Source organism: Trachemys scripta, chromosome 2, assembly GCF_013100865.1.
Source record: "Trachemys scripta elegans isolate TJP31775 chromosome 2, CAS_Tse_1.0, whole genome shotgun sequence".
NCBI lineage: Eukaryota > Metazoa > Chordata > Testudines > Emydidae > Trachemys > Trachemys scripta.
The window spans coordinates 264,425,752-264,497,840 of record NC_048299.1 but is presented as its reverse complement, the minus strand read 5'-3'; positions in this window follow the sequence as shown (position 1 = coordinate 264,497,840).

Sequence of the window (72,089 nt, the reverse complement as noted above, 5' to 3'; positions counted from 1 at the left end):
TATGGCCAGCATGTAGAGATGGTTTCTTCAGCAGGGACCCCACAACTGTTCATTAGTTGGAAGTTAGCTGGTCCTCGTGTAGGAAGACACTATACAACCTCGTTCAGCATAAGACCATAATACTGCACTCACTTGAGCTTACTATCTGTGATAGGCATGCAGCCAGCCTACAGGCAATGTTCCTCCAGCTCATCCCAGGCCTCAGACAGGAGCTAAAATGCAACCAAAGAAACTATTGCATATTTTACCCCATCAGACACAGATATGCCACCATGCATAGGGCTAATTTGACATGAATCTGATCACTTTTATCCACAAACCGGATTAAAAAACCTCAAGAGGGAAAAATCCAAATATTTCTGAACAGATGCAACACAGTTCCCCAAGCTGTTGGCCACCTGGACCATTCCACGAAGGAGGTCTTTACAGATTTAACGGAGGAGAAAAATCTTGCCTCGTTAGGCTTTAAATTCTTTGCATTCCGTTGTGCACTTGTTAGTTTTTGCCATTACCATTAGTGTAATCACTTCAACAGCGGATATGCTCCAGTAGCAAAGGTATTAGCAGGTAAAAGAAGAGGAATGAGTTTGACCTCACTGATGTATAGAAAAAGCCAGAAAGAGTGAGGGATGGATAAATATGTATAACTAAGTATTAAAATGGAACGTGATAGCTCTTTACCATACTGTTGAGGAATCAGTAGAGATGGAGTTATGTGCATTTTCTGTCTGCCAGACATGAAATTTTAGGCCTAGATCAGCAACACTACATGCAAGTGTGGGGAAAAAAAAAAAAAAAAAAAAAAAAAAAGACATGAAAGTGCCCAAACAAATCATTCTATGGAGTCACTTTCTGTATCCTGTTTGAATGTGACAACAAAGTTATTAAAGCATAGATAATAAGAGAGTTTGCTCACCAGATGGGTTCAAGTACAACCCCCCAGGCCTCTCTCCCTCATCTTCCCCCCCCCCCCCCCCATTTTCCAAGTCCATGAGCCTGGAAAGACACACTATAGATAAATGGGGAAAGTTTTCAAATAATTAAACAAGAATAAATCGGTACATTTTTAGGCTTGATTTTCAGAAATAAGCATTTATCTCTAATCCTGCAATTTAGAACAGAAGGCATACTGATATTGATTTGATTGACGTGAATTCTACCTACAAAATATGCATGTATGGATGCATGTGCACAACACAAAGTTGTGAGCACAATCACTTGTTTGCACACAGTTGCCCACGTTGAACAAACAAGTGGACACATTTTGTCAATGTAATTACCTTTGGGTGCTCATGGGTGCACATTTTCCATGCAGAACTTAAGCAGAGAGTTTTAAAAAGTTGGTGCTGAACAGCTCTCCAGCTTGCTATATACAGAAATGCATAATTAAGGTCACAATAATACCCTCCCTCAGTCAGATGAAATGACACATATGTAGGGTCTTGTCAGGTTTCCCACGGTTAGGGTGCTACATTCATGGTTCTTAATTCAACAAATCTATTCTACTAGGCAGATCACAATATAGTAAGAATGACCTGTAGAATGTTTTTTCTAAACAATTTATATTTGGAGAAAGTAATGGTATCAAATGAGAAATAAGCTAATTCAGTTGAGAAATAATTCTCCTCCATTGACAAACATGAAAATATAATCAACCTAAATTCACCTCAAAATTAGGATGTGAATTCTAATTAGATCTGAACAAGCCTTAGCAGTCTCATTTCAGAGAGATTCATGCAGATATTTTCTTAGTTTCACACTCCCCCTGAATTTCCCTTTGTGTGAGTCAGCTTTGATCAAATCGGAAGCCTCCAGGTGAAATTCAGTGAAAACTGCCAAGTTTCACCAATGTGAAACCATGTAAAACTGCAAACTCTTCACTGGGCCATGAACCAGTTTCAACTGCAACGGTATATGAAACTTAGCAAACCTTTCCAGGAACTTGGTCTGAGTCTCAAATATGTCACAAAATCTTAAATGCTGGGCTGGTTTTGCATAGCTTTGCATTTCATTGTAAATAATGAACACAGCTGTAATTACTATTAAGTTTAAAAATTAAAGGAAAGATGGAACTGATGAAACAACCAAATAGGAAAGCATTTTATAAAGGCTAAAGGAAGTTGTGATTTCTGAGATTGCACCAGGATGGCCAGCAAAGCATTTTCCTTTGGAAAACATACCTTGAGGATAAGGGAAGAGTAAAGGATAAGAAATCAAAGGTCACTTGCAGGTCAATTAGTTGCTTTGAGTGAGCATGAGTTGGCTTAATTAGGCAAGGGTTGAATATGCACCAAATTGCATTCAAACCTGTTCCTCTGCTTCTCACCACAGGTTGCCAAGATGAATAGCACTGTCAATAAACTGACTAGGAGGACAGTAGTCTGGAAAATAGAGAGAGCAATGAATAAGAAACACAGAAGCAAAGAACCTCTGCCTGTCTTCTTCCATGGGGTTCAACTGGCAACACAACCTCATGGTCAATCAGAATGCTGGTTTTGCTTTGGATAGCATGGCACATATCACTGGGCTGCCATATGCTTTTTTTATTACATAAAACTTCTTGTCCCCAGATGGGTCCTAATTCAGACCTTACAACAATGTGCCACACAATTAATGTGCAAAAGCTGCATTGCTATGAGCCCAAATCCTGGATGTCCGTGACTCCACAACATCCTACATAGATAAACCCTACCATGAGCAAAAGAATCTCTACAAAACATGGGGCATCTTGTCAAAGAAGTATACATACTGAACTACACCAAGCATCCCCCTCGTCTTTGGAAATGCCACCTCTTCAAATCCAGCAATACTGGGCCTATAGGGTGGGGATTTCCAGGTTTTAGAGGAGCCCAGAGCAGGGCATAAGAGGCAGCTCTGGTGAGGCCCTTCCTGATTGTCTCCTTTTTCCACTTACCTACACAACGCTGAAAGAGCTTCAACTTTGCCCCTGGCATTGGTAAACACCTGAAGGGAGGGAATCTTTTGGCCTGACAGTATGTGTACTGACATATATATACACACATGTGTAACAAGAGAGTAATACGTTATCCACTTTGAGCTAAATCCTGCCCTCACTCACATCCATGTAACGCCATAGATTATGACTGGGTCGCAGAAGTGTTGAGAGCAAGTTTGTCCCTTGGGTTTCTTTAAGGACCAACCTTCTAATCTAATCTGTTTCTGTTTATCTAGAGCAGGCTTTGCCAGAATCCAAGCATGGCTTGGAGATAGGGTATATGGTAAGATTCAGCTCATTTGCAGTGTTGCTTGTTGGCGTCAAACACCAACAAAGGCCCATTTCTGCATGTGGCTCTGTTGATTAGTAAGCCAAGCTATCTGGAAATACCCAGCACCCTATGATTCACACAAGGGGCAGAAAGCTAGGGGTGCTGGTTCTGCAGTAGGTGGACATGTACAAAGGAGAGACAGGCTTCAGTAATAGACACCAGGAATTACTCCACGTCCATCCTGCCTGGATCAGATCCGTGCCCCAGTTAAACTTTAACCCACTACTGCCTCCTGTCTCCAGTCCAGCACTGGAGTTTTGCTGGCATAGCTGGGTGTGTGTGTGTGTGGTTTTTTCACACCCCTGACCAATATACCTGTGCTGACAAAACTTTGTCATGTAGACCTGGCTTCACTATACCTTACCCAGCCACTTCCTACCCCTAAACACTGTATTGTTCTCCCTATAAACAAGAACATACAATTGGAAATGCAGCTAAACAATGGCTAGATCTTTTAATTTAGTTAAAAGTATGTATTAATTGTATTTATTTTTACCAGTTTGGCAATAGATTTAAAAAAAAATTATTAAAATAATGGGTCTTTCGATCATTCATTAGCTCCCAGGAAGAAAAGTCAAGGCTTTTGCATTAAGCATTGCTCAGGTGCAATTGGGCCTGTCATCGGATAATTTTATTTTTATTGTGTAGCCTCTCACCTTGACCCAGCTTTAAGCACCCCTCATCATTGTCACTGCCAGAACAAGTTATGTCACTATCTGTAACCATAGCAGCAGCAGCAGAAGAAAACAATAGCATTGTCTGGATGAAATGTCTCCATCATCGGTTAGTACTGAGCACTGAAATGTTACCATAAAGAAAAGCCTGGGAAAGGAGAGTAGATTTATATTTGTTATAGCAGCCACAGCTCAGATGGGGACAGGGAGGAGGGGAACTTGGAGCAAGGCAGTTCACCTTCCTAAAATGAAAGAAAGAAAGAAAAAACTCCTTGGTTAACTATTTACTACTTGAGCCATATTAATATTAATTAACAATTAGAGTACTGGCTAGTTCCCAGGTAAGTAGCACCAGGGAGTGATATGTTTTTAAAGTTGTGGATTCATTTCACAGGCCAAGATGTTAAGGGATTTTCCCATGCTACTAGTGTTTCCACTTTCTTTAAAGCAGTCTTCTTCCACAGAAAAGGCTGCCATTCTTAATATAACAAATCTCTTCCAATGGCCTTTTGGAAGGCCAGAAATATCAGACTCCGAGCCACTGGTAAAAAGTAGGAAGAACATCGGTTGAGCCTAGCTGGTCACTATCAATCTCTTTACTTGCCGGACTGTATTCTAAACAGCTATATTAACATACGAGCGACACAACCAACACATTTTTACAGTATGTCTAAACTAAATTATTCAACCATTTTTAAAAACCATCTCCCTAGCTCCAGTCATATATATTGTTCATATATATTAATGATGGCTCTTATGTTAAATTGACAAGACCTGCCTTTGAATGTCATTCATCAAGTCATCCACCCTTTGTGGCATGAGCAGATCCACTGCATATTCTACTTTGTGTCCCTTTTATTTTATTTATGTTTCCTGGTACTCTTATGATCAAATTCTGTCCTCAGATATACACATGTAGCTCCCAGTGAATGCAACACTGTCATTACATCAGAGTCATTCCTTAGGTCAGAGCATTCTTTCTTGAGTGTCTGCGAAGTGCCTAGTATATAGAAAATGCTGCTGTTAATAAATAACAATAGCCATAAAACTTGAGTAACCTCATTGACTCCAGATGCAAGCAGATTTGGCTCTACATGAATTGTGCATTCCTGTCAGAGGCACAATTTAGTCACTGTTTTGCAGAAAGTTAACTGTATGTGATTAACACAGTAAACAACATTCTCAGTTTAAAAAAAAAAAAGAGTCATTTGTGGAAATTCTTATGTCATTGCTATCATGGGTGGATCAGTCAACCACCCACTTCATTGGAAATAGAGCCATCTCTTCCCAAAATCAGGTTCTAAGATTTACAGTGCAGTTCTCAAACAAAGGAGATTTTGACTTCTATCATCCTGGTTTGCATTTACATCCTGTTTGGCCTTATTTAAAGGCAAAAACATCTGACAACTATTCCATGGCTAAGAAGGTAGAGCAGGATTTTATACTGTATCTATTTTATGTCCCACTCCCCAAAGTATCTATAGAACTCTGCTGATTTGCCAACCATAATAAAAGTGATATTACGTCTACACAGCTCTTCCTGTTTTAAGCAATAATAGCTTGGTTTTCTCCTGCAGTAAAACAAAAATCTTTGCCAAGGCTCAAGTTTTCCCATATTGATCCAAGGAAGACTAGGACCGTCGCCTACTGTCACTAAGACCAGAAACTGACTTCAACAAATAGATGCCCAGTTGAGTCAAGACAAAGCCACCACTAACCTGCCAGAGATCAAAGCAGCTTGGTAAAGCCCAGGAGGACAGCAGAATAGGGCAAGAGGTTCAGAGGGGAAGATGATGTTAGAGCAATAGCAGATGGTTCACAAAGTTTTCCCCGCCCCACTCAATTCTAGTCAAAACTACCCTGGGTTCTGCTCCCACAAATTCAGTAGCATCTTAATCATGAGGCAGTTGAGTTAAACATTCTTCCACTTTCTATTGCTGTTGCTTTTATGGCTTCTTGGTAAGGGAGCTGTCCAGCAAGAAAACAATCACCAACAGAACTCACTGGCAACAATTGACCTGTGTTTAGTGCTAATCTGAGAGGAGCAAAGGTAACATTACAAAATCCTACCATCCAGGGCTCATTGCCACATACCTATGAATCAGTGAAAAACTAAAGACATTCTCTCTCTTTATCTTCAAAGGTTCATGATTGTTATGTTTTATTTCTTTATATATTTTTGCAGCTGACAACCCACATACCGCGTACCCAGAGAAGGTTAATTGCTGTCCAAGCTTATTTGCTCTGAGTCACAATTAAAGTAGCTCAAGCTTGGAAATTCACCCGAGCACATCTTCAGACACCCTACAACTATTATTTTACTTATATAGTGCCAAATGGGCTATAAGAAAGAGCACAAGAACCCTTGCTTCAATTAGCTTACAAAACGTAAGGGGCTGATCCGAAGCTCATTGAAGTCAATGGGAGTCTTTTCATTTTCTTCAGTGGGCATAGGATCAGGCCCTGAGTAGGTAGTGTATGGATGAAAGAAGAAGGATGAGAGGAAGAAAAATGAAATAAAAGCTACTTACTGAGATGGGAAGCACATGGCTGGTGAATTCCACATTTCTTGTCTTCTATTTTCCCAGCACTTCTTTGATGGGGCATGAGAGCCTTAAGGGATTCTGGAAGAGATGTATTATAAGGAGGCACCTGAAACGGGTGATGTTGGAGTCACAGAGAAGGCTTCTGGGGCAGAAGGCTGCAGGCACAGAAACCAAAGTGGGAGGAGGAGGTCAGCCTGGAAGCGGTGCATCAACCACAGGATTCCATAGGACACTAACTCAACCAACCAGCGCTCAGTGATACTGGGATGGAACATTAAGGCCTCTTTATTGTGGCCTTTATGTTCATTCTCTTCCACTGAAGCCCAGGTTGTCCCCCTCTCTTCGTTTTGGTCAATTGGAAGGTCTATTCTCAGCTCTGCAATCAGGAAAGCTTTCAGTCTTAGTTTTGAAGAAAGTATTTTATACTTTACACAGGAGTGGATACTTGTGAGACCCAAAGACCTCTTGATGGCAGTGGGCAGAGGAGTACACAGGGGTGCAGGGATCCCCTGGGCTCACCAAAAGAATGCCATGTAAGGTCTCTAATGAAAGCCTGTGGCACACTGGTTATCATAATCATTGCAAGATGTATACACAGAAAATATGTGAGGTGTTATGTATATATACTAAAAATTATGTTCTATAGGCCTTCTAGTTAAAGACAGTTGACTCAGAGGCAGTGTACCTTGAGACAGACTTCTCCAGACAGGAGATAGGAGCCACTTATTTCCCTGGTGGGCCATCGTGTATTGTGTGTCTTACAATGGATGTCTGTAAGCATACTGAATCAATTACTAGTGAAGAATTTGCAGAGATGTCAGAAGGAAACTGATGGGAAGAGGTAAAGAACAAGGGGTGACCCTCTTGTCAGGGGAAGATCAAGGGTCTGGTCTATCTGGGGTACAGATGAACCCCAGGTATCATTCAATTTGTGAAGACAGGTGGCTAGCGGGTTTAATCTCAGGAAAAGGGGAACTTCAGCTATCTTGGTTGAAAACTCTGGGAAAAGGACTTGGGGTAAACTATCTTTTAGGAGACTGGGGAAATGTCTTGTGAGTTGAGTTTAGGCTCTAGAAAGTGTGTCACGGTTTTATTTTATATATCCCCATTTGTTTCCAATATTCTCACTTTGGATCATTAGAATCTCTGGTCTTTGATAATAAACTTACTCTTGTTTTCACTATACATACACCTCAGGGCGGTGTGTGAAGCAGAGTGGTGATGCTGAGTTAACACTAGTAAGAGGGGGGATACTATTCCTTTCAGATTAGGGAGTCTGAGAGCTCTGTGAGCATTCAGTGGAACAGAGGCTGGGCTCTCCAGAGGGATGCTGGGAGATTAGGTGTGCCGATCGCTAACCTGTACAGAAAGAGCAAGGCCTATGGTGGCCTGAAGGCCACGCTTGTGTTGCCAGAGGCTGGTGGAGTCAGGGAGCTGCTACACAGCAGGCAGAGACAAGATTTCCCTCATACTTCATAGGTGGTAGCGAGGAGCCTCACGACCCTGGGTCCCCCCCGGGGAGAGTCACAGTGCTAAAATAAAGGATCATGGGAACTCCTTTCAAGCATCACTACAGCTCCTTTCCAGCACATTTAAAGAGGGGGAGAGAATAAAACCCATAATCCAGCAGGGCTGGCTATGTTCACATTCGTAAAATGATCAATGCTTCAGGCATCACCCACTGAGCAATTCACAGGCAATTGTGGAATTTAAAGCTACACCCTGCAAGAGGAACATTGGTTGGTAATCCAGTTTAACCAGCCTCCAAGCACTAAAGTCGTGGCCATCTTAGTTCACACACTACTCCTACTGACAGCAGGTGGAGCTGTGGATGCTGAAGGGGCAATATCACAGCAGAGGTTTATCTGGAATATCTGCAGTGGATTTGTGACTTATGTAACCAGCACAAACTACTAACAAACATAGGTGCCAACTTCTGTTGGCGCTCGACCCCCCTACACCCCCAGCCCCACTCTGGGACTCCACCCCTGCCCCACCCCGTCCTGACCTGCCCCCCCATTCCAATCCCTTCCCCCGCCTCCTCCCCTGAGCATGCCATGTTCCCTCTCCTCCTCCCTCCCTCCCAGAGCTTGTTACGCCGCAAAACAGCTGTTTTGCAGCGGCAAGCGCTGGGAGGTAGGCAGAGAAGCGGGGACGCAGTGCGCTCAGGGAGGAGGCGGAGGTGAGGTGGGGCATGGGGAGGGGAGTTTGGCTGCTGGTGGATGCAGAGCACCCACTAATTTTTCCCTGTGGGTGCACCAGGCCCAGAACACCCATGGAGTTGGCGCCTATGCTAACAAATTCAGTCTGAAAGGAAGATCACCCTGTTTTGATTAGAAATAAGGTAGATGGATAAACTCTGGCTACATTTAAATCATGTCCCATATGCACCGTAAGTGGGTTAGAAAATTCCACAGAACCAAATCAAATTCATTTAACCAACATGACATGTGATTTTACTCACAGTTTGCCAGATCTTAAAATGGCAAGATGGTGAGAAATGTGTTCCACTTTCAGCTGAGAAATAGAAAGAAAAAAAAACACCTGCACACACACTTTTTTCTCAGAAAGCGGTTCATTTCGCCTGAGAAGAAGAGCTGAGTTCCATCATGAAAGCACAGTTAGGGATTTCCACATTGCTGTTAAGTAGCAGCAGTGTGCTATGATAATCTGTACTAAAGGAGAAAACCTTTTGTTAGTAGAAGGAAACAGCATGGGGGGGGGGGGAAATTTGCCTTAAATTCCATGTGGATATAAAAAAAATGTATTGGTTTTGTTCAAAAAGTGCAATTGTAGAAGCCCATGCAGTACTAAGAGAGCAGGAAATCAGGCTTCCTTTTCTGTGCTGTCTTCTCAACCCACAAGCAGTTTCCTTAGCAAAATATTTTCAGAATATCACAGAACTCATAATGTAACCTACGACAGTAAATCTAAATTCTACGCAGCTCCACTACCTGTTAGGCATTAAGCTAATGTTAGGGTCTGTTCCTGTGTGGCTCTGGGTATTGGCAATTGAAGGCTCTCAGCACTGGGCAGTTTCTTGCACTGAGTACAGTTTCATTTCTATCTGCAGTTCTGCCAGTTACAACCAGGAAAAATATTTATGACATAACTGCAGGATTTGTTTACTCAAGAAGCTTCAACTCAGCACCTGGATTTCGCTCACATCCCGTTTTTTTTCTTATGCACAGTTTTGTAGCTGGCTTGACAGAGACACAAGTAGGTCAAGTGACTTGCCCAAGGTTAGAAAGGAAGCCCAGGTCGGACAAGATTTAGAAGATCCCAGGATCCTTTTGGTTCCTATTTGCTATTATCCAGACCACATGGTGTGCCTCAAGGACAGTTTAAGAGTGTGCTCGGTGAAGTCATTGCTGGATTATTTCCAGTGACAAACATTAGCTGCTCACCATGCTCTCTCTTGGCAGCAATATTCATCTGAATTACTGTCTGCTCTCAGTTACACTGGTGTAAATCCATAGCAGTGCCGCTAAACGCAAGGGGAGAAAATCTGTCGTAAGATTCACCTGTTCAACTTCATTGATTTCAATAGTTTCATGATTGTAAATAAGGGCAATATAGGATCTACTTGAATGACTTCAGATTTACATGGGATTAACTGAGTGCCCATAGTTTTTCTGACATCACCTGGAAAGCATCCTAGTCAAATAATTTATATTCCTGTCATCTGAGTAACTCATTGGCAGTGCATTGAACTGCCTTACCGAAATGGCTACAGATATTTGCTTTGCATTAGTGATCTCCTTCTCCATGGGGAACACATTGAAGAGGAAGTAGGCTTCATTGCTATTGGTTAGTAAAGTGCTTTGAGAAAGTGCCATAGAATTGAAAAATGCGCTATATAATATGGCACAAATTCACCAAAGTGCTTTAGGCACATGCATAACTTAAAGCACATAAGCAGTGCATTGACTTAAATGGGACCTAGGCACATGCGTAAGTACCTTGCTGAATCAGGGCTGAAATATTTATCACAGAATTGAATCTTCTGCAGCAGAAAACAGCAGCCATCACAATTCTAATTTAGGGGGAGATATCAAGTACAAAGCAAACCCAGGAATATTATCCATTTGAAACTATAGGTGGAATATTTTATGGGAGTGGCAAAATATAATTATCCAGGGTGAAAATCCTGCCTCCCTTGAAGTCAATGGTAAAACTCCCATTAACTTCACGGGAGGGCCAAGATATTATCCCCAATCTTTAATGATCATGAATGGTCAGAAGATTGGTTTCATTCTGAAAATTGGGGTGGGAGGGAAATACTTTGGTGCTTCCTTTTGTTGAGGATTGTTTTTCATTTAACTGAGCCTGAAGACATAATTGACTCAAATGTACGATTTTTTGTAATAACCACACGGTTAAACACATCATAGGGAAAATGAGAATGACCCGCTTTGTGTGGTGGTCTTTGCTGCTGCCATTCATCTACTTACGTCTTTGGTATACCACTGGATTTCATTTTTCTGCCATGCTCTTTCCAGGAATGGTCTTACAGCCCATTCAGAAATCAACCTCTCCCTGCCTCTTAGAAACCTTTGACTCATTTCCCCATCCATGTTGATACATTTTTGGCAAAATGTATGTGGAATGTAAACTGTGGTGATCTTGGAACAGTTCTGGTTTGAATGTCTCTATTAATCATTTGGCCCCTAAGACCTAGGCCAAAATTCTCAAATCCAGATAGCTAAAGTTGGGCTCCTAAAGCCAGACATAGTGCTAAATAATAGCTAAAGCTAAATAAAAGGCCTCATTTGCAAAGGTGCTGAGCTCCTGCTGCTCTCATTGACTTCAGTTGGCTTTGTTGGCATTTCAACACCAAATCAGGGTAACTATTTAGGTGCCTAAATCTGGATTTAGGAGCCTAATTTTGGGTCCCAAATTTAATTTTTTTTTTTTTTGGCCTTAATGAATTTTAAATCGGAGAGGAAAAGAGAGAGAGCTGTCAAAAAATAGATATTTAGCAGTTTGCCCTATTCTTTCAGCTGAAGTGATTAGCATTTAATATCTTTGATGATCACTTGCTGAAAGTTTGTCATGTTACCTGCATCCTATGTTATCCTATATACATAAGGTGCACAAATTGTATTTCTCTGCATGGCGGAATACACTTTGAATTTATATCCTCATTCTTTCTGAACTCATTAGCAGCTGAAGTCAGTGACATCTGTACAAATTAGCACCTGGCCTCTCTTCTTAACTAAGAGGAAATGTACCAGGTGTTCATTTAGTAAATCGATTTCCATGATAAAGTCAAGGATATTAAAAAGAGAAAGAGATTACAGAGAACTGGTCTCTCACAGGAGCAGACAGAATGGCAGACAGCCATTGTTCCAAAGACGGCATCAGCACTGAGAATCAGATGACTAAGCTCCTGATAATGAATGAAATATTTTTACTAAGCTGAAGAAATTCTGGCACCAACCATAGGAGCTCAGAATACAAAAAGGGAGCAATCTGAAGGGCGTGTCTGAAGGACACCAACACAACCTTTTCCTTACAGGAAATTCCAGTGCCCAGAAGGGAAGAGACTGGTGATGGTGCGGGAATGCAATCTTAGGTTAATATGGACTCAATGAGAACAAATGAGAGTAGACACTTTCTGCTTGACCAATGTAATAAAAACTAATTGTTCATATGTTAGACTCTCTGCTGGCTGGTGAAAGTCTATTCTAAAGGACTGAAGATGGAAATGGAGATTAAAGATTAGTCAAGTCTGCTGAAGCATCCACCAAAAGCATTGTCTTTTCAGATATTCTCCCACCTTGACTTGCAGAACAAACCAAAAGGAGACAAAGAGAAAGCAATAGGAAATGCACACCAAGAGTGGGGGGAAGGATGCAAGTTCCACGTTCAAGTCTTCTCCAAACTCCATCACTTTTGTGTTTAGTTTGGCAGATGTCCACTAGGGCTATCTCCTTGCTTTCACTGTGATCAGAGGACATGCAATAAGAAGATACCAACAACCCAAATGAGCTTATTGCTTGGAGCATGGGGGACAAGAGGAGTTCTTGGACTGAGTTCATGTCTGCTATAACACCAATGAACACACGCCATGCAACCACACTGGAAGCCTGGGACAGTAACATCTGTTCAATCTCACAAAAAGGGGATGTTGACAAGTATGTGGAAATTCAAACACCTCTGATTAGGAAGCAGTTATGGTTGCAAATATTCTGACTCTAGTGGGAAAACTTTAGCAAAGAGGAAGAGCTTGAAACATGACCTGAAGGGCACTGAACTATAACTAAGGCTTTGTCTACACTACAAAGTTGTGCTGACAAAAGTTATGCCGCTTTAATTAAACTGCTGTTGTATGTCCACACTATTTTCCTTGTGTCAGCAGAGCGCACTGGCACTAGCAGCTCTTGCATCGACACAGAGAGCAGTGCACTGTGGGTAGCTATTGTACTGTGCAATTGGCTGTAGGGTGCTTTGGGAAGGGTTTGCAATGCCTCATAGGGTAGGTACAACATCACATGATGCAGGTTTCTCAATCAGGTTCCGTGGTCATCACTAGATTGCCAGCTGCTTTTCAACTGAAGTGTGGGAGAATGGAGGGAAGGTGTGTGACAGGGATGGCGGGGGAGAGAGAGAGAGAACGTGTTGGGGAAGTGTGTGTGTTGTGGGAGAGTGAGTGTGTCGTCATGCTGTCTCTCTAAGTTCAGACAGCAGCCTGACTAACCAATCCTGAGGCAGTCCCTGGCTCTTCACAGCACAACAGTCTCTCCTCCCATACCTCTCACAGCAGCAGCCGGCCCTGCCTGCCTGCCAATTTCACATGAATGGTTCTGTGATTCCATCCGAGTTCCTGCACAGCCTCCTCAGCTACTGGGGACAGCATCAATGTCAAAGCTTCCTGGAGCTTTGAAAGGGGAGGCGCACTTGCCTGCAGGGCGGCCAAGTTGAAAACAGCGAACAGAGCAGTCACGAGCAGGCATTGTGGGATACTGGGGGAGGCCAGTTCTGGCGATATAACGAACGGCAGCATCTACACTAATGTTTTGTCACTTTAACTTTGCTGCAAAAAGCTTTACGCCTCTCATCAAGATAGTTTTGTTTTGCCAGCAAAACAGCAGAGTTTTGCCACCCAAGGTAGCTTTGTAGTGTGAGCACCTCCACGGTTTTGTCGGCAAATGCTGCCTTTTGCCAACAAAACTGTGTAAGGTAGACGAGGCCTTAGCCTCGTCTCTTCTGGAAGTTGGGTCCAAAGCCAGATCTCCTTGATCAAGAATATCTTATCTCCTGTTCTTGCATGCTTTTCCCTGGGTTGTGCAATTTACAATGCTAACTCAGATGGTTGTTTTCTGAATCACGTACTGAGGTGAATAACCTGAAAAGCACAGCAGCTGCAGAAAGTTGTTTTTGTTTTTCAGTAGAACAATCCATGTGGCTAGATTAGGAGTCAATCCAGAATCCTGAAGGTGACATAAAAACTTGGAACAAGTGTATCTAACTGATTACATTAAAAAGGGACCTGCATTCTTCTCACAGACCAAACTAGAATCACACTGAACACACTTACATAGGATCTGATTCCAGCTTTGATCTTGCACTGGTTTTAAACCAGTGTAACTTCTTTATTAACTTTCGTTTATGTCAGTGTAAACAAGATCAGCATCAGACCCCCTGATGTCAAACCGGTGCCAATTTCCTATTCAACCAGTTCTCCCTATACTAAAGATTTTATAAACAGGAAACTCAATGTAAAGTCAGCGTTCTTACACTAAATTCCAGAGCCAAAGTCCAAGGCTGCTGTGGAGACACGGCATCTATAAAACCTTCATTAATTCTTCCACGAAGCTTTGAAGCGCCGCTGTGCAACTATTAGCTGATCTTATTTAACAAACAGTGATGCAGGTGCCGCGTGTTTGTGACTGAGCAGGTGATGATTTTCTCTCTGCTGCCACCAGTCAAGGACTTTCAGCTTTCAGGCTGACTTTAGGCCCAAGAGGTCAGCGTGTAGGTGTTCTGAGGCCCAGGCTGTAGTGGGGGAAAGGGTAACATTATCTGCATTGATTTCTAGTTCAAAGAGCTATTTTTCTTTCACACTTTGAAAAGGAAAGACTATCAGATTGTCTCGCAGCCAGGTAATGGTGTGGTTTGTTTTATTTCATTGTATTTTGTGTCCAGGGAGACTAACATGATTGTTGTGTTTAACTACAGGAATAGGAAGCTATTCAGGTTTTATTTCCCTCTCTGAGGCCCAGAGCCAAAGCCCATTAACGGGCGTGTTTCCAAGGACTTCAATGGGCTTTGGATCAGGCCCTTAGGGACAAATTGTACCCACAGATCATGCGAGTTGTATACATGTGCCTTCTATGTAACAATAAGTTCAACGAGGGATTCTGAACACCCCAGAGTTCAGGTACAATTGGATTTAGGGGTTTGGCTTGTCCAATGATAAAAGAGAGAGGCCACTAGCAAATTTGAATCTGGATCCCAGTTTGGATTTTGAGCAGCCCAGATTTTGAAGATATTCACATCCAGGGTGTTGCTTATGTGCGTATCTGTGGGCAAAACTGGGCACTGAATGTGTTAAGTTTAATAAAACCCTAACTATCCAGAGTAGGGCAGACACCCAAAATGAAATGATACCTAAAATGTTCACATAAATGATGTGATAAAGCAGCAACTTTTGACCTCAGCACTCAATGTGACCTGATCTTGAGCATCAACTTCAAAGTCTGTTGGCCACTCAGACTATAAACAGCCAGCTGAGCTAACTGCTCTTCTCAGAAGCCCCTCACAACTGTTAAATCCATTTCTGGTCTAATGGGGTTCTTACACAACATTGTCAGATTTCAGCTCTGATTCTCTGCTCTCTTAAGGGCCACAGGACTGATGCAAGGCCAGAGCTGCAGGGACCTGGCAGCCTCTTCTTCCTCCAGCATTCTTGGTTGTTGCTACTTCAGAATCATTCAGGTTTGGATATCTTATCTCCTAGAGCTGGAAGGGACCTTGAAAGATCATCAAGTCCAGCCCCCTGCCTTCAGTAGCAGGACCAAGTACTGATTTTGCCCCAGATCCCTAAGTGGCCCCCTCAAGGATTGAACTCATAACCCTGGGTTTAGCAGGCCAATGCTCAAACCACTGAGCTATCCCTCCCACCCCACTATCACTAAGGCCACTCTGTTTAGAAGCCAAAACGGTAAGGCCGAACAGAGATAGTAGGGAAGTAATTAGTAGCAGTAAATGACCGTACATTTGCAAATGGCTGTGACATTCTCTCTCATACTCCTCCCCACCCACCGCCAACAAAAAAACTAAGGGACAAATTCTGCTCTAAATGAATACCCAGACAACCTCATTAACACAAATAGGGTTGCACAAGGTGTAAATCAGAACAGAATTGGGCTTTAAGAACCTTATGCTGCACACACTGCCTATATGGAATTCCCATTGGCTTCACTGGGAGCTGTGGGCACTCAGCTACTCTGAAAACCAGGCCACTGTTGCATGAACCTAAATATGGATATTGGCAACTATGTTAAGTGCTTTAATTTCTCAGTCTCCGCTTCCTCATCTGTAAAATGGGGATTAAAAATACCTTTCTGAAATACCTCGCCAGGGAGGCATGCATAACTGGTTAATGTTTGTGTAACATTTACAAGACGTTAAATTCATTATCAGGATTCAGATCCCGTACCTGGAATAATTTAAAGCAGCAAGAGAATCAGTGACTTCCCATGTGTATGCTGCGATCCCTAAGGAACTGGGATGAGTGAACTTGATTTTGTGTCATTTTGAGTACTCAGACTTCATGGTTTGGAATCCTTGATTCAGATGCTTTTGGTTTTGTGTTCTGTTTAGGAGCAACTGTAACTGGACCAGAGAGCCAAGAAGTGGGCTGTAGTCCACAAAAGCTTATGCTCTAATAAATTTGTTAGTCTCTAAGGTGCCACAAGTACTCCTGTTCTTTTTTCAGAGGGAAATGCTTACCTTTCAATAGACATTTTCCAACCAGCTTTAGTGACGAGCATCTTAAAAGAACTGAGATAGACAGAGAGAAGCATTTGATAAATACAATCCATCTACTGCACAAAGGACATCCACTTGTCACCAGTCCATCTTATATGGGGGTTTCTATCTCCAGTGCACTGTACAACCTTCACTTTCAATAGAAAGACTTTGTTTAGATGAATTAGCTTTGCTAGTACGTCATTTAAATCCTTCCCCCCCCCACCACCTTTGCATCGCTTAAAACATTGTAAAAAATTAAACAAGGGAACAATTAATTATGCAAAAGTGGTTGGAAAAAAAAAAACTTTCAGCTAGGGAGGGGAAATTTTAAAAAACAGTTCTAGGGGCAGATCCTCTGCTAGTGTAAAATCATCACAGTGCAACCCACTGGTCAGCATGTATTATGTGTCCCCTGCCTCTGTGCCTGGTCTGCAAAGGCGAGGTGTCTATTACAATTCCAGCAAGGGAGCTCTAGCTCAAGCTATAGCAGCTCATGCTTTTAGCTCCGGACATCCCTCGTCCAATCCCTGATGCACTGGCCAAGATGGCAGCCATTACAAAAGCTCTATTGACTTTAATTTACATCAGTTACGCATCTGCCCTTTCACAGAACTCACTCAGTCCAACATGAAGTCTACAGGGCTGTGGATTATCATCCCCTGCCAAAGCTAGCTCCAGAGCATGGAACGATCAGAATGATCTCCATATAAAGGAAGCCTAGGATACACGTTCACACCAGGAACTGTTTGGAAAGAGACCAGTCACGTTTTCCAAATGCCATGTAAACCATCCCCCAGCCTTGCAAAACATATTTAGTGAAAGAGGCACCAGCTAAACTAATCACACGCGCCCCTTGGCGGCACAGGTAGATAAGATAAGGACTTTCTTTTTTATTGTCACTGGCTCTCTGAAGCAGTGACAACCTATCAGAACTTGCTTGTCCTCTTGTTAAACATGAGATAAACGTGTCGAGAAAGAACACCCAGCACGTCACTATTATTAACTTTGGTAGGAGCAATAACAGCCCCACCCCAAAATTAGAAAAATGTACTTGCATTTTGCCCTGGTGTCTGCTGCTTGACAGCTGATTTCAAAGATTGTGATCATTACAACCACGGAAGAAATAATAAGTCTAGAAAGGGAGGGAGATAATAGAAGTTAGCCTCTGGGCACAACTGTCAATGGAGCATTGGGAGGTGGTGGGGAGGGAGGGATGTGTGCCCCTCAAATTTTTCTAATCTGCATCAAGACCACCTATCTAGTTAGACTAGACCTCTGGTGTTGTACTTTTTAAATAGGAAGAGTACTTTTTCAGTACAGCCATCTGACCAATGGGCTACCTTTTCCCATTTTGCCTTTATTGAATAAAATAAATAATGCAAGGATCTGCCATATTCAGGGCAGAGACCATCTGCTACTGTGTGTTTGTACAGCGCCTAGCATTCCTGGGTGATCCTCAGGCACTGCTGTATAAAAACATGACAAACAATCATTTCATTTACTCATAAAACCAGGAACGTGGCTGAGGCCGTGGCTGCAACTTCCTGTGCTCAGAAGATCACAACTTATTGGTGGGAAAAGGCAATGGAAGGAAAAGGGGAAGAATAAGAAGCAAGGGAAAACAGAGGAGCAAAAAAATAATACAAAGTCAGACTGATGTGAGAGGGAACCAGGGATGTAGGCAGATGAGTGTCTTTCAAAGATAGAGTGAATTATGGAGCAGGGTGGTATGTGTCGCCTCCCCACCAGTAAATTCTTTAAATGGCAGCTTGCAAGAATTTACATGACCAACCTCTGTGTGTCAGGGAGCTCTAGCCAACACTGTCCTTGGACTACCGGAGTGGGATAATATTGATACTGGGATGCCCGGCTCTAGATTAGATAGTGTAACAAAGCAGTTTATCTTCTCACCACCAAGTGTGGTTGCTGCCTCAGTTTCCCCCTTGCTAGCAAATTCCCTCCGCTAAATCACAAACTCTTCCCCTTCTAGGGTGTGCCTTCACTGTAGAGTTAACCCGGCTGACTGCCACCCAGGTTAGCCTACCCCAGCCCAGGTGCGAGCAGATACACTGCAAAGCCCTACCTGAGATATTCTGGTTCTGCGCTCCCCTCTGTGTGTCGCTAAGACTTCTGGGGGCCTGACCCATAGTCCTTTGTGCTGCAATAAGATGAGCTGCTCTAGTATTCTTCCCCAGTGAATTATGGGGAAACGTGTCTGTGTTTCTGGCACACAGTGAGAAGGCATTGGAGGACTATCAGCACTCGAGCGATATAGCCCGTGCCCTCACTGAAAAGTGCCTGGGTTACCAGCATGAGTGAAATTGGAACCTGGGTTTTAGCCCATGCCCTCAGCCATGCTAGCTAACCTGGGCTGAAAGCACCACTAAACTTGTATGACGTTTTCATATGTGGACAGAAGTGGAATTAGGGACAGCCCTTGTGTCAGAGCCTGAGCTAACTCTACAGTGAAGATATACCCTAACACAGTCCAATGCAGCCAAACAAATTCTGCTCTTGGTATTCCCTGGGTCACACATGCCCTGAGGGTGTCTGCCTGAGCCCTCACTTTGATGCAGTAAGGTGAAGTTGAGCTTCAGCCAACTCTATGGAAAGCACATGTCCAGTTCAGGTCTGAAGCCCACTGGGCTTCTTTGCCCAAAACCACATCTTTCAATTACTCTCAAAGCTCTGTGCCACCTCAAAAAGTCAAACAACTTCCCAGTATTACCAGCCTCAAATGGTCAAAAATCATGAGTCAGACCCTCCCAAAACCCAAGAGATATTTTTAAAAGGTTTAAATCATGTTTTCCTTGGTCCATCTTCTGCTTTTCAAACTCTCCCTGGCCCATCCCAAACATGTGTGACTACAATGTTGCCAATTCTTGCAAATGTATTGGAAATAATGAGATTTTGGCCCCTGCTGCCAGTGCTCTCTCTCGGGGACCCAGCCAAAATCAGATTAGGGCCCTATTGTTCTAGGCATCAGGGCCAGCCTTAGGGAAAATGGCCCTCTGGGTGAACTTTGTTTTTGGTGCCCTTAAGTACTGCTTCCCGTGCAGCAGGCAGAACAGCAGCAGGTGGAGAAGCGGTGGCGCTGCAGGTGTCGTGCTGCTGGAAGGGTGAAGAGGGGTCATGTGTGCCTGGCTCCCGCCCACAGCCCTCTTTATCCCCTCCCCTGCTTCCTGCGTGGGCACAGCCTTTCTGCAGTCTCTTGACCATGGGGGGAGGGATAGCTCAGTGGTTTGAACATTGGCCTGCTAAACCCAGGGTTGTGAGTTCAATCCTTGAGGGGGTCACTTAGGGATCTGGGGCAAAACCAGTACTTGGTCCTGCTAGTGAAGGCAGGGGGCTGGACTCAATGACCTTTCAGTTCTAGGAGATAGGATATCTTGGCCAGTCCATGAAGAGAAACACCACACACATTGAAAGCACATTACACTAGTATTTGTGAGACAGCAATGAAATGCTGGACACCAGTATTCTTGATTTCTCTTCTGGACTCTGGGGACAGATTGTGGTCTAGTGACTACACACAGCATAGCCAGACTAACGCTTCCTCTGTTTATGTCTTCTGTGGAGAATGAACTCTGGATAAAAAAGCATGAGCCTGTATCATAGGTCCAGATTCTCAAAGGTATTTAGGCCCCTAACTTGTAAGCATTAGAGGCTTAAATACTTTTGAGTATTTGAGCCCAATCTCATAACACAGGTGCAGTAGCAGATTTATAAACACCTATTGTGGCCTAGATGCTAAAGGGTGACAGAGCTACATTATGTTAGGGGTTTATAAATCTGCTACTTAAAGCTTACCATCAAGACCAAGATGCTAGCCTACCAAGCTTGTGTCCTCATAGGATCACAGGGTTGGAAGGGACCTCAGAAGATCTGGTCCAACCCCCTGCTCAAAGCAGGGCCAATTCCCAGACAGATTTTTGCCCCAGATCCCTAAGTGGCCCCCTCAAGGGTTGAACTCATAACCCCAGGTTTAGCAGGCCAATGCTCAAACCACTGAGCTATCCCGCCTTCCCCCACTCTCACGTATGGTGGGGAAACATGGACAACTTATGCTCATCAGGAGAAAAGGTTGAACAATTTCCACCTACGTTGTTTACACCACATACTCAACACCAAATGGCAGGATAAAGTCACCAACACAGAGGTTCTTCAAAGGGAAAATTTACCGACTGTGACAGCCCTGCTCAAGCAAAGATGACTGCACTGGCTGGGCCATCTGAGTAGTTTGGAAGATGGATGCCTACCCAAAGACATGCTATATGGGGAGCTATCAGAGGGAACAAGAACAGGGCATCCCAAGCTTCGCTATAAAGACACGGGGAACCGCAGCCACTGGGAGCTTTGGGCATCCTTGCCTGCGGCCAGTTAATGCAAACAAACTGTCTTGCGGCCCGCCAGCAGATTACCCTGACAGGCCACAAGTTGTCCACCACTGATCCTGACCAATTGGAAATCTTGGCAAGTGATCGTAACAAGTGGCGCCATCGTCTCCATCAGGGTATCGAAGTCCATGACAGGAGCTGGCTCCTACAGCTTGAGGAGAAAAGAGCCCGGAGGAAGCAAGCAGCTTCCAAGCAAGATACATAAATTTGCAATAACTGCCAAAGATCATGCAAATCTCGGATTGGCCTATTCGGTCACATGAGACATTGCAAACCATCTACATCATAGGACGCAATTCCCACTGTCTCTTGCAGATGAAAGGATACCAACACACTGCATTTGTGCTAAGAGATTGGGCCCAGATACTCAAATTTGCATGTAATTTGGCATACGCCTTCTGCAAGGGTGTACAGCAAAGATGAGCAGTGGCTTTGTGATATTAGAGACCTAGGTTTTATTCCGAGCCTTCTTCCTGAAACATTACCCTGGCCAAGCCCTCAGTTATCTGTGAATAAGAATTTCCCACCAAGGCAGCAGCATGAGATCTTGATTCATAGTAAGGCTTGTGACATATTAACAGCAACCAGTGAAAGAGCTGGGACTAGAACTCTCCGTGTCTAGCTTGTACGTCACTGCAACTTCCCCAAAGCTACAGGGTACTGCACTGGAGTATCACTCCCACATTACGCTTCCCCAAAATCAGGTGAAGGCTGGTGCTTTTCCTGAAGCAGGGGTCCAAAAATCCCATTAACTCACGAGACAGTCACAAGAGTGGACAACATTGGCATCACCTCCCAAGTTTCTTCTTGAGCCTCCCAGCTCTTTCAACAGCCACGACCCAGTTTCCTGCACATACTCGGACTGGAGACACTCATCCCTTGCTGGAGAGATCCACAGCTTGTTCCTTCTCTCCTCTCTCTATACTTCAGAAGGGGAGTTTATACACAGCTTGCCCTCTTCATAGCAGTCCTCACCTGCCTCTAACCTCCCTTGGTCCCTCTGTACTACAAGTTCCAGAATTCCCTTGTTCTGGGTAGAACTGGGAGAGCTATGCAAACACTGTGGTGGCCTGCCTTACAGGACACACACCCTATGACAGGAAGCTACAAATAGATGAATGAAGTTTTTTTCGGGTTATCTTTATCTTAATGCACACTGACATGTGTCAGTGTTGGAGATTTAGACTCAGGTCTGGTCTACATTACAGAGTTAGATTTAATGCAAGGCAGCTTACATCAACCTAACTACAGAAGTGTCCACATTTACATTTCGCTCCTGCCAATGTAACTGCCCTGCTACGCCAACTTAATAACTCCACCTCTCCGAGTGCCATAGAGTCAAGGTCCATGTAGTTAGGTCTATGCAGTGTCAGTGTAGACACTGCATTGTTTATGTCGACTGTCCCATAATGCCCTCCCCCTCTGTCAGCACAATCAATACAAGTGCTCCTGGTGAGGACTTGCACGCCAACACAAAGAGCAAAATGCATGCACAGGAGATGTAATTCCTGCAGCAGCTGTATGCTGACACAAGTTAGATCAACTTAATTTTGTAGAGTGGACATGGCCTCATCTAAAGAAACAAACAGGAGTTTTGCTGTGGATGGAAGTTGGAGGTTAGTTTGAACCCCCCCACACACCACACACACACCCCAGTATGACCACCGGCATAGCCTTCCTGGGGAGCTCTAGAAAGACACAAACACAACAGCAGGGTCCAAATGTAATGGGGAAAGTGGAGAAGAGAAGAAGGTGCCAAAGAAAGAAGCTACATTTGCTAGAAAAATTGCTGTTATCTCTCATCTTGACCAGGGAAACGACCTGCTCTCAGGCCTTGCAGACATACAGCATATCCTTCTTATACCCAAGCAGAATTTTGCAGCTAAAATCATTCTTTTGGCCCATCACTCCCTTCCACTGGCTCTCCCTTCTCCATCACACACAAGGAACTCAGACGCATGAATGCTAACATTAATATCACTCTTTCCTCTCTTCTTCCCTCCCCATTTTTAACTTTTTCTTGCCTTCACTCCCACAGCTATGCCCTCCATTGCTGCTCCTGACACAGCCTAGTGCCTGAATCATCCCCGAGCTTATAAAATCCAGGCTGGAGAAATGCTAGCTGCTATATCGTGTAATGCTGACAAATGCCTGCTCTATAAACCTAGTTACACACCCAGCAGTAAGAGTCACTACGGTAATTTGATCCAAGCCTCAGCAGCAACAGTCCCTCTCCAAACCCAGGGTTGTGAGTTCAATCTTTGAGGGGGCCACTTAAGGATCTGGGGCAAAATCAGTACTTGGTCCTGCTAGTGAAGGCAGGGGACTGGACTTGATGACCTTTCAAGGTCCCTTCCAGTTCTAGGAGATAGGATATCTCCATTTATTTATTTTATTCTGAAATGTGCATTAATAGGATCACATTCCTTAGCCTATATGCTCTGGTCCTAAGCTTTTCTTGTCTATCCTTTTAGATTTCTTCAGCTTCTTCTCCCCCCATTCCCACCACCACCCTTTTTTCCTATTTCCATCTTTGAGGGATGTCAGGCATCCTCAATTTCCCTCCCCCACTTCATGGCCACCCTCCCAGTCCCATTTTTTCTCCCCATCACGTTGAGTTTGAGAAAGTCTCCAAACACTGTCTAGGGGCTGTTCTAACTTATTTGACTAGGGAACCAGTTCCAGCTAAGAATTGGCAGGGCTCCACCACACCACCTTCCTCCTTGACCCTGCCCTCACTGCTGGAGGGTATACATGGGGGCGGGGAGGCTGTTTGCATAAGACCCAGGTCTGTCCATTTGACATCATATAGGACTTCCTACCACCAAGGGGAATTCTCAGCTTGGGTCCTGCATCCAGATGACAGGGGATGGGTCCAAGGGAGAGAATTTGCCCTTGATATTTACTCTTTGTTTTCCTTCATCTGAAATAAAAGTCAGCTATGCTAATAATGATATATTAAGTGGTATACAAGGAACCATTACATTCTCCCATCTCCCCTCCCCTTCTCCTTATGTTATCTCTAGAGCCCTACCGAATTCACGGCCATGAAAAATGCTTCACGGACCATGAAATCTGGTCTTTTGTGTGTTTTTACCCTATACTATACAGATTTCACAGGGAAGACCAGAGTTTCTCAAATTGGGTGTCCTGACCCAAAAGGGAGTTACAGGGAGTCACAAGGTTATTTTAGGGGGATCATGGTATTGCCACCCTTACTTCTACGCTGCCTTCAGAGCTGGGTGACTGGAGAGCGGTGGCTGTTAGCTGGGCGCCCAGCTCTGAAGGTAATGCCCTGCCAGCAACAGTGCAGAAGTAAGGGTAGCAGTACCACAACCCCACCTACAATAACCTTGAAACCCCCTGTAGCAGGGTGCTGGTGCAAAAGCACCTAATTATCTCCTGTCCAGTCAGCACCAATCAGGGGAAACAGATTGGGGCTGATGGAAAAGGCCTGATGCCGACCTGAGGATTGGCAACACCTGCTGGCCTGACAAGCCAAGGGCTATAAAGGCTGGGAGAGAGCCAGAAGGCAGGGGGACAGCTGGGAAGAAGTCAGGCAGACAACTGGAGGCCTCCTAGCTGAAGGCTGACTCTGCCTGTAAAGGAGGTGACTAATCCTGTAAAGCTCGTATATAGATGGATACTGGTGGTGGGACAACCTTAAGTGAATAATGACACGGGTGTTGCACAACCCTGAAGCCTCTCTGAGCCTTATTGGGGGCAGCAAACAGGCCTCAGGAAGAGGGGCGGGTCGTGGACCCTGGTACACCCCCACACACAGCTCCTTTTTGGCTCATGACCCCTACAATTACAACACAGTGAAATCATGAAATTTACTATTTTTAAAATCTATGACCGTGAATTTGGTAGGACTCTAGTTATCTCTCCTGTTCTCCTCCTCCTTCATTGTCTTTGTGGTAGTGATCCCACATTAGCAGTATTACCCAGATACTCTTCCTCGGCTTCCCACCCACCCCCTGTCGATTCCCCGGATCCCCATCTGGAGATTGGTGCTCAGGTACGTCTCTGACAGCGCTATTATCAGCCAACACTCGTCTCTGTTGGTTGATTCGGTTTTGTTGTGGCAAGTTTTTCCATAGGCTATTGAGCTATGAAGCCTGTTTGCCAAGTGCAAAGATCATTCTTTCCCTTGACTTACTGACAAGTAAATATGGTCACATCCGACGTGTTAGCACAATTGTATACATGAGCAAGGAAACTGAAATTTTACCTTTCAAAGAGAAATGAAGCTTTGCTCGGAGATAAAAGGGCAGCGGGTTGAAGAATGTAAACAACGTTTGAATTTTCTTATAGCTAAAGAAAAAAAATGCCCAAACTATTTCAAACAGAGGCCCTATATAAGGAAGTCTGCAAAACCACTTCCCATTTCATAGGACAGGATATACCAAAGTAATGATACAGCTTGGCACGAATAACAAAGATAACTTCCACTCTATTTAAATACTACAAGAACATTTAAAGACATCTCGGGCATAAATCCCATTTTTGATTACGTTCTTCAGCCTTACTTTAATGTTCATCTTTTTCTGGGCAGGAGGGGCGGAGGGGAGGATAGTCATAACTTGTGGCTTGTGAAGATTATAAGCACATAGTAGTCAGGATTGGAAATTTAACTCTGACATTTTTTCCCCAAATGGGTATGGTGCAGGAAGCCTGCATGTAATCTTCTTCCCGTTGTTTTACTAGGAATCTTTTACAGCTAATGGCTGACCTGGAAGATGAGAGGTAATTTAAGCTCTAATTGTCTCAATAAGAGGTGAGACAAGAAAACAAAATTATATTAAAACAAATAAACCAATGCCACTGAATCAATCTCTGCCAGACTCATCACCCTGGGGCAGTGGTTTCCAAACTGGGGTTTGCAAAATGTTACAGGGGGTTCTCAGGGGGAAAAAATCCCTAATGGCGGACAGAGCTGTCCCTAAGGACCCCAGGCAACACAGGGCCAGCAGCCCGGAGCCCCTGGACTTCCAAGAGCTAAACAGATTAAATCTCCTCAGTGTGATAGATATGCTTGCTTTGAACTTCAAGACTCCTTATAAGAAATGGAAAGGGAGGTGGATATTTTTTTTGCTGTTTTTAAAATTAAATAGGCAGCTAGTATTGTTTTTAAAATTAGTATGAAGAACAAGTTTAAGCTTTATTGTAACGTGCTCTGTTTGCCTGGACTGCTCAAGACCTGAATGCTTGTATAGGAGGAACTCTTTAAATTGGCTTCTTAAGTACCTTCGTGCTGTTTCACATCTGATACTCCTTGATAAAACATAGGAGCCTTGTCTTATAACAGGCTTATTCAAAGTGATACAAGCTATGAAAGTGAGATCTTGGAAGACTGTTGCTGTTTTCATAATGTAATAAAAATACTGTAATGATAAATAATTAATAGCATGTAATAAGTGTGTCATAAAAACAAACTTTATATTTCCAAGATCACTGCTTTTATAATTTATACACAGGTAAAGGAGAAAATCCCTGGAAATATTCATTCATGAGACTTGACATTTTAGTGAAAAGGGTTCACAGGTTGTTAAAGTTTGAGAACCACTGCGGGCCTGGGGCTATTGCTAGGAGTGTTGGGATTAAAATTAAAATCACTGCTCACTGTGATCAGTGACAAACTGCCCTTGGTGTATGCATACTGTGACCAAGTTCCTCCTCTATCTTGGTGGGTCCTGCGCTTATTGGCAAATTTTCTTGCCTCAGAGATTCACCATGTGGGTTGGGAAACAGCCCAGAGACCTTCCCCTCTGGAAGAACCCACAGTCCAGGTCAATTGGGAGGTTTGGGGGAACCTAGGCCCGCCCTCTACTCCGGGTTCCAGCCCAGGGCCCTGTAGACTGCAGCTGTCTATAGTGCCTCCTGAACAGCTGCATGACAGCTACAACTCCCTGGGCTACTTCCCCATGGCCTCCTCCAAACACCTTCCTTACTCTCACCACAGGACCTTCCTCCTGGTGTCTGATAAGGCTTGTGCTCCTCATTCTTCCAGCAGCACACCCTCACCCTCTCAGCTCCTTGTGCTTCTTGCTCCCAGCTCCTCACACACACCACAAACTGAAGTGAGCTCCTTCTTAAAACCCAGGTGCCCTGATTAGCCTGCCTTAATTGATTCTAGCAGCTTCTTGTTAATTGGCTCCAGGTGTCCTAATTAGCCTGCCTGCCTTAACTGGTTCTAGCAGGTTCCTGATTACTCTAGTGCAGCCCCTGATCTGGTCACTCAGGGAACAGAAAACTACTCATCCAGTGACCGGTATATTTGCCCTCTACCAGACTCCTGTACCCCACTGGTCTGGGTCTGTCACAATACACAGACACACATACATACCCAGATCCTCAGCTGTTATAAAGTCAATGGAGTTCCGTCAACATGCACCAACTGAGAATCTGGCCTGGAAGGTTGTGAGTTTAGGTTAAGCTCATGATTCAAAAGTGGTGAAGCCCTGAGCGCGTTATTCACGTCACTCGTTGCTTTACCATTTGTGAGTACCAAGAAAGCTGAGCAAGAGCCCATAAAACCTTTACACCATCCCAGCCCTCACATATTGGGCATACGCCACATAAGGAAAAGAAAACTATTTTAGAGCGTTCTCGCCGTTTTATTGGGGACACGTTGCTTGCGCTATCCAATGTGTAAGCCAACTGCATTAGTTACAAGAGTCAGAGGAAGCCATGAAGGGCCAGATCCCTAGGTAGCATAAATCAGCATGGTTCCACTGAAACCAATAATGATTTACAGCCACTCAGGACTGCCCCCAAATCTCTAAAAATGACTTGAACAGCCTCTTTATGCCTAAAACACCGCACGCTTTAAAGGTCCAATAGTTTTGGACTCTCCAGGGCTAGAAATAAGTGGTTCATCCCCTAATGGGAAACTAGGACTATTTTTTTATTTCAATGGCATAACGCTTTCCGTCCTCTCCCTGCAGGTTCCCTCGTCTAACACTGTCTGTTCTGGGCATCAGAGCAGTGTAATTTTGAGGGGGAAATTCAGCATTTTGGAAGAAAAGAGGGAATATTTCTCTAGTGAGTGTTTTGTATTTTTTAAGGACAGCTGTTGGAAACTGCTCAGAGGTTTGGAATGTTAGCAGGGAGATGGCGTGGTGGGCAGTGGGAAGGGAAAATGGCCCAAAGTGCATGATAAATTGCAGTCCTGAGATACATTTTATTTATCACATGGCTCTGCAAAGCATCACAGGGATGTCATCACCACATAAGTGATGTATATGGTGGCTGCATTCCCTGTACGTCCTCTTGTACTGGGATTAATCATGCTCCTAGAATGAATAACCTCTGTGGGTAGCCATGTCAAGTGAAACAGAGGAAGAATTGAGACAGATACTGAGGGAAAGAGAACCCATTATGCCCCCAATCCCTTGTCCCTTTGTGTTCTCATTTCTGTAGCCTGATCCTCACACTCCCTATTCATACAGATACCTACGCTCTGGACAGAGTAGTTGATGACAGCTGGGGAGGCCATGTGCCTTCCCCAATCATACAGTCATTTCCCCAGACCACAGGCCCATCTAGTGCTCAGCGCTGGTGAGCTGACATTTCCATTGCTTTGGGCCTTTTAAAACATATTCCATTACTCTTTCTTTTGTGCATATTATGACAGACTCAGACCAGTGGAGTACAGGAGTCTAGTAGAGGGCAAATATACTGGTCACTGGATGAGTAGTTTTCTGTTCCCTGAGTGACCGGAGCAGAGGCTGCACTAGAGTAATCAGGAACCTGCTAGAACCAGTTAAGGCAGGCAGGCTAATTAGGACACCTGGAGCCAATTAACAAGAAGCTGCTAGTATCAATTAAGGCAGGCTAATCAGGGCACCTGGGTTCTAAAAGGAGCTCACTTCACTTTGTGGTGTGAGTGTATGGAGCTGGGAGCAAGAGGCACAAGGAGCTGAGAGTGTGAGTGTGTGCTGCTGGAAGACTGAGGAACACAAAGCGTTATCAGACATCAGGAGGAAGGTCCTGTGGTGAGAATAAGGAAGGTGTTTGGAGGAGGCCATGGGGAAGTAGCCCAGGGAGTTGTAGGTGTCATGCAGCTGTTACAGGAGGCACTATAGACAGCTGCAGTCCACAGGGCCCTGGGCTGGAACCTGGAGTAGAGGGCGGGCCCGGGTTCCCCCCAAACCTCCCAATTGACCTGAACTGTGGGTTCTTCCAGAGGGGAAGGTCTCTGGGCTGTTCCCCAACCCACATGGTGAATCTCTGAGGCAAGAAAATCCGCCAATAAGCACAGGACCCACCAAGATAAAGGAGGAACTTTGTCACAATATTCATACTTCTGCTGCAGAAGCCATAAGAGAAGGATGGCCAGAGTATGATCCTCAGATTCTTCAGAGATAATTCTACTTCATGAGCAGCACATGCAATACACTCCCCGGTCATCCTTTCCGTACAATCCAGTACACAGATAGGAACACAGGACATGAGACTGGAAAGGACCATCTCGGTTCCCTTTCATACAATGCAATCCAATGAATGCAATACAGCCCCCGCTACACACACACACTTTTCATCTACCAAGTTCCAGAAGATGAATGACAGGAGATATATCACCATGTTCTGCCCATTGCTGAGGCTCGGAATGTTGAGCATCGATCGGTAATACTCTAGAATGAACCTTCTAGATATGGGTAACATAGAGGAAGCTCTGGGTCCATCAGCACCCTGGGAAAAGATGAGATCTGGCATTCTTCTACTTGCTCATTTGCTGCTTCCTTCTTCCCACCAGTCCACCTTTGTGTCCCTTCCTCCTCCAAATGCAAGTCAGCGGAACTTAGACTCCTAATTACCTAACTCACTTGTGAAAATGGGTTTTAGGCATTTTTGAAAACTTTACCCCAAACTAATATACACAAAAATGTAGAAATAATTATAAACTATTTTGTATTTCCTAAAATATATATATATATCAACAAGGCATTGGCTGCAGCAGCAGCCAGTATAGAGGTGCATTGTGCTAACCGTCTCTCCCTTAGGCAGGTTCTATGACCGCTCGGTGTGCAGGGGTAGCAAGGCTGCTTCCCCCAGCTGTGTGCTTCACCAACCACCTGGCCAGCTCCAGCAGTGCCAGACTTCCATGGGCTAGATGAGATTTTCAAAACTGCAAACTGTGGGATTCTGACAAACTATGCCCAAGGGGAGGAAGAGTCCCCCAAAACTCTTCCCTAACCTTGCGTAGGGCTGGGCCCAACCTGCCCATAAATTATCTAAGGAAAGGGGGTTTGCTCTGAGGGGAGAAAAGGGCATTTCATCAGAAATGTTTGCAGGACGTATTTAACAAGTGGACTGGGGGGTCACTGTAGGGCATCAGAGCTGTGTTTGTCATTGTGTTTTTCACTAAGCAAGCTTAAAATAGTATGGGTTTCATATAAGTAATAACTCTGTCAATTAATGAAGAAAACTAAGAAGGTTACCAGTGCACTGATACCTTACAATGTGAAGGATCTTATTGCACTTGAGCAATAACATCACAGCTCCTTATGATGCCAGACAGTTATTGGAACAACTGCCAAAGCTAAGTCCTGTCTTTCCAAGGCAAGGACATACCTGCTGTGTGTAGAAACACCACAGGCAGCCTGGGGGAGTCTGAAAAGTGAAAGGAAGAGAGACTGAAGATCAAAACAAGCTTGTTTTGTTCTCACCACTGGGTGTGTCCTCATTCCGAGTGAGGAAGTAATGTGGTCTAACATCCTGATCAGCTGAGAAGTCTCATTTCTCAGCATTGCTACAACAGAAGTGCAATTTTCATATCCTCTTCTCCTTCACATCAAGCGCTGTCACAGCTTCACATGGGACCATCGGTCTCAGCCCAGAGCTGGGCAGCCTAATTAAGTGATGTTCAAAGGCTTGTTCCCAATTAAACCAAAAAAAAAAATCAGTTGTGAAGAGGCTGCTTCAGAGTTTTCAAGGCTTGCCCTTCACCTGCCCTCCTCCCCTGCCCCGAACCCATAAACACTACATAATGACATACTTGGACCCAAATCCAGAGCTTTTGGGGTGGAAGAGGTGGGACAGGTGCAAAGGTACATCTGGGAAACAAGTCAGGGAGGCAGATTATTATTAGGGTTAAAAACGTGGCCTGTTTGGGACAGGTGCACTTTTGACCGGGAGGAGGGGGAAGTAAGTGTGCTGGGGAGTGTCTTCCTTTGCTCCGCCTAAGACAGAGGCTAGCAAGGTCATCAATTTTTCGAGCACGAGTTGAAGTGCCCAGCTGTTACACCCAGCAGGTCTCTAAGTGTGTAGACATCACTGCAGCTGGGAGGGTGCGTCCCAGCACGGGTGGACAGACGTGTGCTAGCTCTGCTTGAGCTAGCGAGCCAGAATTAACAGTGTGGCTGTGCTGGCCCAGGCAGCGGCTTGGCTAGCTGGCCAAGCACAAGTTCACCCAATCCCCTGGGTATACTCTTGGGTGGCTAACCCGAGCCACTTCCGCAGCCACACACACTGCTATTTTTAGCACACTAGCTTGAGCAGAGCTAGCGGGTATCTGTCTATCAGTGCTGAGTGGCACACTCCCAGCTGCTGTGTAGCCATACCCTAAGGAGCTAAGTGGCCATGATCCAACAATGTAAGGGCATTGGCCAGGCCTCTGTTCCCCAGCCCTGTGCACCAGCAGCCATGCTGCCATTTTATGAAGTAGCAGGAAGGGGTGCTCCCTGCCCTGAGCCATCCTGCCCCGGCAAGCAGAATTGCACATGGAGCTTCACTGCATCCACTCTCCTTTCCCACTTTTAAAGCTAGAAGTGATTTTGTCCTAGCAATATCAAATTGGGATTAAAAGACTTTCAGGTTAAGGAGTGAAGGGAAATGCATCAAGTGGCATTGGCCAGAGACCTCTAATATATACCATTGCATTAGGGTGCTGCAAGACCTCTGTTACCCTCGGTGTGGTAGCAAATTTCACCCACACCCTCGTTCCTGGGCAAAACTATTTGTTTTAATTCCTTATGGAAAACGTCTTCATGATCTTCAAAAGAACAAGCACTCTGGCTGCATGCCTAACTGCAGGCACGTCGATACACCCAGCATCAGAGGGAACTGCCTGTTTGTAAATGGAATGAAATAGAAAGAAATTAGCCACTTGGAACTGATAGGAGGATCTGTCCGTCCTGACTGAGCTGGGCACGTAGTGCTGTGATTGTGACCTTTCTTGTCTGGTATAAAGGAAGGACCTACTATTTGAACCAGGCCCTGTGGAGAGAGTGCGAGATCAGCTTAAATTAGGTTTTCCATGGGAACCTTTTGATGTACCTGCACACGTGGTAACAAAGGATTTCATTATTGGTTATGCTGTTTCTCTATGACTATGGTCTGCCTGTGTGCGTGTGTGGGCAGGCTGTAAGCCAGTGGAGCGTATATTTTCTCTTCGTGGATAGAACACTGGACTAAGACTCAGTAGACTTGGGCTCTATTCCTGACTCTGCCATTGGTCTGGTGCAGGGATCAGCAACGTTTGGCACGCAGCCCACCACAGTAAGCCCCCCTGGCGGGCTGGGCTGGGCTGTTTACTTGCCACGTCTGCAGGTTCTGCCAATCGCGGCTCCCACTGGCTGCGGTTCGCCGCTCCAGGCCAATGGGGGCTGTGGAAAGCGGCGCGGGACAAGGGATGCACTGGCCGCCCTTCCCACAGCCCCCATTGGCCTGGAGCGGCGAACTGCGGCCAGTGGGAGCTGCGATCGGCTGAACCTGTGGACACAGCATGCCAAACGTTGCCAATCCTTGGTCTGGTAGGTGACCTTGGCCAAGTCACTACGTCTCTCTGTGCCTCTGTAAAAATGGGGAGAATAATACCATTATAAAGTACTTTGAGATCTACTGATGAAAAGTGCTATCCAAGAGTGAGGTATTATTAAATCTTCTTCCTTGCTTCTTAGTTGCTAGATGTATGGGGCATATTTTTTTTACCTCTCTCCACAGCTTCAGAGACCTTTGTTTGACTCCCCTTTCTAAGGACTTCTCTACACAGGGAGTTATTCCAGAATAGGCAGTCCTGATTAACCCCCCATGTGGACGCCCTTATTCTGGAGTAAGGGCACATCTTCACTACCCACCGGATCAGCGGGTAGCAATCGATCTATTGGGGATCGACTTATCGTGTCTAGTGAAGACGCAATAAAATCAATCCCCGATGGCTCTGCCGTCGACTCCGGAAATCCACCGCGGCAAGAGGCGGAAGCAGAGTTGACGGCGGCGCGGCAGCGGTCGACTCGCCGCCATCCTCACAGCCAGGTAAGTTGACCTAAAATACGCAACTTCAGCTACGCTATTCACGTAGCTGAAGTTGCGTATCTTAGGTTGACTCCCCCTCCCCCACCCCGTAGTATAGACCTAGCCTAAGAGTGCCCTGTTCCAAATTAGCTTAATCCAGAATAAGAATAAAGCACTGTTATTTCTCCATTCTTAGGGCTTGTCTACACAGGGAAATTAGTGCAGGTTAGGGTAGGTTGTGAATCTAGGGGTATGTCTAAACTTACCTTTTAAAACGCAAAAAGTCCCTTTTTTGCCCTAAAACCGTGGGAGCGTCTGCACTTGTTAATGACTTTTTGTAGTGAAATTTCTGAGTTTCACTGCAAAAAGAAAACCACCTTCATGAGAGGGGTACAGCTCTTACCGCTGTTCTTTTTGCACTGCTGTGAACGTGAAGACACATTCCACCAGTGTAAACACCCTTTGGCCTCTGAAGGATATCGCACAGTTCCAAAAGCAACCACTCTGGCCAGCATCTCCGCTGCTCTGATGCACGGACGTCTGCCCCTCCCCCTGTAACCCCTGGGAAGTTTGAAGCTCCCTTTCCCTTTGTTTGTAGATGCGGCGGGGAAAGCAGCCAGACAGCAGGAGGTTTTTTAAAAAATGCCACAGAAGAAACAAGGAAGTAATGGGACTTCTGAGACATGAAGCAGGGCAGCCTGGGGCACTGAGCAGGGACCCAGAATGCCTTCTGCTCACCCCCCATTTCCCACAGGATTTATTGAGAGCGCTGCACTATAGGATAGCTGCCCTACAGCGCTGCTCTCATTGGCGATGGAAGTGCTGGTAGTGTAAACACTCTCTGACGCCCGAGGAATTGAGTGAGTACACAAACCAGCGCTTTACTTTCACCGGTTCCTTATCACCGGTGAAACTTACAGCGCAAATATGTGTGTAGACATACGCACAATAGCTATTCCTGATTAACTCCCTGAGTGGATGCTCTTATTCCAGAATAAGGCTTTGTCTACACTACACAGCTTTTAGCGACATGGCTGGGTAGCCGCTGTTTATTGGCTCTCCGGCTGACAAAATACTTCCACCCCACAATGATCGGCATTTGCGTTGTTGGCAGGGCAGTGCTCCTGCCGACAAAGTGCTGTTCAAACTGGCGCTTGTCTTTCGGGGGGAGAGGCAGGGGTTAACATCTCTGAAAGACAAAAATGTTGTCATTCAATTGCCAGTGTAGACATAGCCTAAATCACACCATTGAGATACAAGCAGGGGTTCTCAGACTTCATTGCACCACGACCCCCTTGTGACAACAAAAATTACTGCACTACCCCAGGAAGCGGACAGAATCCCAAGCCCCACTACCCTGGGCCAGGGGGCCAAAGCCCAAGCCCCGCTGTCCTGGGTGTGTGTGTGGGTGTGTGTGTGTGTGAAGCCAAAGCTTCAGGGCTTCAGCCCTGTGGGGGGGAGGGTTTGTAACCTGAGCCCCGCTGCCCAGGGCTGAAGTTGAACCCTGAACCCCACTGCACAGAGCTAAAGCCCCTGGGCTTCGGCTTCAGCCCTGGGCAGTGGGCCCTGGACTTTGGATTCAGCCCCAGACCCTAGCCAGCCCTGGTGACGCCATTAAAACAGGGTTGCGACCCACTTTGGAGTCTTAACCCACAGTTTGAGAACCACTGGAATATACGATTCATGTTCTATGGTCCACTGCTGGACAGCGGCAGTAGGAATTGGGATTTCTAATAGTGGCAACCTAACATTAGGAAGCTAGATGTACTGCAGCAGGGACAGTTGCCAAACAGCACCCTCAGAAGCTTGGCAAATCAAAATGTAGATCAGGCGGTAACAGAGTATGAATGGCTTTAGACTGACTCACCACTCTGAGCATTTGGTAAGTGTGCCCACATAGGGCAAATTAGGGAGATGGTTAAGGACTGAATGATTAACCAGTTAGCAAAGTAGCTCAGCTCATCAGCTGAGGACAGCGAAGAGGGAGACAGGAAGAGGAAAAGGGATAGGCTGGCAAGAAGGACCAGAGAAGCCCAGCATCTCAGGGAGGTGAGTTCTCTCACCCTGCGCTTGGGGACAATGTAAGAACCCTGAGCTCTGGGGAACTTGTTCTGTTATATTCACACTGTAAACAGAGCATTTGGTGTTGAATTTGCCATGAGTTCTGTGCAAGAAATGTTTGAGGAGAGGAATTCAGAGTGAGGGAACCCTGCCCTGTAACCCAGAGGTGTAGAGATTCCCCTACAGCACCTCCTCAGCCCGCTTACCAGGCTCTGCTTACTGTTGTGTTTTTCACAGTCCACTTCAAAGATTTAACAACCAGTGATACTATAATGACCAATCACAGGAAAAGTGCAGATGACAATAATAGGTTAATCAGGCTACTAAAAAAATAAAATCACTTAGTTTGCGCAGGTGCTCTCTCTTCAAACAGGATGTGGGGTTAGCTCCTATCACCAGCAGAGAAGATTTGGATGTCACCAAGAATGTAACCTTCTTTCCGACCCAGCTCTTTAATTTTTGTGGTTTCCTGAAGAACTCTGTTCTGTGACTTCTCAGAATAGCATACATGTTACAAGACAGGTTTCTTGATGAATATGAAATCGTTCTGTTTACACCAGACAAATGATCGTGGCTCAAACTCATCAAAGCAGAGTCCTTTCTTTGCTGCTTCCAGCAATATCTAATTCATTTTTTAGATACCAGTGCTTGATCTGTGGGGAAAAGCCCGCCCCTGCTCCCAGCCACCTTCTCCCTCATTTTCACAACTGTAATTTCCTTTTCTCCACTGATAATTGGGTAGACAGCTTAACTCCATATAACCTGCTATTTCATACACACACACACCCAAATTCAGACACTGGTGTACACAGCAAAAGGCATCAGGGCTCATACAAAATAATTAAGGTGGCCTTTATGTTCACATTTTACAGATGTAGACTGAGGTTGAAGGGATTGGGCATTGAATGGTACAGGGTTTGTGCCCTTCTTATTACTAGTTTGTTAATTATAGTATTTAACTCTTGTTCAGTAACTACTGGCATAAGTGTGCAAACCACCGAGGGCTTGATGGGCTCCAGTGAATATTGAATGAGGCCAAACACACCAGCTCTGAACTCTCTACTTGTCTGTCCATAGACTGAGCTCCATGGGGACAAAGACTGTCCTGTCCTGAGCGTCTGAAGCATCATAGCTGTGACCAGAAACAAATAAATACATAATAATATACAGACAATGTAAATTTTATGAAGAATTGATAAACAATTGGCTGCTTGGGTTTGTGTTCTCAAACTTGAATTGATAATAGAATTAAAGATGAAAGCTCATTGCTTCGCAGGGTATTCTTTTCCTTGCTTACCTGTTCATTTTTCTTACTAGGCATATTCACTAGTGTTTTTTACCCAGAAGATATAACTTAGATGCTCCATGCCTCAAACGTTTATTGAGATGAAGAGTCTGGCCAACTCCCTATTCGTAGAAGCCAAACATGCCCGTTTCATTGCATGTGGAAATATTGCTCACACACATGCCATCCCACTTACACAGTATGTTAAATTATTTTGTTTTTATGTTAGCTATGGGGCTGATTCTGCCTCCAATGAGGTGCAGAATAACTTCAACTCCCATTGAACTCACAGGAGGCACTCAAAACTTGATGATATTGCAAGGTGTTAAGAATGTAGCTGCTTATCCATCAGAGATCTACTGCGGCCAATGGGAGCTGCGGGGCAGGGGGGCTGCCTGTGGGCAGGGGCAGAGCACGGAGACCCTCTGGCCCCTCTCCTGCCTAGGAGCTACTGCCAAAGGGATGTGCTGGTCGCTTTTGGGAGCTGCCCGAGGTAAGCGTCATCTGGCCGAAGCCCACAACCCACACCCCAACCCCCTGCCCCAGCCCAGGGCCTGCATCCCGCACTCAAACTCCCACCCAGAGCCTGCACCCCGCACCCCCTCCTGTACCCAAATTCCCTCAGAGCCCAGAGCCTGCACCACGCACCCAAACTTCCATAAGAGCCTGCACCCAAACTCCTGCCCAGAGCCTGCACCTCCACCCAGAGCCTGCACCTCCACCCACATCCCCTCCTGCACCCAAACTCCCTCCCAGAGCCCACATCCAGCACCCCCTCCTGCACCCCAACCCCCTGCCCCAGCCCAGAGCCTGCACCCCGCACCCAAACTTCCATCCAGAGCCTGCACCCTGCACCCAAACTCCTGCCCAGAGCCTGCACCCCCATCCACATCCCCTCCTGCACCCAAACTCCCTCCCAGAGCCCACATCCGGCACCCCCTCCTGCACCCCAATCCCCTGCCCCCGCCTGGTGAAAGTGAGTGAGGGTGGGGGAGAGCAAGCAGCAGGGGGGGTGGAGTGAGTGGGCATGGAGCCTCGGCGAAGGGGAAGGGTAGGGGCTGAGCAGGGAGGCTTGGGGGTCCCTGAAAAATGTTACATCAAAATGGGGGTCCTCGGGTTGCTAAAGTTTGAGAACCGCTGATCTACTCTAATCCTGTGTGCCCACAGTGTAAGAGTTCTGAGAATAATCAACTAGCACAATAAACACCTTACATAGCAGGGGGAGCCGGGATCTCTCATGTCTTAACAGTTTCATATCTTCCACGTATTAGCTAAAAACGGTGCTGCAAGGCAAGCAATTTTCTGCTGAACCAGTCAAAAGGGTGAGGAACCCTGTTGCTCTGCTGCCATCTGTGCAGGAACGATTTATGTATCATTTCTGCCCATCACAGCTCTATATTATTACTGAATAATAAAATCCGTAAGATGTATGCATCTCCACCAGATGGACCAGATAACAGCATTGCCAGTGTTATTTGCCTCGAGGCAAAATTGACTAATTACCCTGTACCATATTAATACATTGACACAACATTTTTCATCCCAGTGCACTTTACAAGTTATGAACTGGTTGTAGGACCTGGTGTGCTATATCCCAGTTTAATGCCAATGCTGTACAGCACAACCAAAGTCTTGTGGGGGGGGGGGCATAAGTAGCCCTCAGCAGCAACGGAGAAGGTCTTCAGAGCAGCCAAACCCCATGCCTTGCTCAGAGGCAGAGTCTGTGACTGCATTCCTCTTCACCAGTGGTGCTCCAAGATAGAGTGGTATTGCCAAAAAATACCACAGGACACTTACCGACCACAAGTGGATTGGAGTCAGACCTTGTTTTTTTGTCTCACCAAAAATATGGCATCTCGAACAATATAGTGCCTCTCTACACCACACGGCAACATCAGTTCTGAGGAAGAGTGCCATTTACTAAACCATCAGCATCCCTTCCAGCACTGCATTGACCTTCCATTCCTAATTCCCATTCAGAACTGACCCAGGCCCACCTTTATTTAGCTTATCTAATGAGACCAACGTCCAAGGTGGTGTCTCTGAATGGTGTACCAGTCCTTGAATACAATTGTCTCAGTCATGAGTGAAGAGTGTTAGGGCCTGATCCAAACCCCACTGCAGTCAATGGAAAGACTCCCATTGATTTCAGTGGGATTTGGATTGGGCCCTTAGTGAAGAACCCCCTTTCAGATTCTACATTTGTATTCATTCTTATTGGCAAATGCCAGTTTTTAATAAATGGCAGCAATTGTCATCACTTGATTGTTTGAATAGCTCTTGTATCAACAACTATTTTTTCCCCATGTGTTGAAGTAATTAATGTATAAATAAACCAAGTCTCTTAACGCTGGAGACATATGCTATAGAATGTTTGCAAACACAATATCTTCCATGAAATACAGGGCACATCTATTTCTTCATCTTCTCAGGCAGCATGTCACTAAGACAGGTAATCAGCAAGTTTCCAAAATCTTCAGTTGTGCTCCATATGGCAAAACTGAAGAGCTATCAAAATCATCAGTGTCACCCTCCTAACTAGTGACATTGTAAAGGTTTGCAGCCACACAATCTAAGAGGTGAAGGAGATCCATAGCTGGTGTAAATTGGCACTGTGCAGTTGACATCAATGGACCTGTGTTAATTTACAACAGTTGAGGATCCAGCTCTTCATTTTGATTCTCCCACTCACACCAGATTTACATTGGTGTAACTCCGCTTACCTCAGTGGACTTACTCCTGATTAGTACCAATGTAGCTAAGAGGAGAATCGGTTTCGGGGACATACTGGACAAACGCAGGTCTCAGTTATATTACTCTAGCCAATTTCTGAAACTTGATCTATTACAAGTCTCCTTATTGTACTTCTGCTTAATAAAATAATAATCAATGCTAATACTGTACATAGTACTTAGATCAGGGGTCCCCAATGCGGTGCCTTTGGGTGCCATGGCATCTAAGTGTGCCCACGCACTGGCCAGCAGACGAGCATCCACCAAAATGCCGCCGAGAAGCAGCGTCATCCAGAGGTGTCGCTGCCGAAATGCCACCGAAATGGCTTATTGGCGGCATTTCGGTGGTGACGCCTATTGATGTTGCCGCTTGTCGGCGGCATTTCGGCGGATGCTCGTCCGCTGCCACAGTCCTCCGTGGCTCATTGTCTGGTGCCCGCCAGACAAAAAAGGTTGGGGACCACTGACTTAGATGGTCAGATTCTGGAACTCCCTGGTGGCACAAGGGTTACAGAGGGTGTCTGTAACCTTGTCTCACCAGCCAGAGTTCTAATAATTGTGCTTCTTGGTCCTCATACAAAACCCACTGAAGTCAATGGAAAAACATTCATTGACTTCAATGGGCTCTGGACCAAGCCTCTTGAGGACAAGAAACACCCCCCATTTCCCACAAGATCTATTGAGAACGATGCACTATGGGATAGCTGCCCCCTCCACATGCTGCTCCCAGAAGTGGCCAGCATGTCCCTGCAGCCTCTGGAGGAGGGGAATCAGGGGGATCCATGAGCTTCCCTGACCTGCAGGCACCGCCCCCACAGCTCTCATTGGCCACAGTTCCCAGCCAATGGGAGCTGCGGAGTCGGTGCTCGGGGCGCAGGCAGCACACAGAGACCACCTGGCCCCCCCAAGGGCCACAAAAACGTGCCAGCCACTTCCGGGAGTGGTGCGGAACCAGGGCAGGCTGAGAGCATGCCTTAGCTCCGCTGTGCCACTGGACTTTTAGTGCCTAAAATCTCATGGTTTGGTTTCAGTAGCCTCCGGGAGATCGAGCCCAATTCCAGGAGACTCCCAGTTTCACTGGGAGGGTTGGCAACCCTAGTCACCAGTGCCCATGCTGATAATACCTATTAATTTCCCCAGTCACGTGACCTGATACAGGAAATGTAAAGTTAGTATCTTGTAGTACACGTACTTTGTAGGGCCCTTGATGATCTGTGACCACGATATCTTCTGTGCAATAGTTAGCAACATGGCTAACTGGGTTCAATACAGCCCAAAAGATTCTCACGTGGGATAAGGACATATTCATAGCACACGGGCAGCCCTGGATTAGCAGCCAGAGCAGTAGTGACTGACTTCACCTAGGGACCTGGAGAGCTAACTCAGCCTGGCTGGAGGAAGTTTTCCCAACAAAGCTCTACAAACTGGGAGTCACCTTGGGGAAGGAAAGGGACAAGCTGAGGGATCTTGCTTCCCGGTCCCCAGAGGCCAGTTCTCAGGGGGCACGCTGCATGCAGGCCTGGGACTTGCCAGCTTGCCACACAGCCAGTCATGCCCTTTCCCTGGCTGGCTCCAGACTGCTCCAAAATGGCTTCTCCCCTTTCCTGAGCTCCCAGGCGAGGGTATCTCACTCCCTATTAATTGCTAAGCAGTCTGCCATTGGGTCCCCCTTCCTATCAGGGACAGTGCATCTTTCCCTGAACTACCAGCACACAGAGCCCCAGGAATCTAGATACATAAGAACATAAGAAAGGCCCTACTTGGTCAGACCAAAGGCCCATCTAGCCCAGTATCCTGTCTTCCAACAGTAGCTAGTGCCAGGTGCCCCAGAGGGAATGAACAGAACAGGTAATCATCAAGTGATCCATCCTCTGTCGCTCACTCCCAGCTTCTGGCAAACTGAGGCTAGGAACACCATTCCTGCCCATCTTGGCTAATAGCCATTGATGGACCTATCCTCCATGAATTTATCTAGTTCTTTTTTTAACCCAGTTATGGTCTTGGCCTTCACAACATCCTCTGGCAAAGGTAATCTCCTTGGAACCCTATTATATGTAACCCCCATGAGTGGAGAGGGGGGGTTGGGTAATGCTCTAAATGTTCATTCAGCTTCCATTGCTCTGAATTTCGTTATTCTAGGGCACCGTTTGATGAAAATAGTGCTTCATAAAAAAAAGGTCTTTCCTTACTTGATACAACAGGAGTAGTTTGACTGAAAAATAAACTTGAATGCATATAGTGAGCCAATATAATCGGACAAGACAGACTGAGTGGGAGTGGAAACAGGCACAAAGACGTGAAGTGACTTGCTCAAGGTCACAAAGCAGGTCAGTAGCAGAGCCAGGACTAGAACCTGCTTTAATAACAGCAAAGGAGCATCATGCCCAAGGGGGTTGTCTTTTGATTTTTAAGTTACACTAGATGCCATCCTGTTCATTAAGCTTAAAAAGTTTCTAGCAGCTCAGGTTATTCTTCACTGTAATAACAATGGAATTTATTACTTGGGTTTTTACTGAATTCCTGGAAGGTTCCCCTGCCATAAACATGTTGCATAGAATCCTCTCTGCACAGATCCTGGGGATGTAGCTGAGAATGGAGCTGGCAGAGAGGTTGGATTTGGGATTGAAGTGGGATATGAGTAATTTGGGGCCCAGTTCTATGGTCACAGGATATGAGCATTCCCCACTGGCTTCAGTGAGGGTAGTGTGCTGTGGAAAATACAGCTGACTGAATCTGCACAGACTGGTGAGTGGAAAGTCTAACCCAGTGGATTGGGACTATGTTTCTTCAGCAGAGTTTGATGTAACCTTTAGGGAACATTGATAGACTGAGACTAGCAAAATCTCCCATTTCTATTTGGGTTTTCGCTAGGCAAAAAGTCCCTTTCATTGACACTCAAGGAGCCAGAGGGATAATTTGATCTCCTGGGATCACTCTTTTGAGAGAAAGACCTTGCAGCTCTCCCAAATTTTCTCCCTCTCCAAAAATCTCATCAAGTCCGCCCATCATTTTGACCAGAGAAATCTGGAAGGAGGAGAAACTGTCAGATTCCTCTCTCTAGTAGCAAGACAAGGGATGTAGGAGTGAGATGTGGTGGCAACTCTGTCAGACCTGGACTCACTTGGAAGAGGCATTGAAAGGATTAGCAACTATCAGTCCAGTCTCACAGCCTGCTCCCTTCTTTAACATGTTAATACCCCCATTCTTGCTTGAGGCTCTCTGCAACTTTTAAGGGCTATGATCATCTGGCAAAGTTTGCCCATGAGTAGGAGGAGGTTCAGTGAGGTGAACACCCTCCACAGTGTATTCTATTTCCATAAAGTGGCAAAGTTTGAAGAAATGGCAGACTTTTCGTTTTGAAGGTCACGGGTATAGCTGCCTCTTTGATATTGAGGTAGATGGTATAAACATCTCTTATAAGCTGAGCTAAGAAACCCTCCATCAGTAGGCACTAGCAGATTCTCAGAGCATCTCATCCACATCACCGTTTCAGTGGAAGTAGGCTTTATTAGCCATTAAACAAGAGTGCTCACTCCAGGGAAACAAATGACCTACTGGCTAGTAAGAAGGAGATACACTGCTAGAGACAAGTCCTTCAAAGGAGATGACTGAATCTGCCGTGAGAGGGGATTGTTCTTGTCTTTTTTCAACAACAACAACAACAAAGACTAGCTGAAAGATCATAGAGAACAAATGGTTAGGTCACTGAGGTGTCTTTGGCGGTCAAGACTGATACTTTCAGAATTCTTAGGTAAGGATACTAGAGATAAGTGAGATTTAGTGTTCCAGTCTGGACCTAACTCACCTCCCCTACGCTGAACTTTAGGGAAATTTGGCTGGAACATGAAGTATGAACAGCTACAAAACTTGGGAGGGTTGGATTTAGATCTGAACCCTGAGCTCTACTTTAGCTGTTACCAGTGTGCAGATAGGGAGTCCCACCGCCTTCCAAAAATCTCTCCGCTCTGGCCATGTGCAATGAGGTATCTAGATAACAGGCCTGATTTTTTCAATGTGCTTAGTATTCTCAGCTCCCACTGACTTCAATTGGACCTACAGATGGAGGCGAGGGGCAGGGGAATAACATCAGACCACATCTATTTAAGTGCCTAAATATTAGATGCTTAATGTCAGGTCCCCAAGTCTGAAAATTTTGGCTTTAATCCCTGTGGGTCTCATTTTCTCCATCGATCAATTGGGAATAATAGCAGTTAATTCACAGGAGAGTTGCAGCCTCACTTAGTGTTTACACAGCATGTTGAGAGCCGTGGAAGAAAGATGTTATATAATAAATGGTTACATTCTTTGTCTTCTTACCTCTCAGTCAGGATGCTTCAACATTAAGCATCTATCCTAAAAGGGATAGAGAGGGAATCTCTGTACAGCTCTAAGTAAAATCACAGTTGATCTAGACTAACAGACTAATGGAAAAGAAATCCAAAAGAACATATTTCCTGTGTTATCAGTGGCTGAGAAAGGATTTGTGTACGCTTTCCCACTCAGTCTCCAAACCCTATTGTTGTTGAAACGTCTAGCCCTGGTATATAGCAGAATGATCTTTTCAGCTCCTTAACTACCAAACACTGGTGGTTGAAGTCCTCACACAAATATAGTCCACACAGGCAATACCCATATAGTGCATCTCAACTGCTCTTTGAAGATTCTAGTAGACACACTTATAGTCATCTTAGGGTATGTCTTCTTCACTGCAGAGTTAGCCTAGGCGATTGCTACATGTTAGCCTAGTCAGGGTGTGGCAGCCACAAAGTCCTACCCAAGTTACTGGTAGTGCGCTTCCCTGGGTGTGTGACTAGGACTTCAAGGGGGCATATCCCATGGCTCTTTGTGCAACACCAGGCTGAGCCAATCTATGGTTCTTTCCCAGTGACTCGTGGGAGAATATATCATTCCTTCTGGGCACATGGCGAGAATTGTGGGAAGGCACTGCAGGACTATCAACATTCAAGGGATTTAGCCTGCAAGGGGGGCAGGTTACTAGCCTGAGTGAAAGTAGAACCTGCACTCCTCTCTAACCCACACCCCCAGGCTATCTGGGTTGAAAGCACTACTGGACTCAGGTGAGAGGTTTGTGTGTGTGGACAAGGGGAGGAGGGGAAACACCCAGGTAAGAGCCCAGGCTAACTCTGCAGTGAAGACTATTCTTAGATAAGATGCCAAGCTCACACAGAAAAATGCTACAGCTATGTGTGTAATTACTCATGGAGAAAACTTCAGGACAATAATTTTTTTACTCAGATGGCTGAGAGCTTTGAAGTGCTGTGTACTTCATAAAACTTTGATTTAGGGTATGTCGACATGGCAAAAACAAAAAAACTCACTTGCAGCAGTGAGTCTCAGAGCTCACATTATGGCACTAAAAATAGCTATGTAGACGTTCTGGCTCGGGAGCCCGAGAAGTGGAGTGGGATTCAGAGCCCAAGCCAGAACATCTACATGTCTATTTTTAGCACCGCAGCATGAGCCCAAGTCTGTAGACCCAGGCTCTGAGATGTACTGTCACAGGCTTAGGGGTGGAGGGTATTGGCTGTGTTGACATACCCTTAGGTCCCGATTCAGCACAACCTTACCCACACAGGATGTTCTAAGTATGCAAGTGACCCATTGCGTCTTACATTGAATTTATGTCTACACTGCATACTAAGCCCAGACTCTGATTCAGGTTTAAGTCCAAGCTTCCCTTCAGTCCACACACAAATCAGTCTGACTTGGGTCAGCAAGCACTCAAGACCTCGGTCATAGGATCCTGCTAGAGGGTAGGTCAGAGCTAGAGTCCTGCTGCAACTCGAGTCCAAGCCCTGTCATTTTGCAGTGTGGACACAGGTCAAGCCACAGACCCACGTCAGAAGGTCTGCGTAGTACAGTATGGACACGTAAGCGCAGCTGAAAGACACGGGTCCAGCAATTGTAAACCTGGGTTTACAAAGCAGTGTGGATGCTCAAGCACAGGCTTGGAAACAGCAAGTCCACAAGCCCAGGTCCCACAGACCAGGGCTTAGTGTGCAATGCAGACATACCCAGAAACTCCAAGTCACCTGTGTTTAAGAAGCCCAACGGGTGGTGAATCTTCAGACCAACTTCAGCAGTACCCCAAAATAAGGTAATCAATTACTGAAGTGGCTCAGCTCTGTGTCACCAAATGGAATGATCTAGTAAGGAACCGTGTTCCCCACTACGCAGTGTGCAATGCCCAAAGCGAATGAAAACTATTCTTCCCCCCACCCAATATTTACAGGGTCATTTCCTGACAACTTCTCTCAGGGTCTACATGGCCACTGTTCACAATGTAAAGACTGAGTAAGCACATCAAAATGTGTCCCTTATACATCGCCATGGTCATAAGAGTGTTATTCCAGCCCATAATAGTGCAATTGTTGTTGTACCCTCTCCCTCTTCATAAATTATCCCCTAAGCTGAGTTTCCCTTGGATATGCACCATGCTGCCTTCTGGTTTTTTAAAGGCTTCCAGAACTTAATTCCATCTTTTTTTTTTTATAAGCTCACAAATGCTTAAAAGAGAAATCACATATTTTATGATCACTAAAAGTGTCGTTACCCTTTGAGGTCTACAGCTGAGACAGCAAATTTCTGGTCATTTATTTATTTTACAAGTTTCAACTTTCCAATGATTCCCCTTCTCCTCCACTTTAGTGTTAACATTTTTTTCTACCTGCTGAAATCAATAGCGGCAGTCTCTGTGAAGCAGCCGCAGAGCAAAAGAATACGCTAGAGGTCAAATAGGACTAGGTAGCACCGACAGGGCCTGAGTCTATGGGCCAGATTCTCAGCTGGTGTAAATCAGCATAGATCCACTGGCTGAGGAACTGCTATTATATCTTTTTCATGTGGCTAACCTTGCATCCAAGCAGAGATGCCCTAAATACCCTGGCCCATACCTGGAGATATTTTTCACACATCAGAAGACATCTGCATTACTGTCAAATTCTGAAATGTTTCAGTGAATTGCATCCACCTAGATTGCCCAATTGCTTCAATTACAGATGGTATCCTTCGTTTCTCATCCCTACACTGCTGTGTAGACTCCTTGGCTCTGCTGTGTTCTACCCCAGACTTGGCATCAATTTAGCAATGGGTAAGGAGCAGGTGTGTAGGGCTAGGAAGAGCTCCACAACTTGCAAATAGCATTATTTAAATTGATCTAGAGTTGGATACCCATAAGTAGCTAATATCTGGCAATAATTACTACAATTTCCACAGTTGTTTTAGTCTCTAAGCATAGGGGGAAGTGAGGTATTTCAGATGCCACTATGGAAAATGTTGGTTTTTAAAATGGTGAGTAGAATTATTTGTATTGTGGTAGCACCTGGGAGCACTGTTCATGGACCAGACCCCCACTGTGCTAGGCACTGTGCAAACAGAACAAAAAGACGAATCTATTCTATATAGTTCTTATATCGTGCTCACCACAGTAGTGCCTGAGAGCCTTCCACTGAGCATTGTGATTAGATCTGTTCATGGTCCCTTCCCTAAAGAGCTTATCCAAGTATAAGACAAGAGACAAGTAGATAACAGACAGGCAGGAGAGCACAAGAATGTCAAGAGTGACTAATGATTTTGGATGCCCAACTTGAGACACTTGAAAGGAGGGTGGTTTGCCAAGTGTGGGCACTCTGCCCTTAATGAAAATCAGGCTCCTTTACAGTGTCACATGGTTAACACCCAAAAATCACTTTAAAAAACTTGGCAACTACACACAATAGTTTCATGAACACAATACAATCTCTTTAAGAGTTTTCCAGACCCCTTCACTATAGGACCACAATATATTCTAGTTTTCCTTCCATTTGCTCACAGACATTTCCAACCAGTACCACAACACTGTTTTTCCAGTGCTGCTCTCCGGGAAGTACATGGAAGTGGAGTCATGCTTCTGCTGTGCTCTGCAAACACCTAATTTCAGACTGAGCTGCCCTCTCTTAGGGGAAAAGCCAGATCTCCTCCTCCTCCTGTGGTGCAGCCATATGGCAGTGCAGGACACACTGAGAACACATTCAGATTTCACAGAATATCAAGGTTGGAAGGGACCTCAGGAGGTCATCTAGTCCAACCAGCTGCTTAAAGGGGAACTACTCCCCAACTATTTTTTTTGCCCCCAAGCTATAGCTGGCCCCCTCAAGGATTGAACTCACAACCCTAGGTTTAGCAGGCCAATACTCAAACCACTGAGCTATCCCTCCCCCCATTTAACACCTCCTGCATGTCAGGGAGGGCAGGATGAGCCAGGGTAGGCTGAGGCCGTACTCAGTGAATCCATGAGGTTGCAGGTCCAACAGCTATTCCTTTGTGAATGCTGGTGAGGAAAGGAGATGTACAACAGCTGTTACGGCTACTGCATCCCACAACCTCCTGTAGTGGCTCCAGTGAGTACTTGAAACCCACAGTCTAACAGGATCTGACTCTGATCAAAGCCCACTGAAGTCAATGGAAAGGCTGCTATCCAATTAACTTCACTGGGCCCTGGATAGGGCTCTTTTAGAGGAGTCCAAGAGTCGCTTCTGAAAGTAACCACGTCTCTCCTTTGGACATGGGACAAGTTGAGCTACTGGGAATTGCTTTTCCTGGTTGTCTCCAGGGGAGGAATGGCCATTAAATGTATGGTTCATAGGAGGCAGATACGTTTAAAAGATCTGCTCTCATATTTTCAGAATAAAATATTGCCACTATTACCGCTCAAATAGCTACGCCAACCTCGCTTCTATTTTAAAACAGGCTGCGCACAGCAGTTCTGCTGTGCACCGCATTAAGCTCATTGCATTTTCTACTAAGTAGCTTTCTCTTGGGGCTCATTGGCACTTCCTTGGCTCCATGCATCAGTGACTGATGTTTAAGACTCTCTGGCACTGTCTGTAGTTCTTTAGCTGAAGGGGCAGTTGCACTTGGCTCAGACGATCGTGTCAGCCTCAGTTCCCTTCACCTCTGGAGCTGAACTTGTGTTATAAAAATACCATAGTAGCAGCTACCATCAGGCAAATCTTCACCTTCCGTGTCAATCAGATCATTCTGCAGGCTGCCTCTGCATTTTTATTTCCAGTGCAGGTTGGGGAAAGGAAATCACTAGCACAGCTGTTTTTGTCTGTAGGCATTTACGCTGATAAGACTCAGCTGCACAAATCTACAAATCTCGGTGTTTTTACTCCCACAATAAAACCTTCCACTCTGACTTTGTTTCAGTGGTTTGTAATATATAAAACCTTCCTTTGCGTCTGGGAACTGCTTGATGTCAACTGCCAAAGAAATGGGAACTCGATACGAAAAATTCCAAGTTTACAGGATGAGCTTTAACCCAAACCTGAATCTACAAATCAGGATGGATAGATGAAGATTTGAATGGGGTGGGAGGGGTTCTCCATTGGGAGATCAACACTGAAGAATAAAATGCAGCTGTCCCCAACAGGCTGTGTTGCTAAGAGCTGTGTTGATGCGTCCCCTTATAGTAGCCTTTGCTGATTAATCAATGCAGTGACATTGAAGCTGGCTCCAGCGGGAAATAATTGCTGTCTCTCTCAGACACAATATAGGAATAAGATGCCATGACAACAGTTTTGAAAGGCGGGTGAGAGAATCCAGATCAAAGATCAACATCTGACAGGTAAAACACTCACTCAAAGAAGGGTTCAGGCAGCGAGGTTTCCCCTAGGAAAAGACAGAGAATGGGATAAAAGGGAGGAAAACCCTTTTTACGAAAGATCGGGTCTAGAAAGGAGGAAATGTTTAAACTACAGCTGGGCTCAGATCAGAGTTTGGACCTGATTTTGAATTTCTCCAAAGTTTGGGGGGGGGGGGTTGTAAGAAGATAAGATACTCATGAGAGGAAGGGTGGTTGTGGGGTTAAGGCTCTGTCCTGGAACTCAGAAGCCCTGGGTCCAAGCCCTGGCTCTGATACCCACTTCCTGTGTGTGACCTCGCACAAATCACATACAGCTTGTCTACATGGTGTCAGCAAAATGCACTAGAGGGCCGTGATTTGTGGAGCGCTCTAACTGCCTTGGGTAGACCCTGGTGGTGTACTCTAAAAGCTACTTCGTTTGCATTAACATAGTCCTGTTTCAAACCCAACACATAGCATGGACCTCCCCTTCTTTGCCCTCCCCAGTACTCAGTACTCAAGCTCACTGTGGGCTAATTTATATGCTCAAACACCATGCTGGAAGTTGTACTCAACAGAGCAGGTGAAAATAGTGTGTGGCAGGTTGCGGGGGCCGGGGGGAGTGGATCTCCTACCCATAGATGGAAAGTGGGCCGGGATGTGGGGTCACAACCAAGGTTGGTCTTGTACTGATAAGTGAGAATGTCCCAAGCTTCTGACAAAAAAGAATCCAGCACTGCTCTTAAGGGAAATACGCTGTCAGCCTTAACTACCTTACTTATGTTTCTCGTCTGGGAATAAATACAGGGGTTTGAATAGTATGCAAAGCTATCAACAAGCCAGAAGCAACTGCAGTACCTAACAAACAGTTTCCCCTGACTCGTATTTCCAGCAGCCAAATGAAAGCAAACCAAAGCAAATCACTGTGATCATGAAAATATATGGCACAGAGATCAGGGAACTGAACGGCACAGTTTACGTGGGAAAGTGAATCTGATTTCCATCTGCATAATGAGAATTGGTTCTCATGCTGTACTAATAAAGCAGATATTAGCCAGAAAGATAAATATGCTCAGACCTGGGGATAAATTCAATTGTTTTACATTGCCACTGTCCTTATGTCACCCGGAAATTTGACTTTTTATCTGCCTGTTTGGGACCAGGACTAGAATGGACCACTGAGCTACTCTAGATCAGCTAAAAGCAACAGAGGGTCCTGTGGCACCTTTAAGATTAACAGAAGTATTGGGAGCATAAGCTTTCATGGGTAAGAACCTCACTTCTTCAGATGCAAGATTCTTCTAAATCAGCTGTACCTCTCAGGACCCCATGGACAGAAGGCAAAACAAAGGTATCTTCTGAGAAAGAATCAAAGTTAAGGCCCCTACTCTGCATCACATGGTAAAATCTGAAGGAAGGGAGACAAAGGACTCAGGAAATAGTGGGAGCATCCTCGGGATGAGTTTTCATCCAGATACCCCCACAGTGGAGTGGGGGAAGAGAAGGGGAGTCAGGGGAATCCAGGTGTGGCCTCTAATAGACAGGATCACCTGGGCACCATGGATAAAGGAAGCTCTCAGCAAATGGCTGAGAGTCTAATATAGACAGGGCTATTTCCCCTTTTCTATATAAGGATCGGATCCAAAGGGCAGTATGGTCCAGTGGTTAGTTCACTGGCCAGGGCCTAAGCAGACATGGTTCAGTTTCTGGGGCCGCGTGACCTTAGATGAGTCCCTTCACCTCTCCGTTTCCCATCCTACCTTTTGTCTTGTCTATTTAGACTCTAAGCTCTTTGTGGCAGGGGTGTCTCTCGCTATTTGTATACACAGTGCCTAGCACAAAGGAGCTCTGAACTCAGTTGGGGCCTCTGGGGTACCCCTACACAGCACTTAGGAGCAAGTCTCCTGGCTCAGGTCAACCGACTTGGCCTAGTGGGGCTCACGCATGCACTCCTTAGACTTCAGAGCCTGAGCTGCAACTTCAAATCGCTGTCACCACAGCTGTTTTTAGAACAGCGGGGCTGGGAGGCTCACTCCTGCTCAGTCCAAAATGTGGTGTAGATCTACCCTAAGTGCCACTGTAATACAAAAGACACACAGACCAAGTGACTTGTCCAAGGTCTCAGGAAATCTGTGGCAGAGCTGGGAACTGAACCCAGATCTCCCATGTCCTAGGGTAAGTCCCAAATCACCAGCTCATCCTGTCAGAGACACCAGCTAGCCCCATCACCTCTAGCTTTGAATACTGCACTCATCGCCATAGTAAATCTGATGCACCTCGCATGCCAATTTAGGCCAACTCCTGAGTTGATTCAGTTTTCACTCAGTTTCCTATGTGACTTAAGAGCCCAAATCCCATTTTCAAAAGAGATTTAGCCACTTAGGAGTTTGTCATTGAAAAATTAGTGGGACTTCGGTGCTCATAAAATTTACCCTTAGTTTTTATTGGAGATTTGAGTAAAAACCTCAGGATTTAGCCCCTTTGATAGCTGGGATTCCTTGTTAATTGTTGGGGGGGTTGATTCATTTTCTCCATGAAAGATTGCATCTTTTAGATCAAGATATGCCGATCGATCTCAGAAAAGTTTGTTAAGCGTGAGGAGCAGCAGCAGTTGTGGAGATAAAAATTCCTAACCCTTTGAGCAATTGATCCAGGGGAGACTGAATTAAATGGCATTTCTCCAACCTTTTTATATATATTTACGCACTTAACCCAGTCTTCTGGGATATTGGAATGTCTGCGCTGAAGTTCGCCTGAAGTTAGAGCACTAAAATAGCATTTCAGACATAGAAGCATTTGGTTTTTTAGAGAATCTGTGAACCATACATAACTCTTTCTTGTCCAGCATTCAAATAGTTGAAAAGGCCCCTAGTGGCACTTTGTATACATCTCAGTCCTGCAAGGAACCAAGTGCTCTCTACCCCTATTGAGGAGTACTTGCCACCTGGCATGACTGAGTCTACACTGCAATGGATTAGGGACAATACTACTTAGCTTTCTCTTCATCACCAGCTGAGGTCAAGGGGAGACGTGAGTAAGCCAGGGACCTCTATCTTTAGAGAGCTAGACAAATCTTGGGAGACACTATCACTCAAATCAACCCCAAAATGGCTGCCACGGACCCAGATGTAAGGCCAGGCCTCAGTTTCCCCTTTTTGTCATATAAACCAGTCTAAATTAAGGCTTTGCCTCTATTGATCCCTCGTTTAGGGGAGACTTTATTGATCAACAACCACTAAATCTACATAAAGACATAGTCCAAGGCTTTTGTTTTTTCCTTACCAGGGTCTCCTGCCTCTTCCTATCAGTCAATTGTTAGCAGCCTCTCTTGCCTCTCAGACTCAGCTGCTCTGGTCCTCATCCACATTGAGGTTCAGTCTGTGGTTCAGCTATGCCTCTTCAGTTCTCTCTTCTCTGGGGCAGTGGTCTCCAAAGTGGGGTGCGCGCACCCCAGGGGGTGCGCAAGAGGATCCTTGGGGGTGCGCAGCAGGAGGAGCCCTTTTTTTTACTCTGCAGTTCGGACGGGAGTCCGAGTTTTTATTTATTTATTTTTTCTTCAGCAATTTGGGTGGGAGTCGAGGTTTTTTTGTTGTTGTTGTTTGCTTCGGCACGGCAGTGGATGCGTGCTCAAAAATTTTTTACTGAAGGGTGCACGATCAAAAAAGTTTGGAGACCACTGCTCTAGAGGGGATCTCTTTCTCTTTACAGCCTTCCTAGTCCCTTCCACAGAGCTAGATTCAGACAATTGGACTCTCTGATCTAGGGGCAGATTCCAGCCCCCTTTTTGGACTTTAGGTCTTAGCCTAACCCTCCTTCAGGCCTTAGGCCCACCACAGAGGCCTTCCCCCACAAGCAGTTTCCTCCAGCCAGTATCAACCACTGAGCTTACCTAGCAAGAGCTCCCTTTTCCTAGGGCAACTCCCTTTTATAGTATCCTAGCAGCCTCCTTCCAATTAAGCTGCTTCAATTCTTATTAGTTAAAGGATGCCCAAAGGGCCATCAGGGGCCAGTTAGGCCCGAATTCTCTGAAGGGCCATTGGCCCCATGACAATGACCCTTACACCGCCCTGCTCACAAGCCCTGGTGCAGAGACATGGCAGTGGCAGGAGGGGCCATCCCTGCAGTGAAAGCTGGCATGGAGATTCTGGGCAGCTCTGGACTGTGAAGCAGCCCATAGGCAGCCTCAGGAGACTGCAGTAAGTTAGAGCAGCACCTGGTTGCTCTAATTTCTGCCTGAGATTGTTTCAGTCCCTGGAACACCCCAGAACATAGAGGACACAGAAGTAGTTTAAGGCTATTTTTGCTTACACATTCTGTGCTAGACCTTCAGAAGCTGCAGCACAGAATCTCAAGCATTAATTAATCGATCACCACAACAGGAGGTCAGCCAGCATTATTGTGCTCCTTTTACCAATGGGTAAAGCAAAGCACTGATGATACATGACTGTGCAAGAATTAGAAGTAGTACTCACCACTGCCGGGCTGTTAGTCCTGTATTTAAGCGAACAGGCCAACATCTGCCTGTAGCACCAAGGATTTCTCCACATTGCTTTGATTGTCATGGTCAAGATAAAGATGTGCTGCAAAAGGAAAAATTATTACCTTAACACTGGAAATCTGATTAGTGCAAGATGAGCCATGCTGACTCCATATTTGCTTGTGATGATGATCTTATTTAAACTCATTAGGCATCCCTGCCTTGTTCAGTGGGCTGATCATTCCGGATAGGAGACATTCAAAGAGCCCCAATCAATATGTTTGTTTTGATAGTGGAGGTGCCCATAATTTTGCCATTGTACTGGACTCATATGCTAATCTCTAGGTTCGGTTTCAGATTTTCTTTAGCTTTCCAGAGGTCAGCAGAAATGGGGGCTCCCCACTCAAATAGTAAAAGGGGGGGAAAGATTTATATTATCCGGTGGATGCACCAAATATTATATGGTAAATTACGGTGTATTCAATTGCACCATTAATAGTTAACTGAGCCCGTGGACCTAAAAGGTTGCAGCCGCATTGTTTACCCGCATCTGTTCAAGTAGCACAATAACAACTGAATTCTGAACGGGAAAACATTGACCTCTTTCCATGGTGATGCTGTGCCATGCTGCAGCTCTTTTCCAGTTGAACTAATGTTCTGTGGGCTGGCATGGAGCACACGTGCCTGTGGGGTGAAATTCTCCAAGCCACGAGCCGTTTCTTAGCATGCTTTCCCTCTCTCTCCCCAATCAAAATGTAATCCTTTCATTGAATGCAGAAACCCTTACAGCTATCATGCTTTTCATTATGTCTCTGTGCTATTAGAGTCATTGAGTTTAAGGCCAGAAGGGACGACCAGCTAGATCATCTAGTCTGACCTTCTGTGTATCGCAGGCCATCAACATCATCCAGCACCTACACACTAAATCCAACAACCGAAATTAGACCAAAGTATTGCAGCCCAGTATTGTCTAGGAACTGTGCAATCCGCCAGCTAGCACCTGTCAAGTTATTTTATTTGCTTTGGAGTTTTGTTTAGGGTGAGATTTGGGTTTTTACTACTGATCAATATGGCAGAGAAAGGAAGAGCAAAGCTTTACGGTTGGTAAATGTAAAAAGTAATCCTGACCAATGAATTGGCAGCAAAGACCTGAATTAATGAGTCAGCTAGACAAAGGCATGATGAGAGCCAGGAGTCAGGGAATCATGGAGACATTCTGCAAATCTAATGAACACAAATAACAGCTATCTTTAGCATTGCTAAACTGTCTTCTGTGTGACCTAACGGATAGTTACACTAAGCCTTTGGTTAATAGGCAGGCATATAAACACACATCTTCCTCATCATTCATTATGTTGGCAGGTTGAAAAAGTCCAGAGGTCTCATGATCAATGACTGATGTCAATGGATGTCTCATACATACAGTTCTCTATCATTTGTTTCTTATTTAACGTACATAGGTGTGAGCCTATGTAAAAAGCTCCAGAATAAGGCTATCATACATCAAGCAGATTCAGGAAGAATGCAGACAGATCCCTATTTTTTCGGATTTACTACACTACGCACTTTTGTCAACAAAACAGTGGAGGTGTACACACTACAATGCTCCTCCCGCCATCAAAACTCTCCTGCTTTGCCGACAAAATAAAACCACCTCGACGAGAGGCTTAGCGCTTTTTGCAGCAAAGTTTGATCGATAAAGCGTCGGTGCAGACACTGAGTTCGTTACGTTGCTGTAATTGGCCTCCAGGAGGTATCCCACAATGCCAACTGTGACCGCTCTGCTCACTGTTTTGAATTCCGCTACCCTGCATCCAGCTCCACAGGCATGAAGCCCCTCCCCTTTCAAAACCCTGGGAAGCTTTGAAACTGCTCAGCATGGACAGCTCACATAGCTACTGCCCAACTGAGCATGCCGGCTCCCGCCAGAAAACGCACTCCTGCCTGGATTACAGGGGAGGGGGTGGATCTCCTTGCTCTGTGGGAGAACTCGGAGGGAATCACAGAAGCCAAACATTAACATGGAATCCTGCTCTCCCCAGCAGTAGGACCACAGCGGCAGGTGGGCAGGTCAGACTGCTGCTGGGGGCGGGGCAGCAGGGAAGAAAGAGATTCCTGCTATGCTGTGCTGTGCAGAGCCAGGGAGGGAGCTGGTGTACTGCTTTCCACTGTACTGGGGTGGGGGAACAGGGAGACACCAGCTGCCTGTGCACCAGCTCAGGCCTGGTTGCTTGCAGCTGCTATCTGAACTTAAAGAGACGGTGTGCCGACACACTCACTCTCCCCCAACACACACTCTGTCTCTTACACACACACACACACACACACACACACACACTTCCGTGGGCTTCTTGTGTTAGCGTTCAGCAATGTCAGTTTGGTCATATCACTGAGTGCTACTTTAAAAAGCGATTTAAAATGTGTTGCGTTTTGGGCACACCCAGCAATCATGACAAGGTTCATAGCACGGCGCTGACAAACAATGCCAGGCTTAGCACATTACAGTAACACACATCACTGTGACTCAGTGTTAATATGCTACTTCAAGGCATTCCCCCAGCCGAATAGCCTCGCATGGGTCTCCTCTTATAGCCTTGTGTTCATAACACACAAAACAATACTGAACAGCAGTGCAGGAGCCATGCTTTATGACAGAGATGGCTGGATTGCAGGTTACCAGGACAGTTGAAAAGCAGCTGGAAATCTAGTAGGATACCCATGTGGATAGCTACCCACAGTGCACTGCTCTCTGTGTCGATGCAAGAGCTGCTGGTGTGGATGCGGTCCGCCAACACAAGGAGCATAGTGTGGTCATGCAACAGCTGTTTAATTATGGCAGTGGCTGTACGTAACTTGCGTCGACAAAACTCTTCAGTGTCAACAAGGCCCTCGTAGATAAAAGGCCATATCCAAAGGCAATGCAAATGGTGGTGTACGTTACATGTTGTTAAATTGGGGTGAGTGAGTGTGAATGTAACTTACAGACTGAAAGGGGCAGAAGGGTTGGGGATTAGGAGTTATACTAGGTAAAGCTACTGACCAGAGGGGGTAAGATAAAGCAGGAGGCCAATAGAGTTTGGGAGTTGGGGGATATTTCTCTTACAGTTGCTTACACCTTCTTTTGCTTTCCTGGTAACATTTACTGCTAAATCTCCCCCACCCTTTCTTTTCCTGGTCCTCATTAAAATAAATGATCAAACTCTCATTGACTTCAGTGGCAATAGGAGATGACCCATTCTCCCCGAGTGCAGCCCGTTTGACTGCCTAAGCATTGACATTCCATCCAGCATCATGATTTACAGCATAATTAGTCCGCTCCTGAACTTAGTCCAATACTAAGTGAAAGTCAAATGGTTCATTTGGTTTGAGAAAAGCTGCAAAATTTTGGATATATATTCAGAGTTTCAGAATGGAATAAATCTCCAGAAGCCATTAGATGAATCTAGAGTCTGATCACCTTTGGGAAACAGGACAAACCTTCCTATTGGATCAAGCTTTTCCACCATAAACAAACAATTCTGAATATTATTCTTTTTACTCACTCGCTCCCACAAAAAAAGACACCAAATCACATTTCTTACCACCCAGTAGGGGAGAAGGACCAGAAACTAAAAGAAATCCAGTGGCCAATCTATTTCATGTAGAAGGTGGTCAGATGTGACAGTGAGAGGCAGCAATGCAGAACCACTACAGAGGTAGATACCAGTGGTCTGTATTTCAGCTGCTGGCCTAGAACTGAAAGACTCCATATATCAAACTGCCAATCCCTTGAGTCATCCTTTGACATATTAAACTTTCATTTTGAAAATTAATTCATTTTTCACCTTATCTTTTTTAACACAGCAGAAGTGATGTTGCAATTCTGGAATCTTCAGTCTGCTTTGCAGTCACAACTAAGATAAGCTGCAGACAATAACTCATTAAGCATCTCCTATTCAGTTCTGGGGAAGATATGGGAGATAGTCTACCATCTTCTAGAGAGAATAACACAATACTGTCTTAGCACATTACAGAGAAAGACATATGTACCAGCACAAAGGCTACAGCCCTCATTTTTAGTCATCCCAGGACAGTGTTGGGCACTTCCGTAAACAAACAGATTAGGTAGATAATCTGGCAAAGAAACAAAACAGAGGCTGTACACATTTTAGTCCCAAATGCACCAAAATTCAGTGAAAGTATTTCCAATTGAAAATGGTATGCCTGACGCAGAGCAAGGATGGTTTTGCAACTAAAGTGCTGGACTGGACGCCTGAGATCAGGGTTCAGTTCAGACTTGGTCACAGACCCCTTTATAGCCAAATCACTTAATCCCTCTGTGCCTCAGATCATCATCAACTCCTTTTTCCAATAGCATAATTGTGTAGGGTCAAGGATATGAGCAGATTCCATCCATGTCTGTTTTGAGCCACCATTTGAGCCTATTAGGGGTTGCTTTGGATGGTTTTATATACTGTATTACACCACTGTCTCTTTGCTGTCCACAGCCTCTCTCCCCGTGCACTCTTGCATAGAGAACAATTGTTTGCAATCAATATGGGGTCATTCTAGTGACATCGTCAAATATTGTCGTTTATGTCTTTTATCCTTCATATTGGACCCAAAAAAATCACCCAACTATTTCCATATTGCAGTTTTGGAGACCCCTAGTAAGACAAAATTGGGGGGAAAAACTCATGGGATGCACTTAAAAAACTATGAACATGTTAAAACTTTTCTACACTCAGAAGCACTCTACACAGTACTTGTGTTGGGGGTCTAAATGACTGTGACAGTGGCAGACCAGGTGCCAGCTCATGCCAAGGTCCCCATGACTCAGTTGAATACTGACAAATACATAGCTGGAATCAGTCTAGCTCACCCATGTTTTAATATTGTTAAAATGGGTAGATAGAATTATAAGAATGTGTTTAGACTTTATGGAATGCTTGTAACTTATAACATTTGTATCCCATACTATAATACAGGAATCGGCAACCTTTGGCATGTGGCCCGCCAGGGTAAGCACCCTGGCAGGCCGGGCTGGTTTGTTTACCTGCCGCGTCCACAGGTTCGGCCGATCGCGGCTCCCACTGGCCGCAGTTCACTGCTCTAGGCCAATGGAGGCTGCGGGAAGCGGCACGGGCCGAGGGATGTGCTGGCCACTGCTTCCCGCCTCCCCCATTGGCCTGGAGCGGCGAACCGCGGCCAGTGGGAGCCGCAATTGGCCAAACCTTCGGACGCGGCAGGTAAACAAACCAGCTCGCCAGGGTGCTTACCCCCGTGGGCCGGGGGCCAAAAGTTGCCGATCCCTGTTATAATATTTGGGTGTTTGTATTGTAAGCTTCTGTAACTGTGTAGTTCACCAGTCAGGAGAGAGACATTAACTAATATGAAATCCTGGTCTCCAAAAAAAGGTGGTACATCCTACCCAACAGGGAAGAGCCATCAACACCAGATGAACTATCGTGGAATGTTAGAGGACAAAATACTTTGTTGATTACTGTCCCCTCTATGAAGACGAGTCATGCAAATGAAGTCCTCCCATCAGCTGAGTTTGCAGCTCAGAGTGCAAGTGAGGAAGGGAATAAAAAACCCCTAACAAGAAGGAACTGTATCTCTGTGATGCTTGTACTCTGAGGGGCAAGATTTCTAGGCATACGCATGGGATCCTCAGTGGCTTAGCCTGGATATTGAGCTTGCTTATTATAGAAGCTTCTATTAACCTTTGACACGTAAGATTGTAATTCATTTGTGTGCATGTTTACTTACTTCAACCTTGTAAATAACTGTCTGGTTTCCTTTTACAATTAACAAATCTGTATATAGTTTATTATAGGATTGGCTAGAATTGTCTTTGGTGAGAGATCTAAGGTGCAATTGACTTGGGGTAAGTGACTGGTTCTTTAGCACTGGGAATAACCTGAATATTGCTGTGATTCATGGTGGAAGGGACCATCTACCACAAAGGGATGCTCACCTGGGTGGCAAAGCAGATCGGAATACCCCAGGGAACTGCCTATGACTCCATGTTAAGGCTGTTATAAGAGCCTGAGGAGTTACACTTGATAATTGGCTGGTGAAATCTAAGTATAGAACTCGCAACCAATTTGGGGTTTGTGTTCTGGTTCATAACAGTCTGCCCTGAAGTTGGTACTCACACTCGTGGACCATTGCAGGACAGCTTGATGCTGAACCCATGATCAAACACATTTTTTAAAAAGCTACACACTATACAAGTGTTGGGGTCTACCCCATGTTTAGACAATGAAAATAGATAGGAACAGCAACAACATGAAAGGCACACACACAACAAAGGGGCAGTAAATGACCCACTACTTTGACCAAATGGCACAAGCAGGTGACATATGTTCTGAACATACAAAGGGTTTACACGTTGTAGTAAGAGGAGGCCCTGAGATATAAACCTTGGTATCAGAGGCCTAAACTAAAGTAATGGTCAAGACTTTGCTAACATAAAGCAAAGTTAAGCTGTGAGCAAGAGGCAGGCCCTGCTCACAGAAGCTGGCAAGAAAAGGGCTGATGTTGCATAAATATATATTCACCTCACATAGTTAAAGTATAAACATGGTACCAAGATACACTATACCAGAACATTCCACAGATAACATGGAACAGGCCAACCCATCCCAATGACAGGGGCAAAAGGGTAAAATGATGGATACCGTTGTTTTGATCGAACCAACATGTACAAGGTGCGAGGCGGCACCTTACTACGTGAAGGGGTTGCACCTTAATACGTCAGGAGTGATGTGTAACTTGTTTGTACCCGTGTATAAAAATGCATCCCTGGGGTGGTGTCTTTGTCCGGCCACGGGGGCAGTAGAAAGTCTCGCCACTGAGCCGGGTCCTTTGCAAGAGGCACTTTCTCGTAGTATGCCCCGTAGACTAAGTAATCTGCGGGGAACTGCAATTGTGTCCGAGATCGCAATAAACCTGGCCGAGGTGCCTTCGTACCTTACTAGACTCTGTGGTTATTGGGGGTTCTTGTCAGGTTTGCTGTGTCAGCTATCTGCGTAGAGCTGGGGCAGCACATAGAGGGAACACATGCACGCAGCCGAGTGATATCAACAGGAGAAAGCAGAAGCACCACACCGGTAGCATCTGACAACACACGTCACACATTTGTATGTGTATTTCTGTCTCATTCTCTGGAACGGAGATAACATCTTCCAAGTTTCGTAGGCAAACTAGATGCTGCTTCCCGAGAAGCTTGACGCAAGGCTGCAATGATCCTTTCCTGCACCAGTGGTTTCACCATTTCTATACCCAGGTCCATGAGAAATATCCGTCTCTTACTTACTGATTTATTATACCATGTGCGATTCAACAAAATCCAAACAATATATGCATTCAGACCTGCAATGGGCACATGCAATGCAACAGTGAGGACAGGTCTACACTATAAAATCACATCGGTATAACTCCATCACTGAGGGGTGTGAAAAATCCACTCCCCTGAGAGAGACAGTTATACCAATGTAGACAACACTATGTCAACAACAGGGCTTCTCCTGCCGACATAGCTACTGCCTCTTCCAGAGGTGGATTAACTACGCCAATGGGGAAACTCTCCCATCTGCATAGTAACAGCTTCATGGCAGCATTTTAAGTGTAGACCGCCCCTGAGTCTTTGCCCCAGCAATTCTTTGCCCCAGCAACAGAGTCTTTGCCCCCGCAACAGAATCTGTCAAGTATGGGCTTGCCAGAAAATGTACCTGACAATTCTGGCTTCCCCAGAAACCCTTGCTAGCAAGTGTAGGCTTCCCAGGAAATCAGTTTGACAGTGTTATCTTCAAAGAAACTCAATTTGTTGGACAATTGTGATGACACACGTGGTAAATGTTATCTGGGGTCTTGCAGACCCCCCAAGAGCCGTTTGGTGCATTTTCTGAAAAACAAAAACCACTGAAACTACGATGATAAAAACAATGCTGAAAGAGTCGTATTATCATAACTGTTGCATCAAAATAAAGACAACCGGATGCTGAAATACCTGCATAATTATTTTGGGATCTAACTGACTCCAATACCTTTTTGAGTGTTTTTTTCTCCACATTAAATCCACAACAGGTGTGCAGACAAAAGCACTGGTAACAGGCTGTCCTCATCATGGGTTGAGAATACTTAAAGAAAGAAGAGGCAGCGGTTTGCCTATCATGTTGTATTTAAATGAATTTTGATACGCATTTGGTGTCCAAGAGACCCCCAAAGACTTTGGCAGCATAGTACTTTCATTTTTCCCATTGATTAACATTGAGGGGGTCGAATTGACGCCATTACCTATTCGGTGACTTTTGTTTCATACCCAAAAAGCTCAACAGGTAGGATGATAAAACCAATGTGGAAAGCTTGACCTCATTCTAGTCTGAGAATATTTATGTACGAAGAGGCACAGAAATTTGTATTTCCATTGTTGTGCGCTTAGAGTCAGATAGACCCCAAAACATTAACAATTGCAGTCACGCATTGCACTTTCAACCTTCTATGAATGTTCTCATTTCTTAGTCTATCTAGTTTTGTCATGCCTGGGACACAGTGCAGGCATCTTGTTTCAAACATTCACAGCTTTTGCTTTAGATGCTTTGTCAGTACCCATATTTTGCAACCGTAAAGTAATATGAGCACAATGAGCGGTGTTGTGCTTCAGACCCCCTTCTCTAAAATGGGGATAACCAAATTTCCTTTGTCTTCCTTGATTCCTAGATTCCAAACTCTCTGGGGAAAGGACTACAGCACTATGGATAGATTCTAGCACAATGATAATAATCTGTGGGAATATGTGATTTAACTTCTCAGCACACAGAAAGACAGAGGAAGATGACCCCTGTTCACAGACTTTCATCTTTGTTTCATCAGTCGAACAGGAAAACTAGGCTAATTTGTAGGGAAAAAAGAGAAGTTACTATTAATACTTTACTTTAGAACAAAATTAAACAAAAACCACAGTTGACAAGAGAAGTATTATCTCTATTAATCCATGCCCTTGTGATCTACATATGTTTTAAAAATCTACAAACTCAGTGATGCATTTCTTAAAAGCTTGCAGGGTTTCCAATAGATGGATCACTGTAGGCCAGATTTTCTAAAACGATCCTCCGTTTCTCTGCCCCAAAATTGCTGGCGTTAAAATACTACTGTCATTTGTATGCTTAAGGGCCAGATTCTCTGGTTTGGCTGAGCTGCTCTCATCACACGAACAGGCAAAATTGCCTTAAACTACTTTTATCTCCCCCTTGATCCTGGAGCCAGCCAGATACCAGTCCAGTTTCTTGCATAAATTAGATCAGCCTCAGGGATTCTCTAACTTCTGCCTGACTGCCCACAGCCACAAAGGGCCATTCGGGCACTTGCATATTGCTGAAGTATCAGGATAACCTCTAGCCATGCGTCATTTGCCCTAGACAGTTAGAACTTTCCCTCTACACCTCGGTACACAGGGTGGTGTAGGTGCTGAGATACTGGCCCTATGCCACCCAGGGATTTCATTTATAAAAGGAGAATCCTTACAGGGCTGGATCTACCAGATTTATGTCCCCTTTGCATTGGATGCCTGGGGCAGAGGGGCTGAAGCATGCCTGAGGATCTATCTCCTTGGTGCCTAAGAGGATGAAATCTTGGCCCGATTGGAGTTAACGGGAATTTTTGCCATTGACTTCAATGGGGCCAGGATTTCACCCAGAGTACGTTACAATCAAATAGCTGATTTGTGGCACAATCTACTGCTTACATGTCCAAGGGACCTGAATGTTGCTAACACATTGCAGCTGTAAAATTGCACCCATAATTCTGCAGGTTTAAAAATTAGCATTTGGGTTAAAGCCAGGCTAAAAATGTAGCCTGCTATCTGTATAACGTGTGTGTGTGTGTGTGTGTGTGTGTGCGCGCACAGATAGGAGATATAAATTCTGACTGGTTTGCAGAGCAGCAGCAGTAAAATATTGCCAGAGGAATAGAGCGAAGCTACTAAGCCACTGTCAGTTTCAGACATTATTTCATGACCGTGGTAACTTTTCTGTCCCTCTGGCGATATTTTACACAAATATTGCTAAAGAAAATTGTCCCTGTTTGTTTCATTGCATTTCTCTATTTTGGTGTAAATCTTCACTGGAGAGCCTTATGAAAGGGAATGTCAGGTTCTGAAACCAGGTTTATTTCGGGCATTTTGTTTTATGGTGCACCTCGGCATGTGCTCTGATCTATCACCTGAATTACTATGCAAAGGCAATTATACCAAGTCACGTGAGGATCTTCCAACCAAAGAAAATCAAGAAGAGTAGGAAGCTACTGCATGTTTGCCTATGCACATGCTCACAGTGTACAGCTGAATTACCTTGCGCTTCCCCATTTGTATCAACCTGTTGTCTTCTGTCTTATACTTGGATTGTAACCTCTTTGGGGGCTGGGACTGTTTTTTTGTTCTGTGTTTCCACAGCCTCTAGCACTGGTCCATGACTGGGATTCCTATGTGCTACCACAAAACAATTCATACATATTACGTACAAAAAACCGACATTCAAATAACATTATTAAGGTTGCAAAGTCAAGCACTCAAACGTTAGGAATGCCAAAATTAAGGTTGTCTTAATTCAGCCCCTTTGTGCATATGCTTTATAATGCAGTCTTTAATTACACTATAATATATTATTTTTTTCCATAGGACTTCTGCCACTTGAGGTAATGGAGAAGCTGACAGCAGCAGTAGTAGGTTGTCATCCTCTATGTGGGCCAGCACTAGAGGGGAATGGGACACTTTGCCAGTTACATAATTGCTAACAACCGAGGAATGATGCGTGTGACAGGGCAATTTCCTGCAATATCCTTGAAGAACACTAGTGAATTAAGTTTAATTATCTTTGGACTCCATTGTATTAAATGCAAAAGTTAGGTATTACTGTGGGCCTGGGTGATTAAAGGACTATATTGAACAACATGGCAGACAAAAACGGCCTTTTGGGGATAATATGTGCAAAGTGGATTTTCTGGGGAATCTCCAGCGGGTGGTAAAAGCAAATTCTCCATCCCCTGTGTGACGGGTTGGATCACAGAAACCCCCTTGGGAGCTGCCACCTAATGTACCAAGACTACTTCTATTCCTGTTTTCCCTGCCAGCTCAAGACTCCAGCACCCTGTCTTGCTAAGCCAGACACTCCCGTCTGCTCCAACACAGACCCAGGGTCTGAATTACTTGCCCCAATGCTGCAGGTTTACCTGAAAGCAGCTCACAGAAGTGTGCTGGTCTTTAGCACTCAGATGCCCAACTCCCAATGGGGTCTAAAGCCAAATAAATCCGTTTTACCCTGTATAAAGCTTATACAGGGTAAACTTATTTTATTAAATACAGAAAGTAGGATTTAAGTGGTTCCAAGTAGTAACAGACAGAACAAAGTAAGTCACCAAGCAAAATAAAATAAAATGCACAAATCTATGTCTAATCAAACTGAATACCAATAATCTCACCCTCAGAGATGCTTCAGTATGTTTTTTCTCAGACTGGACACCTTCCAGGCCTGGGCACAATTCTTTCCGCTGGTACAATTCTTGTTCCAGCTCAGGTGATAGCTAGGGGATTCTTCATGATGGCTCCTCCCCTCCTCTGTTCTCTTCCACCCCTTTATATATCTTTTGCATAAGGCGGGAACCCTTTGTCCCTCTGGGTTTCCTCCCCCCCTCACTGGAAAAGCACCAGGTTAAAGATGGATTCCTGTTCAGGTGACATGATCACATGTCACTGCAAGACTTCATTTCCCACTTGCCAGCACACACATATACAGGAAGACTCACAGGTAAATACAGCCATCTCCAGACAATGGGAGTCATCAAGATTCCAAACCACCATTAATGGCCCACACTTTGCGTATATACAATAGGCCCTCAGAGTTATATTTCATATTTCTAGTTTCAGATACAAGAGTGGTACATTTATACAAATAGGATGATTACACTCAATAGATTATAAGCTTTGTAATGATACCTTACAAGAGACCTTTTGCATGAAGCATATTCCAGTTACATTATATTCACTTATTATCCTGTTTTTATAAAACCATATAGACTGCACAACGTCACACCCTGCTTATGCAAAAACCCAGCTGGAGGAAGGGACCATTGTCTACTGGTTATCTGTTCCTGGAAACTGAAGATCAAAGGCCCAGCCGTATAAAGGAAGGGCTAACTTGTGCGTTGGGGGTGCTCTTATGAACTTGTAACCACAAAAAAACAACAACAACAAAACACCTTGATGGGGTTTGAAGGACTAACTCCTGCCAGAACTCCTGCTAGAGGTGGGGGAGGAGTGATCTCTGGTAAGCTTATAAACATGCACATAAGTTCTTTTATTGTTTTTGTGTTTTTCTCTGTAATGCTTTCACCTTAAAAATAAATGTGCTTGCTTAGAAAGAGCTGTGTGGTAACATAACTGGGGCAATGCACTGTTTATAGCCTCTGGGAGGAGGGTTGGAGGGGGAGAGAGAGAGCGCAAAGTGAAGACACAGGCCTATTTAGGTAGTCTGGCTTGCAGGGACTAACACAGTATAAGGGAGGGAACTGTGCATCCTGGAAGACCCCTGGTTAAGAGGGAGAGAGATGCACACCTCTGCCCAAGAGAGGTCACAGCTGGGAGCAATAAGCCTAAGAATGGGTGCCCTTGCTGGACCATGAAGGGGGAATACGAGCGCAGTTGTCCTGAACAGTGAGACTCAGAAATCTTGGGTTCCACTCCAGGCTCTGGAAGGGAGTGTCCACAGATTCATCTGCCTGTTCCCAAACCCCAAGCTAGACCCCTTCTGCCCTGTCCCCTCCAACATGTCCCTGTCCTCTCTGTTCCCCTCTCGTCTCCTCATCTCAGTCCAGTCTCCACTCATCGGGCTTCTCATCCCAGTCTGTTTCCTTGCCCAGCGAGTCCTGGTCTCATCCCTCCAGACTCCCTATCCCAGTCTCCCACAACTAACAGTCTCAATCTCCTTACCCGCAATGCCAAATTCTCCCCACCCCTCAGCTCTTTGTCCCTAGTCTCCTTGCCCAGCCAACGCCAGGTCCCTCAACCCCAGCTCTTCCTCTTATCTCTCTCCCCCATCCTGGGTTTCAATCACCTCTCTCGCCCCCCGACCATGTTCCCCATCCCCTTTGCTCCCAGTTCCAATCTTCCTTCCTTGGCTCCTCCTCCAATCTCCGTGTATCTCACCAGCCTCCTTGTCCCAGTCTCCTTGCCCAGTTCCAGTTCCCCTCCGCATCTCACTTCCATGGCAGAGCTAGATCCTCTCCCCATCAGTTTGTCCTCCCCACCTACTTATTCCAAGTCTCCTTGCCCAGTCAGTTGCAATGCCTCGCCCCAACTCCCAGTGTCCACCACCCCCATCCTCCTAGTCCCAATCTACTACCACCCGCAGGTCCAGATTTTTACCACTCTGCATTTGAATCAGGCAGCTCCTCCTTCATTCTACCTTGGTCCAGCAGGGGTATGTGTTTTTGTCATTGGGAGCCCAGGAGACATGGGGTTCCTGCTCCCCAGGGGAACCCAGGAGTGAGAGGCACCTCACTATTACCTGCCCTTAGCCTGAAAAAGTCTTGTCTGTGCTTGCTGTGGATCATCTCTCTGAAACCTCTGGCAACACAAGCACTGCCTTCTAGGTCTCCCTCTCTCTGTACAGGTTGTGACAGGCCCACACCAACCCCCGAATACTTGGCGCATTCCCTGCAGTATCCAACCGCTTATTTACTGAACTTCAGAATTACCAGGTGTGCTATTCCCACGGGCTTGTCAACTGGCACCCAGACACACAAGCTAAAACCCAGACTGTCCAGGTGAAAACTAGACGGGTGGCAACCCTAAGTGCTTCTTTCCTGGTGAGTTTACATCTCTTCATGAACATATGACTTGGTGCTTAAGTGGGCTTCCATTGTGTTAACTTACAATGCTTAATTTTCATCCTGACAGGGAGATAGGAGAACATCTCTTGTCTGACATAAAACCTGAAGGCAGCGCCGCAACCAGCAGCAGTGCAGAAGTAAGGGTGGCAGTGTGGCGCTAGTAAGTCTGCTGTGAGAAGTGATATTAACGAACCTACAAATATCACTTTTCACAGCAGACTTACTAGCATGGGGTTACCGTACATCTGGCTTTTCCCCAACATTACCTCTATTTGAAGCTCTGTCCTCTGTTATTTTCCAAATAACAGGAAATGTCCAGGATTTTTGCAGAGTAGACACTGTAGCTCAGAAAGAGCCCCAATTACTCCTCTTTGTGATTGGTCCCTCCTCTGCATCCGCAGCGGATTGGTCCATTCCCCTGCAGCCACAGCTGCTGAATCCTGTCCACTCTGGCCCTGGTTCCCAGCCCTAGGGAGAAGATCCTGCAGAGAGACACTGTCTGATGGGTGGCACTGCATCCTGGGCTTGTGCCAGCCACCCTGCCATTGTGACAGGGAGAGACACTGCCCCCCACCTCCAGTGAGTACCCCTGCTACAAATACCCCTTCCATTACCCCCAACTGTACCCCCCCAACTTCTCCTCCCCCCCTTCAGATCCCATTCCACTACCCTCTGCAGTGTCCTCTTGTTGGGAACCTGAAGTATGGTAACCCTATACTTTTTGCCGCCACAAGCACGGCAGTCAGGCAGCCTTCGGCGGCACGCCTGCGGGCGGTGTGTGGTCCCGCGGATTCGGCGGCGTTTCTGTGGGTGATCTGCCAGTCCCGCGGCTTTAGTCCTGCCGCCAAATTATTGGCAAAACTGCGGGACCAGCGGATCTCCCGCAGCCATGCCGCCAAAGGCTGCCTGACTGCTGCCCACACAGCAACTGTCAGGCTGCCCCCCGCAGCTTGCCGCCCCAGGCACGCACTTGCTGCGCTGGTGCCTGGAGCCGCTCCTGCCTATACTAACAGCCCATTAACACCCTTCTGCACGTCAGAGCGGGGGACCTGGAGAATGATGGCAGCTCGCCAGGTACCCAGTTCTGATGGCAGTTCCGCCATCAGCAGCAGAGCAGAACTGCAGAAGTAAGGGTAGCAATGCCATATACCATGCCACCCTTACTTCTGTACAATGTTTGACCTTTGCTCTGTTTAGGAACAATGATGGCTGCCTTATACCCTTACAATACTTTTTGGAGTAAATACACTACGTTGCAATGGAAAGGTGTGTATAATTTTCTAAAACGTTAGGTTTAAATTATATAGTTTATAGCACTTGCCCTCTGTTTTGTGCATGTACTCATGACTCCCACATAATCATCTCATGACCCCCTGAGGGGTCGCAAGCCCCAATTTGAGAACCCCTGCTTTAGTCCATGTAAATGATCAATCTGACGGATTCACGCTGGGTTGTGCTGTGCTTATTTCCACAAGCAAGCAGAAAAGCTCGTCTTAAAAATGTCACAGGCTTTTTACTGGTAACAAAACAAAAGGCAGACTTGTTCAAAATGGCCATTCTGTGATATTTGGTTGTTTCTTCATGATGCTCTGAAAGCTACAAACAGGAGCAATACAAGGTACGCAAGTTAGAGGACACATATCATATGCCCTTCAAGCTTATCTCCACGTACTTGGATCAATATTATTCTGCTTCACACTCTTTGTAGTTTTGGTGATAAAAAGTAACCTGTATTTATATTATGGAGTGATACACATGTTGCTCACATAACTTTTGACACAGTTGGACCACCACATACTTAAATATACCACAATACCTGCCTGCTGATAACTGCTGATAAATTAATAAAAGTGCTCTTCAAACAGCCAAAGCAACCTAGAATTGTTTATGACTTTTCATGAACTTTTGGAGCTGTATTTGATGTGTGTGTTCTAAAACTGTTCTCATGCACATTTATACAGATTTGGCTCTCCAGTGAATTTAGTTAGTTTCTGTGGAATGAGCTGGCTATGAATGCTAAATTTGGTCACAACCCAAAGGACCCCATTCCAATCCAAGCCTATTTAGGAAAGGAACAGCAATTTGTTTTCAATGACTTCACTCATGCTTATTGCAATGTTTCCAGTAAGCTCAGGCAGTGTTCATGTCATGAGATCCTAGCGTGTCATTCTAAATGTGTCTCCTACTGAGATTTCACATTCCTCATGGAAACAAGCAACTGGTGCCTTGCTACTTTTGTTGCCCATTACCTCCCACTTGATAATGCTGAATCACTGTAAAAAGAGAGACTCTGATGACTTACCAAAAGACAATATGGCATCATGATCAGTGCTGCTAAAAGTGAATGTAAATTCCTAATTACTGGCTGCCAGAAGCAAAGCACTGACAAATAGTTTTGGTGACTGTGTTTATACAGCAATGAATTCTCATGTTAGTCATGTCCTTCCGATCAAATGTTTTGGATAGTATTCTTAGTCAGTGTCCACAAGGGAATAAAAGGAGGCACTTAAACTCATTTGAACACTTGCCATCCTCAGAGGTTAAGCCCTCACAGTCACTCTCCTCCTAAATTACTACAAAGAAACATTAGAGAATTAGAGTATTAAAAACAGTAAGGACCAATGCAAAATGGGCAAAACAACCAATCCTAATCAATCAGCTATGGGGTCAGATCCTGTCCCCATTAAAGTCAATGGCAATAGTCCCTTGGGATCCAGAGGGAGTAGAATCAGGCAACTGGTACTCATGGAAAAATCTCAAGGTCCCAGACTCCTCTGTTTTTCATCCAGTCCTTATTCATGCAAACTTCTGTTGGGATGGAGTAAAAACTGAGTCAGGACATAAGCATGCAGGCCACAGCTACAGCTTAGCCTGAGCATGGCTAATTGGGACTAATACTTGCCGTGTCCACTTTACATTACGTACAGCTGAGTAATTAACCTCAACTTTAACTACATCACCATAGTATTCCCATTTCCTCAGAGATTTTTGACCTCTCTGTAGCACTAAACTCATTCCTAGGCTAACCAGCTTCACTCACAGAATCAGCAATGGGAAAACTGTATGAAATAAGAGCAGGCTTACAGTGAAGTCAATGGGAGTTTTGCCATCCCAGTTCCCTTGTATTGACCCACCCAATACATGGGACAGCAGTGCAGCTATTCTGCAACTGCTATTCTAGCCCATAAACATTGCTCCCTGCCTATGCCCTATGCAAGGGCTTTGGCCAATGGACATACATAGTCCACAGACCCATTGGCTGGGCCCTGGCCCCTCCACCCCAGGCCTAATTCACCCCTTCACAGGCCTTAGGATAGAGCTGCCAAGGAGCAGTGCATGTCCTTCTCCACTACCTGTCCCTCCAACCCACTTGAGTGCCAGTTATGCTGCGTGTTGGACCTTTAAGTATTCCACCTCTCTGATAGGAGGAAGCAACATTTTCCAAAGGCCATAAAGCCAGACATTACAGCATCATCAGTATTGAAAATCCAAGCTCACGATTTCACTTCTTTCACTCTTCCGGTTTAAAAAGAGGAATAAACACATACTGCAGCATGTGGCTCTATAGAACGATGTCACCACAGACACTGTGCTTCAGAGACCTGGATAAACCATAAAATTAGAAAGAGTCCCCACTCTGCTTTCACCCTTCTACTCTCCCCTTCTCTGATCCTCTGATGAAAAAGATTTGTGGGAGTCAGTCAGTCACATCAACTGAAAATATAGATTGTATTGTAAAAGTCAGAGTCCACATAAAAAAATGCCCCTGCCCAAAAAAAGCTCTGTTTTGTGTTCCTCACAGGAAAGTGCTGTGGAGAATATAATGACAATATATGGCTAATTGGAACTAATACTTGGCGTGTCCACTTTACATTACGTACAGCTGAGTAATTAACCTCAACTTTAACTACATCACCATAGCATTCCCATTTCCTCAGAGATTTTTGACCAAAGAAAACTTCCCTATGTAGACAAGGCCTTAGAAATACTAAGCCTGATTCTCCTCTCGCTTACACCTGTTTTGCACTGGTGCCACTCCCTTGACTTGAGTGTAACCCATCCTCCATGGACCAGACTCCTCTCTTCTTGTCATCCATCCTCCCTGTTGAAGGAAAAGGCCCAGGTAGGGACCATCGAATTGTGGAGGTAAATGCGTGGTTGCACAGGTGATGTCGGAGAGAGGGCTTTGGATTCTTCAACCATGGGATGTTGTTCCAGGAAGAAGGATTGCTAGGAAGAGATGGGATCCACCTAACGAAGAGAGGGAAGAGCATTTTCACAGGCAGGCTTGCTAATCTAGTGAGGAGGGCTTTAAACTAGGTTCGCCGGGGGATGGAGACCTAAGCCCTGAGGTAAGTGGGGAAGGGGGATACTGGTTGGAAACACAAGGAGGAGGGTGCAACAGTGGAGGCCTGCTGATTCATACTGAGAAAGTAGGGCAATTGGCTAGTTGTCTTAGGTGCTTGTACACACATGCAAGAAGCCTGGGAAGCAAGCAGGAAGAATTGGAAGTGCCAAAGAATTGGAAGCGTGCCAAAGGTTGCCAATCCCTGGTGTTACCTAAAGTGTGAATTTAAACTGATATAATTAATCCTCCCTCTGTGTGGGAAGAATGGAGTAGGTGAACTCAAAGTTCCTTCCAGCCCTGTGGAGGGCAGGGGGTGGGGAATTATACTGTTATAACTAAACTTTCCCTTCTTGTCTTGAGAATCAGTAGCACTCCATAGCTGGCCTGGCATGGGTCAGCATTTCCACTATGAACACTTATATTTCAGCGATTTATAACTCAGCCATAAAAATCATTCTAGATGTGAAATTCAGTAGTCTCCATCAGGGGCTAAATTGAGTTTTTTAATACAAATTTTTCAAAGAATTAATTTTGCAGAGTTGTTGGGGGTGGGGCAGATGCAGGGAG